Source organism: Rhinopithecus bieti, unplaced genomic scaffold (assembly GCF_001698545.2).
Source record: "Rhinopithecus bieti isolate Rb0 unplaced genomic scaffold, ASM169854v2 scaffold_5002, whole genome shotgun sequence".
NCBI lineage: Eukaryota > Metazoa > Chordata > Mammalia > Primates > Cercopithecidae > Rhinopithecus > Rhinopithecus bieti.
The window spans coordinates 665976-737673 of NW_016804830.1; the positions used below are offsets into that span (position 1 = coordinate 665976).

The 71698-nt window shown below is 50.7% G+C and overlaps 1 pseudogene across 1 annotated transcript; it reads left to right on the plus strand.

Moving 5' to 3' along the window:
• Positions 1 to 5311: 5311 nt before the first annotated feature.
• Positions 5312 to 34505, plus strand: LOC108528594 (spliceosome RNA helicase DDX39B pseudogene; annotated as a pseudogene). Its single transcript, XR_001885222.1, has 3 exons — positions 5312 to 5429; positions 9090 to 9175; positions 33516 to 34505. The product of XR_001885222.1 is annotated as a spliceosome RNA helicase DDX39B pseudogene (transcript).
• The last annotated feature ends 37193 nt before the right edge of the window (positions 34506 to 71698 follow it).

Below are 71698 nucleotides of genomic sequence, written 5' to 3' on the forward strand. Positions count from 1 at the left end.
CCTGTGGCAAACCTCAATCTTGATGCCACCCCTACCTTTAGCATTTTGCCATGGTACCCACTTTCCAAGATGGCCCTCACTGATCGTTTTGGAATTCAGACCTGCGTAGTCCCCTCCTACATTGGATCAGGGATGGACTGTGTGACTCATAAAATACAGTGCAAGTAATGGGGTGTGACTTTCAAGGCTAGGTCATAGAAAACATTGCACCTTCTGCCTTGGCCTCTTGGATTGCTCACTCTGGGGAAAGCATCTACCATGTTAGGAGGGAACTCAAGCAGCCCTGCAGAGAGCCCACATGAGAGGAACTGACTCGCTGGCCGTATGAATGGACCACCATAGAATTGGACCCACCAGCCCCTGTCAGGCCTTCAGATAGCTTCAGCCCCAGCAAGGTCTTGACTGCAACCTCCTGAGAAACCCTGAGTTGAATGCCTCAGCCACGCTGCTCCAGAGCACCAGACACTCTGAGAGATAACCAATGACTGTCAGAGTTTTAAGCACTACGTTTTGGAGTGATTTGTTACACGGCAATAGATAGTTAATAGATCTGCCTTCCCTAGGACACTGGGCACTCATGTGTCCTAGGCAGAGCCTAGCCCTCCTAGGCAGAGCCTCCTAGGCAGAGCCACCAGGCCAAGGGCTGGACAGTTCTTGGCTTCTTCTAAGGTTTCTTCATCTCCACGTAGGAAAAGCCCTGGAGACACTGAAACCAGAGAGCTTTTTTGTTCAGAGACTCTTCGCTCCTGTTAGGGAGGGACAAGGACCCATCTCCCACTGGGATCTCTGCAAAATACCCCACCCACTGTCCCAGCTTTGGAGTGAGACAGGATGAAGGTGAAGGAATCCCACAGATCTCATCAGAGAAAGTGTCTGTTTCCCTCCCTAATGAAGATAAATCCCAGTATCTGAGGAGACACTAAATGGATACGAATGAACTGGCAGTGTAATCAGATGGAGGCGTTTTCTTGAGATCTACAGCTGATGGATTCCTGCCTCAGCTGACACCCAGCCTGCTGTCCCTGGAGAGGTCCCTGGAGACCCCTGAGTGACACCTCCCTGTTGGGAAACTCTGGTGTCACCTTAAAAAGGCTCTAGTCTCTCTTCCCTGGTCTTTCCCGTGTCTAGCTGGGGTCCTAAGGGATGTTTTGGAAACACTATGTTGGTCGTCACAATGGCAAACTCAAAGGCTACAGAACGGGCTGGCACTCAGACCCACACCCTGGCATGTTATTACGTTCCCATAAACTCCGCCAGGCAAAGAAGGCCCATGTCACTGTTTGACTCCCTCTTGCTCTACACTGGAGGGCAGAGGAAGACTTATTGTTAGGCTGGTACGTTTTGTTCTTATTTGCAAGGCTGCTTTAGAAAGAAACATCTGATTGGTTGATTGGCTTCTGATTGGTTGAGTGCCTTCTTTATCCCCTGCCTTTAGATGTTGAAGTTTGTGTTTGTCACGTGATGGCTAGAGACCCTGCCTCTGCTTCCAAGAGGGGCACAGGCTATTTCTGGTTCTCGGGCTTTTCAGAACAAGGATCTGGGAGCTGTAGGGGTTTGGGGAATGGTTCTAACCAGCCTCAGAGACCCCATCTTCCTTTGTCTCTAAGCAATGAGAACGCATTAGAAAGTTGTCCCACCCCCTTTCATACCTGTCCCAGTTGATCACATGCCACCTTTTTCCACAGGCAAGTTTCCTTGCCCTGGCGCCCTCCTGCTGCAGCTCGGTCCCCTGGTACCTGTGCACAGCATCTGTCTGCTTATTTACTTTCACTTTCTCGGCTTGCCCGGCTGCACCAACCAACATGTTGTTTATCCTTGCTCAGGCCTGTCCCTACGGCGTCTCTGGATCATGCTTGTCTCGCTAGCCCTTTGACCTTCTCAAGGAACACATCACAGCTGCCAGCAAGTTTGCTCTTCGACAACATTTTCCATGGCAGCACCTGTGTCTCTGCAACACTGGGGTCTTGGACCCACTGTCCTGGAGGGGGCAAAGGGAGCTGCCAGTCCTTTCTTCAAAGGTGTCTAGGGAAAGGCAGCCCCTTAGTCTTATCTGTTTACCTGCTGTGGATCATTTATGCAAAGTCCTGCCCTGTGGCAGGGTCTCTGAGACTAGCAGGGCAGAGACCCCAGGGACGAGTGATCTTATCTGGCATTATATGGAATGAGCAGGGACCTGGCACCAGGGCAAACCCTGGCTTGGTTATTCCCAACTTTATTTATGTCTCTGCATCTCAATATCATCCTCTGGAAAGTGGGTTTTATCTACTGCACAGAGGAGTGAAGGAAGACATGGAAACAGCTAGTGAATAGTGGCTTTGTAGCAAAGAGTAGCAGTGGTGGCAGTGACAACGAGGCTGCTGTCAAGTCAGAGTGGCCCTGCCTGCACTGAGAACCAGGGAATTGAAGAAGCCGCAACGTCCTCACCTTGCAAACACTGCTCATAAAGCAGCTCACCTGAGTCAGACAAGTAGCAATCGATAGAACCGATTTCTAGGTGGGGTTTGGTCTCTTAGGCCCCACATAATCCCAAGACCTCATGTTCCAACCCATTTACCAGCAGACGGAATTGAGGGCAGCGACTGGCCCACATAGGGAACGACTGGCCCACAGTCACCCTGTCCCCCGGTGGAACCTCAAGTCTCTGACACTCCATTGCCACCTAGCCACAGGCTGCGTTGGCTCCCACTCACAGGCCACAGAGGCAGAGCTGCTCCTCAGGGAGTGATGAGGGCTCTGTGGACCCACTCCCTGAGCCAGCCTGTCTCTCCAGATCACATTCTGGGGAATCCTCCAAGACCCAAAGACTATTGCTCAAAGAGGGGTCGTTTGAGAAGAAATCATTAAGCCAGACATGGTGGTGCACACCTGTAGTCCCAGCTACTCAGGAGGCTGAGGTGGGAGGGTGGTTTGAACCCAGGAGGTCGATACTGCAGTGAGCCCTGATTGTGCTCTGCACTCTAGCCTGGGCAACAGAGTGAGACCCTGTCTCTAAAACAAACAAACAAAATCAAGAAAGAAGAAACCATTAGTACGTGGGAAGCCCCCCAGAAGAAAGCCATTCTTGCCTGATTCAGAACCATCTACAGTTCCTAATGGGAGCCTCTCTGTGACGTAAAATCTATCTCCTCCCATCAAAGGAGAGAGGAGGAATGGGTGGGAGGTGGTGGGCAATGGGGCCAATAGAGGTGACCCTGGGAGGAGGGGACTGTGCCCCACCGAGCTGCTCTTCAGGGCAGAGCCCAGAAGTTCTCAGGTTGTGAGCCTAAGGGTCCGAAACTCCATTCCTCAGGTTCCAGGAAGGTGGTGACTCTTCTCCTAAATATACAGAACCCAGCCCTCCTCCCTCACCACAGTGCTGGATGTGCCAGCACCAGGCAGCTTTGATCTGAGCTCTCCAAGATGCCCAGGAATGGTCTCTTGCACATGAAGGAGACAGAAACTTCTCCACTGAAGCTGGGAACTGGACAGGGAGAGTGGAGAGGGAGACTGGCTGAGGTCCGCTGAAGCTGGGAACCGGACAGGGAGAGTGGGGAGGGAGACTGGCTGAGGTCCGCTGAAGCTGGGAACCGGACAGGGAGAGTGGAGAGGGAGATTGGCTGAGGCGTGAGAAATGCTACTCCAGCCCCTGGTTCTGCCCCAGGGCAGGGAAGGAGGACAGAAGCAGCTCAGAGGCCCAGAACTGGAGCACTTGGAACCAGACCAAAGTTACTGAGGAACATAAAATGATCCTGGCCCCCACCCCCAGGCAGATTCCTAAGATTTGCCTAATGGTGATCCAGGCCTAGGTACAATGCTTCCTATGCCCTGGCACCAGCCCTCTGTCCTGTCGTGTGTGGGGGACAAGCACCATGTCTTATTTTGCAAATAAGGAGACCAAAGCCCAAGCTGATTAAACAGCTAGCCCAAGGTCACCTAGACATATATGTATGCACACACACACACACACACACACACACAAGAGAAAGAAAGAAAGAGAGAGAGAGACAGGATATTTCTCTGTCATCCAGGCTAGAGTACAGTGGCGCGATCTCGGCTCACTGCAGCCTTTTCCTCCTGGGCTCAAGTGATCCTCCGGCCTCAGCCTCCCAAGTAGCTGGGACCACAGGTGCTCACCACCATGTCCAGTTGATTTTTTCTATTTTTTGTAGAGACAGGTTCTCAGTATGTCGCCCATGCTGGTCTCAAACACCTGGACTCAAGTAATCCTCCCACCTCAGCCTCCAAAAGTGTCAGGATGACAGGAATAAGTGACTGTACTCAGCCTAATTTGATTTAATTTAATTTTTTAGAGATAGGGCCTCGCTTTGTTGCCCAGGCTGGTCTCGAACCCCTGGCTTCAAGCAGTTCTCATATTTCAGCTTCTAAAAGTGTTGGGATTACAGGCATGAGCCACTGAGCCTGGCCTTCTATGTATTAGTTAGGTTTTCCTCTGATTCACAAGCAATTTGGGGAAGCTTGCCTCAAAATGCTTTGAATTTATTCCTTCCATAGACATTTGGTGCTCTCTGTGTGCCTGGCATTGTCCTAGACTCCAAGGAGAATGAGGACAGACAGAATCCCTGCTTCTGGAGAGCTTGTGGTCTGGCATATTGTACTCTTGCGATAAGTTCTGTGCAGGAAAGTGAGTAAGTAACAGTACCAGCGAGCAGGGGAACCTGGCCTCAGGAGGTGGCATCTAAGCAGGCATGAAGGCCTGAAGCAAACCTGGGTTTGGTGTGTTCAAACTGCGAAGAGAAGTGCCCAGTGGCCCAGGTGCTGTGCGAGGGGAAAACAGTGCAAGCTGAGAGAGCAGGGCAGGGCCCACTCTGGAGAGCTCCGTGGTGAGCAGTTAGAGTGTATACTTAGTAGGCTGGGAGGTCTGAGGGGGCAACTGGCAGGATCTCAGGACATTTTAGAAGGATACTTCCTGCTGCCTGGAGGAGAATGGGCCATAGGGAAGCAAGAATGGAGGCAGTTTGGGCAACATGGCATACCTCGTCTCTTCAAAAATACAAAAATTAGGTGCAGTGGCATGTGCCTGTGGTCCCAGCAACTTGGGAGGCTGAGGCAGGAGGACCGTTTGAGCCCAGGAGGCAGAATTACAGTAAGCTGAGATTGTACCACTGCACTCCAGTCTGGGTGACAGAGAGAGACTCTGTCTCAAAAAGAAAGAAAGAAAAAGGGAGAGAGAGAGAGCAAGGGAGGGAGGGGGAGAGAGAGAGAAAGACAGAGAGAGCAGGGGAGGGAGGGAGGGAGAGATGGAGGGAGGGAGGGAAGGAAGAATGAAGCTGGCTTCTGGCAGATGAGAGAGGATGGTGATTGAACTAGGGGAATGGCAAGGAAGCTGGAGAGAGAAACAAGAGGGCAGTCTCAGGGGCCTGCAGGGAAAGGGCTGGAGAAGAACATGAGGAGATCCTTCACACCAGCAGCCCCTGGACAGTTCCTCAAGGGTGAGGCCCGAGGGTAGAGGAAACCCTGTTGGAGTTAAGCCATCCAGTAGGGCCAGCTAACTTAGAGCACCCTTGTGAGTGCTCCTAGAGACCCACGCTTTCAATCACCTGTTGCTGAGGAATAATAACTCACTTTTCCATTACAGGAAGAACAAGGAAGCATGGTATAAGGCAAGGATGACATGCACACAACACTTCTACACCCATACCCATGGCAGACATCACTAATCAATCATGCCATTCCTTCTGGTGAGCCCAGACTAAGCTTTGCTGCCTTTCCCAAAGTAGTTCTTCAGGCAGCCCTTCCCAATCACCTGGTGACGGCACAGGGTTAACCTATTCGTCATTCCCAGTGCACAGAAATGAGCACCGAGGCTGGAGCCCAAAAGACTCAGGTTTAGCTCTGCTTCTGCCATTTAGTTGCTGTGTGTCTGTGGACAATTTATTTAGCCTCTTTGAGTTTCATTTTTCCATCTGTTAAAAAGTAAATCATTATTCCTTTGTCACATGTTTGATGTGAGGACTAAATGAGATAATACACAAAAGCACTTAGCTTAGTTCTGGTACAGGTAGGCACCAATAAATGTTTTAAAAAATAGCCCTCCTTTGCCCCACCAACATTTATACCCCGAGATGTTCACAGACTAAATACTCCTACATGCTCTCTGACAGTGCACATTCAGGCACACACTTACACACAAGTGCACACACTCACACAGTGCATAAGAGGATAAAAAACATTATCCTAACAGCTGGCAGTGGAATTGATCTTAGGGAAGGAAGTGTCTTTTGTTCAGGAAATTACCTTGATAAGCCTCTAAGGATATGGATTAGCAAAAGTCAAGGAAACAAAAGATGGCTGAACTGTTCTGCATTAAAATTGAGACAAAACGTGGAGGCAGGGGAAAGAAAGAAAGAAAGCCCAACAGGGTGGGTGCTGCAAAGAACCAAGGTGGAAGAGAGAGGCAGAGGACTTTCTAAGGATGAGTGTGTCAAATATTCAACATGGAACTGCTTGCAGGTTTTGAGATATGAAACCTCTCTCTCTCTCTAAAAGAGACTGCATGATTCCATTTGTATAGAAACATCTAGAAAACGCAAACCAATTCATAGTGATCAGTGGTTGCTCAGGGTGAGGGGAGAAGGAAACTTCTGGGGATGGTGCCCTTGTTGACACACATGCCTATCACCAAGCACCTGCAGCCTCTCCTCTGCATTGCACCCTAAAGTGAGGCCCTCCCACCTCTTGGGGCTGTGAGCCACGTGTCAGGGAAGAGGAACCTCTTGACTCAGGTTCACAGGAATGTGTGTATATCTATATGTGTATATCTAAATAGAGATCTAGATCTAGATGTCAAAACTTGGCAAATGGAACACTTGAAATATGGACAGTTTTTTAAAATAATACCTTAATACGCTGTAAAGATGTTTTAAAAAGTGGTTTATATCAATTCAATCCAAATATTTTTGTCTCTCATGCTTTTACATGTGCTATTTTCCCCTACCTTTCAACAGATACTGACCCCCCAAAACAGTTTCTTCTGTCCCACACCACACCTTCAGTCCAGTCTGACGCTGATGTTAATGCCTTATGGGAATGGTTTTGGGGTAGAATATGAAGGAGAGATTGAATCCTACATCTAAGTCAAAACTGCAGCCGTGGACCAGTATGTGGGGCAGAGGAAGTGTATCCACAAGCTGAACAAATTCAGCACGAGCATGAGCTTGGAGCCAAGACCCTCATGAGAACTCAAGCTCACTCCCCTCTCTGGAAATTCTTAGAAATCTCAGGATAAAACATTGAACTTTCTTAGGATGTGAAAAGGGAATTCCAACCAGCATCATAGGTCCCGGTTGACACCTGTGTTACTTACACAGACAGAAACACACCCAGGCACTCAAAACACACGTGCCCAGCAGCAAGCACCTGCAGCCACTCCTCACTGCACCTTAAAGCGAGGCCCTCCCACCTCTTGGGGCTGTGAACCACATGGGTGGGGAGAGGACGTGGCTCTTGACTGAACTGTGTTTACTCTATAAAGAAACTTTTCAGAAATGCAAAGATCAGGGCAAAGATGGGAGGTCAGCCTCCTTGACAAACACATATGTGCTGGGATACTTTCTCTTTTCTTTCTTTCTTGTTTTGTTTTGTTTTGCTTTTGAGACGAAGCCTTGCTCTGTCACCCAGGCTGCAGTGCCGTTGCACGATCTCGGCTCATCGCAACCTCCGCCTCCCAGGTTCAAGCGATTCTCCTGCCTCAGCCTCCCGAGTAGCTGGGATTACAGGTGCCCGTCGCACACCTGGCTAGTCTTTTTGTATTTTTAGTAGAGACAGGGCTTCGCCATCTTGGCCAGGCTGGTCTTGAACTCCTGACCTTGTGATCCACCCGTCTGGGTCTCCCAAAGTGCTGGGATTACAGGCGTGAGCCACCACACCCAGGCTTTCTCTTAGGATCATCAAATCAGTCCATTCTAATCAACCTCATAACACACTTTGCAGCAATATTCCTTCAAGCCGGCACAATAATCATTGAAAAACATGAGGTCAGTTTGCTCCTGGCAACACCTGGCATTGCTGAAGAAGTTCCTCAGCTCTGCAAGGTGTTGTGCTCCAGAAGGCAAACATCGCCCCAGCCCCTCAGGCCTCTGCCTCTTCCCTCCCCCTCCCCTGCCTCCCAACACCACTCCCCGGAGCACCACGCGGAAACCAAATCAGCTGCTCCTTCCGAGGGGATAATCAAAGTGCAGGTCTCTGGAGAGGACCAGCTCCGTGGAGCAAGTCTTTAATTTCAAGCTGACAAGGTTGGGAGCATGTGCCATGGGCTCCTCCACAGGCAAGACGGCCGGATGGCCAGGGAGTGCAGCTGGTGAGCAGGAGAAGGGGAGGGCAGATGGGGAGGGCTGGATAGGAGCCACAGGCAGCTTCCCAGGTGGGCAAAGAGCCTCTCTGTGCTATGGAGGTCTGTTTGCTCTCTGCAAATCTGAGCTGTAGGCATCTCCCGACATCACCCAGAGGGATGTCCACAGCTGCAGCTGTGGCCCTTGTCTGCCCAGAAGGCTCAGGAGCTGGAGGAAACACTGAAGGGCAAGCCTCTGGCCCAGGGTCACACATGTCTCTGACAGGAGAGGTGGGGCCCTGGATACAGACCTGAGTGGAGCTTCAGGGCTCCTCAGGCTCCTGAGCCCAAATGGCAGGGCTGCTTGGGAGCAAGGCCTCACTGAGATGAAGAAACCAAGACTGCAGAAAAATTTCAAGTGCTCAGAAGCAGGTGTTGCTGGGGCTTTTGTCATCATCCTGTCATCAAGAGACAACAGGCCCAGAGAGGGTAGGAATTCTGCTCCAGGTCACAAAGCAAGGCCATGAAGAAACCGAGGGTAAAATATATTCTCTTTGACATTCACGAATAATACATGCCAAGACCTTGGTGAGGCCTCAATTTCCCAAATAAAAAATTGAACTGGTTGGGCAACACCATTGCCCCACTGGGCTACAGTAGCTGGGCAGCCCCTGGACAGCTCAGACTCCCTGCACACACTGCTCGGTGGTTCAAATCTAGCCTCAGCAGAGGGACAGAGTTATTGCTGCATGGGCCTTCAGTGCACTACCAAAAAACTGAACTCACAAATAGCACCCCAGAAAACCAGCCGTCTTTCCTACAGCCCTCTCCTCTCCTGGATTGGTGACCCAACCATTGGCTCTTGCCATGCTGCATTGGGCTGGGGATCAGGAGGGCCCCTGTGGGCAGGTGAGTAAAATCAGGAGGGAGAGGCAGCCACCTGGGAGCACAGCCTCGACTCTGAGCCCAGAAATGTGCTGCCTCCCTTCCCCTTGCCTCATCTGCCAGTGCTGGGCCTGAACTTCATGCAACAGAACCAACAACTTGGATGCCATCCCTTTGGGAAGCCTTCCCCCTTTTCCAGGTTCACAGATGTACTGTGTTCCCATTCCATATTATTTGGGCTCCTTGTACTTCCAGGATCTAAGCACCTGGCATGGTGTCTGGCCTTGGCAAGTGCTCAGGATTTGCTGACTAAATAAAGCTAAACATGTATGTGAATCAGGCTCCCTGCATCCTGACCCCTCTGAGCCTCACTTTCCTGCTGCGGAGGTTGGTTGGGGGCAGGAGTGTTACTTGCTATCACAAGGAATCAGTGCTGGCCTGTGGGTTGGGATCTAGTAGACAGCTAAGGACTGAATGGTTTCCCTCTCAAATTCCATCTGTTGAAGCCCTAACCTCCAATATGATGGTATTTGCCTTTGGGAGGTGATTAGGTTTAGATGAGGTCATGAGGGTGGGGCCCTCATGATGGGATTAGTGCCCTTGTGAGAAGAGACCAGAGAGCTTGCTCGTGCTCTGTTTCTGCCATGAGAAGATGGCTGTCTGTATGCCAGGAGGTGGCCCCTCACCAGGAACTGAATCAGCCAGTACTTTGATCTTGGACTGCCTGACCTCCAGAACTGTGAGAAATAAATGTTTGCTATTTAAGCCACCTGGTATGGGATATTTTGCGATAGCAGCCCGGGCTTACCCCTGTAAGATACAGTGGTAACTTCCCCCTGACATATCCTAAAGCCATATTACCAGAGTCTTCGCCTTGTCTGTGAGCAGAACTGTGTCTACTGAGTCGAAAATGCACTGGGTGGGTGCCCAGAATCTGGGTTCAAGAGCCAGTCCTACTGTTCATCAACTCCATGACCTCAGGCAAGGGATGAAACCAGATTGCACCAGAGATGACAGAGATGACATCCACAAGACCTCAGTTTCCCCATCTTTTGTTCAAGGATACTGTGAGTGAGGCTCCCGTGGGACCATGTGGAGGCATGTGCCTGGAAAGCAGAACGCACTGTAGGAATGTGCGGGAAGCTGAGGTCCAGCCGGCATTCACAGCAGACCTGTTGGAGGAGGTTTCTCAGGCTGGCAGTGTACAGCTCTGAGCCCTGGAGCAGTTTTCTCTCTACTATTCCCCACCCACCCACATTCCGGACCTAGGGATCCACCCACTGTCTATAGCATGTTTGGGCCTGTCCACTTGCTTTGTTAGACATCTCTGGGAAGCGTATCTTATTTCTGGGCTGCACCAGACACCTCTAGAAGGCACGTTTGAGTCCATCTTTGTGTCCTCTGGAGTCAATTTGACTTGATCACCCTCTGCTCTCTCAAGTGACCCAGCCATGCCCCATTTGGAGAAGGGAGATTCCTTTTGCTGCAGGAACCCCCTCCCCCGAACAAAGCCTGCCCTTGGCATTTGGTATTGCTAACGGCAAATAGCCTTGTCTTCCCAGGATGGTGAGATCAATAGGGGATGGCTTGGAGTGGGTCCTCAGTGGCCTTTCCAGACCTGGCACACTCTGCTGCCACCTGTGCCCACAGGCCCGCACCACCCTGCCTTCACCATCCATGCCACACTGTGGGATGCTCCTCCCTAGGTCCTGACTGATAGAAGAAGATGTGACCCCCAATGCTAAATGACATGGGGCTGCTGGAGGCTGCATGGGCCCCCCAACCCAGGAACCCAGCTGCTCCCATCCTGCGCCCAAGCGTCCCAGTCCCCAGGGAATCAAGGCAGGGGTGTGAGCTGGCCGCTCCTGTCTCTTGCCTTCTTCCCTGGTCTTCAATATTCATGAGCACTCCTAGCAGGGGAGCTAAAAATGTTCTGCTCCTAAATCTAACTGCTTTATGGAAGCCTAATTAAATTCTTTGGTGGAAGGGGAAAAAAGTGACCTTCAAAACTGCCAAAGCTATTCGGAGTGGTGTGTCCCAGAAACCTTGCCCCTTCTCTGCCCTCCTGCTGTGGGTGGCCTTTGCTCTGGTGATAAAATTCTCCACCTCCCCTCAGGCTAAGGGCCCAGGGAGTTCCCTGGGGGTGGAAAGTGTGCCTGATGACAAGATTACCTCCTATGGAAGAAACACAGCCAGGCAACGATCCCGACTGCTGAGGGAACCAGGCAAGCTCAGCCCTTGCTGGAAACTTGGGTCTCAGCTAGTGGATAGGGTTGGAGGGAAGAGAAAGGGCAGTGGGGGATGGGGTTGGCTCTGGTGGAGAGAGAATAACAGTGTCCCTTTCCTCCTAGGCAGGTGCTTCTGCAGTAGGGTGCCCTGAGAATTTCAGGCTTCCTCCTTCCCCGGGCCACCCTGTCCATGCCTCCTGGCAAGACCCAAACAGGGGCCCAGGATAGAGAATAGCCCTTTGCAAACCCCTACCTGGGAGCCTGGAATTGGAGCTCAAGCCCAGTTGCTTCTCCTATTCACCAGGGATAAGCAGTCATTTTCCCAGAGGTCAACGAAGAAACCTACCCCTTTTTGAGGGCTGCCGACTAGCGGGGGTGAAAGGGTCTGAATCTCCCACCCTCTTCCCTGTGACTTGGCCTCCTGAGAAGGTGGAAGGGATGAGAAGGGGGTGAGGACATGAGCCGCACAGCCCACCTGGGCAGTTAGAATTCACCTAGACACAGGCGCGTTCCAGCAGGCTCAGTCAGGGTCCCCACAGACCCTCCTCCATGAGAAGTAGGTGGCTGGTTAGAATCCCCCAGGCAGGGGGTGGAAAGACACCGAGAGGTTTACATCTCCATAGCACAGCAGCATGGGTGCCTGGCACTCCTAGGACCTCAGTGGCTATGTGGATGTAAAGGCTCATGCCTGCCTGATAGGTGAGGACAGGGTGGGGCAGGGGCAGGAGGTGGAGCCAGGGGGTGGGTCTGAGTGACCAGAAGCTTTCTCTTCCATTTTGGGAGGAGGTCATTTTTATCCACTCCAAATTTGCCTTCTGATTGGTCGCCCATGAGTCATTCTCAGGCAGTGTCGCAGCCCAGTGTGATGACTGGTTGCCAGTGACACCTGGCTCTCCACGGGCCTGCTCATTCTGGGATGCATATTCTTCAAAATCACTTTCTAGGTCGTTTTGAGGCCCTCAGAACAGACCCTGCTTGGTGTGTGCCGCTTCTGGGTGAGCACATCCAATCCTAGTCCACGCCCAGACAGACTCGAGAAAGCAGGTCGCCAGGCAGTCTGCAGAGATCAAGGCTGCCGTCTGCTAGGACAGCCAGGGAAGATGCTTCATCCTCCCCTCCTGGCCTCACCTGATCTATGGCCTCTTCCCACTTATTCCTGACTCCTACCTGGGCTGCCCTTTCCCCCTCCTCCTCCCCAAATCCTGCCTGCTGCTGTGTCCAGCTTCATGAAGGAGAATTTCCCAGTCCAGGCCAGCTGGCAGTGATCGCCCTCACCCCTGCCTCGACTCTCAGGCTGAGTGGCCCACTCATTTCACCTCTGAGCCCCTCATGCCCAAGCCCATCCTAAACTCCCCAACCAGGTTTTAACCCCAAGGGACAAATATTCATCCTCTAAGTGCCTTTGGGAGCTGCCAGTATGCCTTTAGAAGACTCAAGTGCTTCATGAAAGAGTGAATGAATAGTTGAATGAATGAAAGTGGATGATTAAATGAGGAAATCCACTCATTTAAGAAATACTTCCTAAATATTGTATGCCAGGCATGGGCTGGGTGATGAGGACTCAGGGGATTCCAACAGACCTGCCCCTGCCTTCATAGCCCCTTGTCATGCTGGGTCAAGTGAGTGAATAAAGAAGGGTAAGGGAACAGGGAAGATGAGAGTGAGCAGGGACCAGGCAGTGTTCGAATGCACAGGCCTCTGGTGACCCCAACAGTGTCCCCCTGGTTGAGGGGGGACAGGCCTTGTCTAGACCACACCCAGCCCTGCTCTTCCTTTCCTGGCTCCCCCGGAGCTGGCTTTCACCAAGGTGTGTTCACACCCCTGCCCCTGCCTTCTCCACCAACCCCCACATCTATTTTGGTGTCTGCACTAGGCCGGCTGATGCTTCCCCCTGCTCCCAGCTGCTTCCTCTCCCATTCTGCCTTCAGAGGCCTTGAATCAAATGGGAACGCCCAGTGCAGCCCTGTCACCGCCATCTTGGGCTAAGACCCAGCCTGCTCAGGCCTACACACAAGGGACCAGCAAGCCCCTGTCAACGGCCGAGCAAGGGGACCTGAGCTGGCTGTCAACCATCCTAAACTCCCCAATCACCCCTCAGGCCAGGGCATGGAGAGGGGGACCTGGAGCAGAAGGAATCAGGCCATGTGCCCCCATCAGTGGGACCAAAGGCCCTGGCAGCTGTCAGAGGGCACCGTCAAATGCCCTTGGAGATGGCCCAGCAAATACACAAATGTTAAAGCATGTTATTCTGAAGAATAACAGTCAATCCTGCTGTGGTGTGCGAGCTAAGGCAAAGTAGTAAATACTTTTTATTAAGATACATTTACTATTGGAACAAAATTGAGTTTGACAGACCTAGGCTTGTCCTACCATTGCTGCCACATCTTCATTTAATCTCTTTAGTCCCTTATTCCTGCGACTTTAGGCTTGGCCCTTCTAGCTTCCCTTTAACTTGGCGTGTGTGTGTGTGTGTGTGTGTGTGTGTGTGTTTGGGTGAAGGATGGAGGGATAGGGAACTAGTGTTTCAATTTTTATGCAAATGTTTCTGATATAATTGTGTGGCTCTGAACCAGGAGAAAAGAATATAGGATTTGGAGTTAACCTAGGCTGAGATCTCAATTCTGCCCCATATGAATGCTGTGAGCTTAGACAAGTTCATCTCTGTACCTTCACTTCCATCCAAAGGTGTCATAACCTAGCAGATGCTGTGGTCAGCCATGTAGATGCCTTCTCAGGTGCCTCCTGCAGCTGCCTGGCACTGCCTGCTGCTGGCTCGCAGCGAAGTCCTCTGCAGGAAGGCTTTGGCAGAAAGGAGCTGCCCTCCCCAGCGGTAGGCATCCTCCCTCAGGGTAGGTACCCAAAAGCAGCCTGTCCCAGAAGACTGGTCCGCGTGAGAGACAGAGGCTTGGCTCTACTGCCTCTGTTTGACTGAAAGACCATCCCAGCCTCAGCGCTGGGATGGTCTAAGGCCTTTAACTACGCTTAATTACAACACAGCTCTAAACAGAGTTCACCTGCTCTCTCTGTCCAATCTTGCATCCCTCACTCCCGTACAGATGTTGTTCTCTGGGAGGGCTCCCCAGAAATCTTCCTGCCCACAACACTCTGTCTTAGAGTCTGTTTCCTGGGGGGACCCGACCTCAGAAAGTAGCCAGGTTGTAGTCAGTGAAACATGATAAGGCACGTATAAGGGCTTAGCGCAGCACCCGAAGCACAGGAGGACTCAATTGATGACAGCTGCTGGGATTCTCCTTGGAGGTCACTGTTTCCTAGCCCTGATGAACATTGAAATCTGCTGTGAAGCTTTTTTAAAAGGCCATTTTTTTCAAGAGATTCTGATTCAGTAGGGCTGAAATCAGACCCAGTATTCTGTGTTTTAGAAACTCCACAGGTGTTTCTGATGGACAGCCAGGGCTGACAGCCAATGACCTGGGTCATTTTTCTATACCACCATCACCTCTATAATTTACAGGCAAGAACCACAAATGCATGCAGGGCAAAGTGACCTGTTCAAGGGCAGACAGGTACTTAGATGCCCAGAGAGGGTTCAACTCATTAATCCTCACTCTGTCAGGGTCAATGCTTGGGTTGTGTGTGTGGCGGGGGGTGCTATAAAAGCCCCTGATCCCAACTGTCTCCAACATAAGCACAGGCAGCTGCATTTATTAAGCAGATCCCAGAACATTGGCCTGACCAGCAATACAAGCAGTATGTGATCAACGGTTGCTTTCACTAGTGCAGGCTGTGAGCTCCCACAGGAGGAGTCCTCATTGTGGCTGTGGTGGTCAGGGAGGTCTTCAAGGAGGAGGTGAGCCCTGAACCAGATTTTAGAGAATAGTGAGGCTTCAAATAGGGAGCAAGCAGTAAGGGTAACCGACCCCAGGACTGGTCACCTCATTCTGTGTTCAGTCCGTTTCTAAGCACACCAATCCTGATCTGTATCCTCATCATCCTTCTGGCAAGACCGGGGATTTCAGGAGCACTCGGACTCACAGACCAGTGGGCAATGATTTCCCAGTTTTTACAAGGACATATTTTGTTCTAAAGATTAAAACTTAGGTAAGGGTTTGCTTGAAGTTTGATTCATCTGCACTTTATTAGCTCCATTTCTCTTAAGCACTGGAGTTGCACAGTCATGCGATCACATGGTGTGGTGGAGGTGGAGCTCAGGCTCTACCACTTATAAGCTGTGTGACCTTGGTCAAGTTACTTAACTTCTCTGAGCCTCTGTTTGTTCAACCTTAAAATGGGAACAGTGATACTTACCTTCTTCCCTCTCTGGATTGTTAAGAGGATCAAATGGGGTCATGATCTCCAAAAAAAAAAAAAGCACTTCTGTAAATGTCAAAGCACACTACAATAGTGAGCTGCTACTATTTTCCACATTTCTCTTTTTAAACTCGGGATGCAGAAGCCCAGGGAGGTTTCTGCCATTGCTCAGCACCCTACAGTAAGCTATTTGGGGAGCAGAGGCAAGACCAAAGTCCCCCAAATCCTACTCTAATGCTTTTTCCAATACAGCAGCATATCTGTTCCTCAAATCTTTCTTCTCTCTCTAATTTCTCAGGCACTACAGGGAATTGTGCATTCTCACCTTGCCCTAAATTTGTAGTCTTTGATGCCTCATAATCTTTTGATCCCTTCTGCAGCAGCCTGCTAGCCTGTGCCCTTCCCGCCTCCATATCATCTCAAGGGGCTTTCTGTCTATATTCTCTTTACTTTGGACATCCTAAATTCAGCCTGGAACCAGCCCCCACCCAGATGATGATAACCCCCTCCTCCGCGGGACTCTTTCCTCTCATTTATAACACCGGTGCAATGTTACCTTCTGATTCATTCACAGCAAGGCACTTAGGATCTTGGGAAACAGAGTCAAAAAGTAGTCTGTAAAAGGGCCCTTGAGGGCTCAGCACCAGCCCTTGCTGGGCAGCATGATGAGGCCACAATGGAGCGGGGCAAGGCGTCTCCTGGAAGCTGGGGCTGGAGGATTCCCTCTGATTCCCAACCTCTGCTATTTCTCTGTCCCGATATCTCCGCATGATCAACTAAATCCTCAGCTGCAGAAACCTCCTGCTGCTCTGTGCCAGCCTCTGGGTCTCTAGTGCCAAACCTTTGGCAGCCCCTTGGCTCCCCACTCCCCACTCCATTCTTCCACCAGCCCTGCACCCCCTCTCCCCACAGAGAGCCCTCCAAGTCCAAGGCCCAGCTCAAGCTCTCGATTCCAGGAGACAGGTCACGTCCACCACCCCGGGGTGCAGTGCGAGCCAAACTAATCAATGGCAGAGCGGTAGATTAAGGGGCCCGGCTAGAAGCCATCCATCACTGTCGTTTACCCGGGCCTGTCAGCCTGCAAATGGAAAAGGAGATGATGTGAAACAACCCATCTGCAGGTTTTTAACGCTCTTTACAAATTGCCGTGGTGAATAACTTGTTGCCTGTATTTATCCCTTTTCAAATTGTCTCTTAGCTACAGTCATCCGTCTTCATTCTACACCCTGATGGTGCGTGCACCGCCAGTTGGGCAACCTCATTATTTCCCTGCTGCTGCTGCCTGGAGGAGGCAGGGGAGGAAGAAAGAGAAGGAGAAGGAATGGGAGAGAGAAAGAAGAGAAAGAAGGTAGAGGGAGAGAGAAAGAGAAACAGGGAGTGAGGTGGGGGTGGGAGGGCAGTGGGAGAGGAGAAACTCCGGCCAGTGGAACCATCTTGGGCAAGAACCTACTCAGCTAGGGTTCTTCCTCGGAGGTCCCCACTTCCCTGAGCTCATGGTGAGAGAAAAACCTGTCCCCTCTGCCAGGAAGTTTGGGAGCAGGGACTATCCTCCCCAGAGGGTACCAGATCAGTGGTCAGAATTTCCAGTCCCAGGTTGTGGTCCCAGGCTGGGGTCCTTCATCATTCCCACCTCCAAGGAAGAAAGCCTATCTGTCAGACCAGTTGTAAAGCTTCATCATGCAGAGCCATCTTTCATGTGTCCCCTTCCTCTCCCCACGTGCCATGATGTGCTACTTCTAGCTCTCCAATGAGACCCTTCCCTGTGCTTTGGTTTCCACTGCCCTGGGTCTGGCTGACATTCCTTCCCCCTCAGCTTGGGGCTGTAGCCTCCTGCAATGGACTGAATGTTTATTTCCCCCACAAAATTCATATGATGGCATCCTTACCCCCAAGCTGATGGTATTAGGAGGTGCGGGTGATTAGGTTATGAGGGTGGAGGCCACATAGATGGGATTAGTGCTTTTATAAAAGAGACCTCAGAGAGCTCCCTTGCCCCTTCCCACATGTGAGGGCACAGAAGTCACTGTCCATGAACCAGGAAGTAGGCAAGTGTCAGACCCTGAATCTGCTGGCATCTTAATCTTGGACTTCCTGGCCTCCAGGACCATGAGAAATAAATTGTTGTTTGTAAGCTGCCCAGCCCAAACGGACTAGGACACCTCCTAACTGGTCAGTCTCTCTGCCAGCCCACCTCCTCACTCTCAAGAACAAATGGAAAACTTCTCATAAAGGCCATGTTATTTCTTTACTCTGTCAGTGTCTTCCAGTGATCCGTGAGCCTCCTGTGTTAGAATCACCGGGCCACCCTGCCCCAGGACTGCTGATGTAGTGAGGGGTTGCGTGTTACATGTTTCCTAGCTGGTTAGTGTGCACTGCAAAGGTAGAGGGTCACACCCCAGAAATTTGTTTTGACACACAAGAAACTGGACACACAGAAAGATGCAATAATTTGCCCAAGGTCACACAGCTAATTAGCAGCTGAACAGGAACCAGTAAACAGGCCTCTTTTCCTACAATCAAGTGCCCTTCCTCCTATAAACAGTTAGATCCTTGTATGAATAACAGTTTTTTGTTTATCCAACTCTCTGACTCAAACAGAAGCTCCTTGAGGTCAGGGTCCCATGCACCACTGTACCCCTCCATCCTCCTCCAGGCTCGGCACAGGGTTTATTGGTTTACTTTTGGTAAGACAGAAAACTGTAGAACAGGATGCATCAGGCCAAGACCACATGGAATTTTTCCTCCAGGGCTCTTGCAGGGCTCCTGCAGGGCTCAGAGTCTCCCACTTCTTGTTGGGGTACTATGGACCAAAATCCACCTGGCTGTCAAGTGCTGAGTTTCTAACACTACATCCAATATTTCCACTCAGTCTTCCACGGCAGACCTTTAAATATTTGAAAACAGCTGTCAGGATCCACTTCCGTGTTCTCTCTTCCAGTTTAAAGTCCCGAGCTCCCTCAACCACTCCTTGTCTGGCATGGCAGCAGGACTCTGGGGCATCCCAGGACCCCTACTCCGAATACCATACCATTTGTCAATGTCCTTGCTCAATTGTGGCTCCCAGAATGAAATGCAAGTCTCCAGATGTGGTCTGACCACTGCCAAGCACAGAGGGCCATGCCATTATCTCCCCTCTTCTGCACTCTGTGCTTCGATTAATATAGTCCAAGATTGCATTGCTTCCCTGGCAGCCTCACCCCACTGTTGGCTCACATTGCTCTTGGTCTGCTAATCCATCTAACTCTATTACTGTCTAATCCACAATTCTCCATCTCGTCCCTGAGGATTACATCAAAGTCCTTACAAAATGCCTTGCTGAAATCCATATATGCCATGTTCATTGTGCCCTACATGTCTACCAGTCTAGAAAACCCAGCGGCTGGAGAAAGGAGTTTGTTGTGGTGGGGCTTGCACTTGGTGAACCCAAGATGCTTCCAAGTGATCGCTGCTTTTCTTCCTGCGGTTTCATGAACGATCCACTCAATAATCTTCCTTTTTTCTTTTTTTTAATATACTTGAAGTTCTAGGGTACATGTGCACAACATGTAGGCTCATTACACAAGCATACATGTGCCATGCTGGCCCACTGCACCCATAAACCCATCATTTACATTAGGTACTTCTCCCAATGCTATCTCTTCCCCCACCCCCCACCTCACAACAGGCCCTGGTGTGTGATGTTACCCACCTTGTGACCAAGTGTTCTCATTGTTCAATTCCCACCTATGAGTGAGAACATGCAGTGTTTAGTTTTCTGTCCTTGTGATGGTTTGCTCAGAATGATGGTTTCCAGCTTCTTTAAAGTTCATATGGAACCAAAAAAGAGCCTACATTGCCAAGTCAATCCTAAGCAAAAAGAACAAAGCTGGTGGCATCACACTACCTGACTTCAAACTATGCTACAAGGCTACAGTAACCAAAACAGCATGGTACTGGTACCAAAACAGAGATGTAGGCCAATGGAACAGAACAGAAACAGAGGCCTCAGAAATAACACCACACATCTACAACTATCTGATCTTTGACAAACCTGACAAAAACAAGAAATGGGGGAAGGATTCCCTGTTTAATAAATGGTGCTAGGAAAACTGGCCAGTCACGTGTAGAAAGCTGAAACTGGATCCCTTCCTTACACCTTATACAAAAATTAATTCAAGATGGATTAAAGACTTAAATGTCAGAAATAATCTTTCTTTAGTGCCCTCTATAGAGCTCTTCTCACCCAAGGTGCTTGCTCAGTGTCTGGACTGAGCAACGATGACAGGCCGCCTGATTGATCATGCCACTTGTGAGGTTTATGCTGGTCAACAGGGGCTGCCCGGGGAAAAGCAGAGAGGGGAGTAAGTCCAAAAACCACAAACTCAAATGCTCAGGGAGGTTGTAAATAGCTTGATAGAGGGACGATGAGTCTCTAGGTTAGAAAATTTATTAACAATGCCGAATGTATTTCACTCTTCCTGCATGATGTTTGATTCAAAGAAAATATGAAAACATTACTGGAATCCCAATTCTGCCAAACCATTTCCTTTCTCCCATAATTAGGTACTCTGAATTTTAGTATCATTTTGTGTGTGTGTTTGTTTCTTCTGATTTCCACAGACTATTTTTAGACCAATCATGACTCATTTTTTGAAAGGCGTTAGGAAAAAATGAAGTATTTTTCCCCAGCAATCAAATGTTCCTGTCCTCTGGGTTTAACACATTTAGGTAAGTCATAGCTGGGTGACAGACGCTGGAGCCTGGGGCAAGGGGAGGAGAGCCCACAGGAGAAAGTCTCCTGATCTGGGGGGAGGACACAATGAGGGGAGGCTCCACATAGGAACCTTCAGCCCCTGGCCAGACCCACTGATTCATCCCACCCTGTCCTCCAAAGAGGGAGATGGATCCAGGATCCAGGAGGGCCCAGCCACAGGAAGTGCAGGTCGCACCAGGATGATGCCAGAGAGGCATCACAGCCTGGAAGAGTTGCCCCTGGGAGAGCCATCAGGCTCATTATTCACTCAGAAGCAGGAGGGACAGGAATAAGTACAACTGGCTCAGAAAAAGAAAGAGCTAACGATGAGATAGTCAACTGTGGGATGAGCTACTGGAAAAAGTAGTGAGCTCCCCAACTCTGGGAGTGTTCAAACTAAGCTGGTTCTTTCCAAACCTCAGTGTCCAAGGCCCCTTCCAATGCTGACTATGTGGTATCTGCCAAGGAGGCTGCTGGAAGAATTCCTGCTATAAAAGAGAAACTGAGTCACCATGTCCAAAATATCGTCCAACATCAGGACTCTGGAAAGAATGAGACCCCTGCATCTATGTCTGCACTTGTTCCCCAAAGCAGAGACAACATGGGGAGGACTGGGGGGAGTTTCACCTCCTCCATTCGGTCTTCCTGCTGTGATCCATCTGGAGGGGGAAGTCTTTGAATGCTCTCCCCCAGCCTCTGCCATAGTAACACACACACTTCCCACCTCCCACATGAAAAGGGCTTTACACACAATTTACTAGCTAGTCGTGGATTCATTTTCCAACTCCGTTTAAGTACTCAGACCTTTTATAGAGACTCTTGTAGACCCACTTCCTTCTTTCTGGGAGTTTATACTCTAAGATAGACATGCTGAATTAACGTGTAAAACACACTGCCAACAACAGCAACACAAACCTGTATCAATTCAATGTCCCTGGATGTGAGAGACAGAGAAAAGAAGCGAGAGAACATGTATGCAGGGGAGGGGAAAGTATCAAATTTACTGTGGGCTGTCTCTAAACTACACACGCCCTTTCCTTGCCCACTGAGAGTCTGCCATGCTCCCCCGCCCACCACATTTAAGAACCCACCCACATGGAGGGCCAGTGTTACGTGAGAGGGGCCTCAGAAAGGCGGAGAACACTGGAGCTTTACAGTTTGCAAATCTCTTTCTCATCCATTACTCTTGGATTGTCTGTTCATTCACCAAAGATTTATGCAGTACCTACTGTCTTCGGGCACTGAGAGTACAAGAGTGACTCAAAACAGACAAGTTTCCTAGAAGCTCACATGAAGCTCACAGCCTGGTAGAGAAGGCAGACACTTGTAATCAATCACCTAGGTGTAAGTGTGCACCTACAATACTCTCAGGTGAGTCCAGCAATGGAAAGTCATTTAGTGCTGTGGAGTGTGTAACCCAGGGAGCTGACTTAACCCTGGGCTCACGGAGGACTTCCTGGAGGAGGTGACATTTGAGTTAGGATCCGAAGGATGAAGGATGGGTAATCAGGTGACCAAGCCCGCACTTTGGAGGTCTGACAGATACAATCACCCTGTGAAGGGTATGCATGGTTCACCCAAGAAATGTGGAGCTCCTACACATGTCAGGTGCTGCGGGGCACTGGAGACACGTGGTGTCCCAGATAGACAGTCCAGCCCTCCTGAACCTTCAGTCTTCAGTCTAGAAAGGGAGGCAGACAGCTAGAAATGTCACGAAACTTCAGGATGGTCAGTAAAGTGCTCGTGAGGAAAATTGCAAGGTGCAGACAAAATAGATGGCCCCACCTGGGCCATCCTTAGGAATGAGAATGACGAGACTTGATGGCTAGTTGAATGCGGTGGGGACCAAAGGTAACTGGGGAGGGTGAGTGAGAAGTATGGGGTTTCTACTTTGGATGCCAGGTACATGGGGAAGCTGTTCACCGAGGTGGGGAATGTAGGAGCCGGCGCACTTTGGAGCACAATCCATGAGTATGATTTGGGCATATCCAGCCTGTCCTAGGTCTTAGTTCTCCGGAGGACAGGATGAAGAGTAGCTAAGGAAGGATTCTAAGAAGAGATACTCATTTGGCTTGTTCTTGAATGGCAAATAGCATGGAAGGGTGAGGAAGAAGTATAGTCGAGAATTCCAGGGAAGGGCCACAGCTTAGGCAGAGGACTGTAGCATGAAGGAGCAAGGTTTGTTTACAGAACTGCAAGTGGCCAAGCTTGGCTAGGGTAGAATGGCACACAAGTGTGAGGAAGATAAGGATGGAGAGTCAGGCAGGGGGCGGGAATGCTAAGAAATTTTGACTGACCTAAAGGTAAAGGGAGTCACCAAAGGGTTTTGTGAAAGAAAATGACATGGTCAGATTTGTGCTCTGAAAATTCATCCCTGAGTCTGGTCGGCTAACCAAGGGGAGCACAGCAGAGCGAGGAGCCGCAGGAACCCAGAGACACTGCAGGCCCCGCTGGCGAGGACGGGCCTCCCATGGGCCTGGGCCCTCCACTCTTCCCTACAGGATCCCCTGTCCCCAGACCTCCTCTGTCTGTCTGTCTTGCTCACCAGAGATGGGGGGAATCATGGGCTATTCCCCAATAGCCAGGCCCCATCCTTTTCCAGGATTCCCAACCCCGGGGCTCTGCAAGGTCTATTTAGGGGGTCCCTGTGCTCCCTGGAAACCCCAGACTGTGGCCTCAGCTCCCACCCACCCCACATGAAGCACCACCACTGTGCTGCCAGAGCTCCCCACGACCACTGTCCTTGGCCAGCTCACTGGCAGCGCTGCTCCTGTCTCCATCCCCATCCCTGCCCCTCCAGTCTGAGAATCCTCTTCCTGGTACGCTTTCCTCTGCCCTCTTGAACTGGAGTCCATTTGCTTTCACTCAGCCTGGGTCCAGATGCTTTCAATGAAAGAGAACTTCTGGTCCGACGGTTTTGATTCCAATCTGGAACATTTTCTTTCAAAGCAGGAGGAAGGAAACAGCTGATACCTGCCTTTCTCTTTGTCTACCCTCACAGATCCCTCCAAATGCTATCTATTCCCCCACTCAGGTCTCTCCTGGGTCCCCAGCCTTTCCAGGGATCCCCAGCCCCATGCTGCCTGGCTGCAGGTTTTATTACCCGTGCTGCCCTTTGCTCCCGCTTAGGCTAATTGAGGCTGGCACACGAGTAGGGGCCGCTAATGGGCTTCCTCTGCACAGGCTCTCAGCCGGCAGATGGAAGGGACATGATTGCCTCCTTTCCCGACCATTAAGCGGAGCAGCCAACACCACGCACAGCTCCTGGCTGAGCAGCAGGGCATATGGACCAGCAGGGGACATGGGGGCTGGGAGTTCTCCTACCCCAACCCTGCTCAGTTAGCAAAGACATCAGGGGCTGTGGCTGCCTGAGAGGCCAGGGACAACCAACTGTCAGACTTCCTGCCAGAGGCTCAGCCCAGGCTGTCTTCACATCTACCCCTTCCAGCAGACCTCCAGGGCCTCTGAGAAGAGTCCCCTTGCTCCTGGCCCTGGACAGGAGATGGGGAGATTGGCTAGGGCAGCCCAGCCCAGGGACTCTGGAGGGATTCTCATATAGGATAAAGAAGCAAGGGTCACCCACTCCTGGAACAGTGCCCTCCCTCTGCACTCCCATGAACCCCTATACATATACATCTTCCAGAATTTGTCTTAAACTTCTCCTCCTCTGGGCAGACCTGATGTATCAAATGAGGTCAGATGTCCCAATACATATTCTCACAACACTTGGAGTGTCTCTTTCTTATCACTCATCAAAATTACAATTACTGCAATAAGGGACAGAATTTACACACAATAACTCGGATGGGTAAGACAAAGTTACTTTATTTTCCATTGCTGACGACTTCTTGATCCAGGTTTTCCATTCCTGCTGACAGTTTGGTGGGTGTGGGGGTCTTAAGGGATGGAGGGGATGGTGATCAACTCACCACTGAACAGTAATTCCATTTAAAAGTCCCTTTTAGCACCATTTCTTCCATCCTCCTTCCTTGGATGGCCTCAGGGTGGGGGAAGTTTGTGTCTCCTTGTGGTGCCTGGAACAGGGCCCCTAGCCCACCTGCTGTCCTCTGGGTTATTGTGGGCCTCCATGAGATATTCCCCTGGGCCACCTGTCTCTGGGTGTCCAACCTGTTGCCTTCTGGCTGCACCTGATCTTTTCTGACATCAGATAGCATTCCCGGAGGAAATCCCAGCTGCTCCCACCACCTGCCCTCACGTGACCTCCTCATCCTAACTCCAGGCCTCTATGTCCACAATTCTTTCACACTTCTGCGATCTCCCCTCTGGGCCATGTGGGACTCCAGATCCTCTCCTTTGTTGGATACAGGGCATTCGCAACCAGGAACACTGATTAAGAACCGCCCTGCACAGCTCCCTCAACCAGGGCTGCACCACGTCTGACCTAGGGCTACACCAAACCCGGACCTTCTCTGGGAGGTTTGTCTTCATCTCAGGCCACACATAGAAGGCAGTCCACACACCCCAATATTCTCAGGTTCCCCACACCTACCTGGGAACATTTATTCCTCAACTGTCCCTGCTCTGACCCAGTGAGGGTGACATTGAGGAATAAGGAGGCTCACAGCCTCCCCTACCTCCCAAGAAGCCAGGAAGAGCTTCCCCCTTCCTGCTGTTGGGGTTCCCTTTGGGTTCCCCAAAATGCTTCCTGTACAGCCTGCAGAACCCTGAGCCCAAATAAACCTCCTTTTTAAATAAATTACCCAGCCTCAGGTATCACTTTATAACAATGCAAACGGACAAACACAAAGCCCTAGCTTAAAGCTATGCCCAGGCCTCCAAGCTTTGCTCTGCTGATGCAAAGAGTTGTTTCATAAATGTAACAAAAAGCATTTTATCTCTACAAATTAAGCTGTCAAGACCATGGTTTCACGAAGGCCTTTTAAAAGCCACGCAGTGACCTCTTTGTTCCAGAATCATTCAGTTTCTTTTATGCTTTCTTGAATATAAAAGAAAGGTGAGGGGTGACAGCTTTCAAACTCAGTTTCTAAAATAACCTTAGGAGCTCACTGCAAAGGTGAACCATTGCTGACGTGCAACTCGTGAAGAACAGGTGGTGAATCCCTGAATCCGGTGATCTCCCAAGGCCCTCCCAGCCCTGCCAGTCAGTGGTGGTTATGACCCAGCAAAGGAGCAAGATCAATATACAAATAACTGCAGCATCAGGCAGGGCCCAGAGAGTGCTACAGAAAGGGGCAAGGGCCCTTAGAAGGTCGAACAGAGAAGGGGATTCATCAATTAGAGCGTGAGTTCTCAACATTTGTTTCAGCCTATGACCCCCATAATGCTTTCTCTCTCTGTCTGAAGTATAATTCCATTAATCCAGAACAGTTGTTAACCTAACTTTTGGCAGTTTATGGACAAAAACAATAGACATGTTGATTATGACTTTTCAAACTACACATTTTCTCTTGCTACCTACCCATCCACACTTCACACAGATTCAGATGAAGCCCCCGCAGGAGGAAGAGGGTGTTAGGTGGGTTATTAAAGTCGGGGAGGCTTCAGGGGTGGCGTTGAGGCAGGGCTTGAGACATGAGTGACATCCAAACAGATAGCAGTAAGAGTTTCCAGGCAAAGGGACCCCCAGTAGCAGATGTGCAGAGGAGGAGAGGGATGGTGTGCTTTGAGTCTGGCTGGCAGTGGAGTACACAGAGGGGAGAAGTGGAAGATGAGGCCAGGAGGGTTGGTCTTGGATCCCGGGCTGGGGAAACTGTACCTGGAGCTGAGAAGTGCTCTGAAGACTGACTCGGGGCTGAGCAGGGAGAGTTTGCCCAGCTGAGTGGAAAGGGCCTGGCCTTCCAGGGTGTGGATTCTCTGGCCTTTTACTCCTTCCTCCTTCCCTTCCCCTACCAGCCTGACCCTGGGGACTGAGTTAAGCTTCTGGGAGAGCAGTTCATCTGAAGCACAGTCTTCCCCTGGAACCCTGCCCAACGCAAGCCTGAAGATACACTCTGCAGAAGCTTTCACGAGGCCTGCAGCTCAAAGAACAGAAGGAATCAAATGTAAAGATACTATACTGTCCACTGTATGTAACGGAAAATCAAACTCAAAATTACTTAAACAATAGGAAATCTACTGACTCAAGAAATTAGGATCCCCAGGGGAAATGTCAGCTTCAGGAGGGGTTTCACCCAGAGGTTGGTAATGTCTCATAAACCTTGGCTACATTTCTTTGTGATTCTCTCCACTCTCCTTTTCTAATGTATCAGGCCCATTCTCAGATTGAATTCCCTCACAATAGCAAAATGTGTGCTAGCACCTCCGGGGTCACATGCTTCCTTTTTCATAACCAGGGAGGTTTAAAAGGCTTTTCTTATTCCCAGCTTTTACCACAAATCCCAACTTTCTCTCTGATTGGACCAACTAACATCACAAGGTAGCTCTCAAGCCAGTCACCATGGCCAAGAGAATCCTATGCATTGATTGGCTTGGTGCTGGGTTATATGCCTTTTCCTTACCCAATCACTGGGGCCAGGAAAGGTAAGAATACTGTCATTGGCTTAGCCCATTAGGGACCAACCCAGAAGTTGAGTCCTGCTCAGGTGACATGGCTGCTATGCAGTGAGAAAGGAGTGAATAGACGCTGGTGAAGCAGACAACACTGCAGTCCGACACAGATGTCTATTTTGCTTTTCTCATGAAAGGCTGGGTGAGCAAGAGAAGAAATTATAATTAGACTTAGAACTTCCAGAGTAATTTGAAGGTCACCCATAGACTTAACTCGCCCATATCTGCAAGGTCACTCAAAATTGGGGGCTGGCTATAATATATATTCTTTCACCTTTCCTTCTCTTTCCTTTTCCTCTTCAATCTCTCTTTTCCTTCCCTTTTCCGCCTCTAGTGTTGCCTTATCCCCTGGCTTGCCTGATTTCTTTTCTTTTTTCCATTCCTTTCCATCTCTCTGTCATCACAGTGCTGTACTGCCCCCCAACCCTGAATCTCTCCACCACCTGGATCTTTTATCTCAAGCTCATCCTTCCCTCCCTGTGCACATCTCCAGCTACCCTCTCCCGATGCCTCTGAGTTCAATTTCATCTCCAAATTGCTTTATTGGTTCTGCAGAAAAACAAGGCTAGCTAGAGCCATTATGGGTGCATACGGTGTGCATTAGACTCAAAAAATATTTAAGGAAAATACTGTGGCAAATGGAATCAATAAACTCCACATCAAACTTCACCGGGAAGAGGGAGAAGGCTACCTCCGGCTAAGTGTACCGGGAAACTGCTCAACATTCAGCAGCAAGAGCTGGAGGCCGCTTGACTGCCGCTCCCACAGTGCACATTGGTCTGAGCAAGCCGTGGACTCCACGTACTCCAGCCTCCCTCTTTCCCAACTGCACCTGGCTCTGACCACACCTCGCCTCTCCCCTCCCCGTCCTCACTTCTCCTGTCTGCCGCTGAAGATCCCAATGGCTTCCACACGAACCCCGTTCCCCCAGAGTGTAGTCGATTAGTGGTGCTGATGAAGAAAGGGAACACGATGATGGAGAGAGAGGGAAGAGGACTGGGGGAACAGAGGCATTTGCATTGTGTTATTTTTAGACCCAAAGGTGAAATCTTTCATAATTATAATTTTTTCTTGAAAAAAAATGAGAGTCTGGTGGGTGGTGCTTGTGCCCCTACCTCCTCTTTGTCCTCTCCCTGCAACAGACAGGGAAGAGAAGAGGAAAGAGCAACACAGAAAAGAGAGGACAGCAAATCAGAGGGGAATCTGTCCTACAAAACTGGGGTCTCCAAGGGCCTTCCACCTGCCCCCAAAGCTTTGGTAGGGTGAATTTCAGGAAGGATGAAGCAAGGCTAATGTCACACTGGGAATCTGGGCTGTCTCCCAAGTGCTGGGTTGTCCTGGAGACCTGTTTGCTATGAGAGAGGGAAGAACATGACTATAGGAATCAGCTTCCTTTAACAACACTTTTATCACATCCCTAGTCTATCCAAGTGCTTTCGCATACTCTCCAGGGCCTTTTGGATTAAAAAGCAGCTAGTACTCCCAGTTCCTGCAGGAGAAGGATCCCTTCCTCCGGAAGGGTGTCCCCTCCTGGACCCTCCACCCATTAATATTCCCCCAAAACCTCACAGGAACCTTATTCTACCACATGCAACTTGATGAGCTGACCTTCCCCCACACCATGTCCTGTGAGAGTGCTGCCTCACACAAAACACAGCAGCACCACTCCACCGGGGAGAGCTCCGGGGGAGAGTAGAGGAGCGAGTGGGAGAAGCAGCAAACCAGAGGGCAAGACACCTGAAACAGAGCCCTAGCTCTACCACCAACTGCATGAATTTAAACAACCACTACCAATGAAGACCTCAGTTTTCCCAAATTACAATAAAGGGGTGAATAGATTGAAGGATTTTAGGCTAGGATCCAGGGATCTCCTGAATTTGCCCTGTTGTTTGTAAGTGTGCTTTTCTGGTAACAGGCTTCATCACAACCTCAAAGGAGTGTAAGAGCCCGAAAAGTTGAGAGAGAGCCATAGAGGGTGCCGGTGGCCAAGTTTACATGTGGCTCAAGTGTTCTAAGCCTTCCGAAGCCTCCAGGTGGGATAGCTGCTCAGAGTCCTGGCTTTGTCCCCTGAAGATGTACCTTGGAGTGCCCTCCCTGATGCCCACATGTTGCCTTTACAGGACTGCTGTGTCACTTTTCTCTGTAACTGATACCAGCATACTCTTCCTTTTAGTATAGTTTAGGCAGGCTCCTTTTATTACTATAAATCTTATTGAAAATGAATAAAATGAAAATAACATTAAGTTGGTCAGGTTCTCAAAAATCCTACCAATATCACTCAAAGTAGCAAAGCTGCTTATTTGGAGTCCAAATTACCTGTTCCTAGAGTGATTGCTATCTTCACAGATGGGCCAACATCTTCATAGATACTAATTTTGATCATTTCCCATCAAACTACCTTTGTCCCCAAACCAGCCTCTAATTCCCATCATCATCGGCTCCAGGTGCCATGTTGCCTCTGGGCACCCACACACTAAACTCCCTAAACATCTTGCCTCATTCAAGGACAAACATCTTCTTTAAAACTAAGACTTTCACCTGGGTACTGTGGTGCATGCCTGTAATCCCAGCATGGGACTTGGGACTATGGGGTGGAAGGATAGCTTGAGCCCAAGAGGTCAAGACCAGCCTGAGCAATATAGCAAGACCCATCTCTAAAAATTTAAAAAAAAAATGAAGACTCTTCATTTTCTGATCAAATGCCAATTATAGTGACTCAAGCCTCTTAGGTGCTCAAATAATAGACATTGAATTGATAAGTAAGTGAACAAATGAATCAATTAGTAAATTAGTGAAGTAAATGAATGAAAGCTTCACTTCTATTACTCCCTCAACTCCCATTTCTCCTAAACTAGAGACCTCTGGCTCAATTCCCATATAGGCTCAGTGATTTGCAAGTCATTTCTGACCCCTCTGAGCCAGTGAATGGCTGAGGCCTCCTGTGTCTGGTACAGATCAATCCACCACTGAACCCTTCTTGAACAATAGACTGATGTCTTTCCTCTGTAATAGAAAATTTAAATATTTCTTCCACCTGGTTTTCTCTCTCTCTTCTTTCTCCTGAGACTTCAATTAAATATATGCTAGGCTTTCTCATTTTGTCCTTGTCTTTTACTCTCTTTTCTGTGTTTTCCATCTATTTTTCTCTCAGTGCTACACTCTGAACAGTTTCTTCTGACCTTAATTCCAATTCAGTAATTTTCCCTTTAGCTGTGTCTAATCTGTTTTAAAACTCACCCATCAAGTTCTTAATTTTAGCTATTGCATTTTAGTTCTAGAATTCCTTTTTAAAAAATTTGTTATATATTTAATAGTTTTCAGTTCCCTGCTGAAGTTTTCAAGCTGGTGTTTTTTATTTCTTTGAACATAGTAAGCATAGTTATTTTATAGTCTATGTCTAATAATTCCAATATCTGTAGCCTGCATGACTTTGTTTCTATTGTCTATTGTTTCTACTGGTACTTGGTCATAGTGTCTTGTTCCCTTATGTGTTGGTCATCTTAGAATGTGTGTATGACATTCACCTCACCCCAGCTACTATGTCTCTAATCTCCTCAGAGAACTTTGAGGATGGAGGACATACATTCAAGGGGCTGCTATTCCTGTCAGGATGCCATTTCACATTGTTGTTCAAAGTTCATTTGGAAAACTACTCAAAGAGGTCTGAAAGTGGGATCCTCTCTTGTCAATACCTGCCCCAGTCTTGGAAAGTACTGAAGTGTGCTTGAGGGTTGTAGGGGCAGTGGGGATGGGGGAGTGGTAAGGGAAGAGACTTCTGGGAGACTTCTTCCCACTTCACCACAAACACCAAACCATGGTCCTACCCAAAGGCATCAGCATCACCTCCTGAGCAACGACAGAAGAGGAGACTTTCAACCAAGCTTGCCTGGACAAGGCAGAGATGAAATGAGGCTTCAGAGGTTGCAAAACTGTCACCTGGCAGAGCAGCATTCAGTCTGTTAATGTATTTTATTCGTGTATTCATTTGTTGTTTTAAAGTACTGCTCAGAACCAGCAGATTTAGACCAACTTTTAAAAATCAGGAAATTTAGCTTCTCTTGAAAGATCAGAGGTTCTGATAACACTGAGCCCTGATACCAGGAGGTAACAATTGGCTGGAGTTGAGAAGCAGCCATCCCTGAGAAGCAAGTGCTCTTCAGGAGCTGCATTTACCACCACTCAGGCAACAAACGAATTTGCACTTATTCTGCCCACTTCACTTAATTACTGCCTGACCGTGTAAGAATTTAATTTTTCAGTCCTTGACCTAGAGAAAAGACAGTGTGTAATTCCGATCCCTAGGAGTTTCCAAGACTGAGACAGACAGCACACAGTCAGTAGAGCAAGAGATCAGAGAGGCAGGGGACCTCTCGGAGGCTCCTGCTGACCCTGGAGAAATGTGCCACAGGGTCCGCCCGGCCCCTCCCCAGGTTCCTGGCAAGGCCTCCCTGCCTAGGCCAGGTGACTGTGTCTAATACAACCAGGCCATTTCCTGTCAGACCAACCTCGGGCAAATCATTTAACATCTCTAAGCCTCTATTTTCTCATCCGTAAAATGAGAATGGTCATAGTTCCAGATCCATAGAATTGTTGTGAAGTTAAATGAGGTAATGGATGAAAAAGCCCTAGCATAACATCCTGTAGATAACAGGGGTGTCTGCTGCTTCTCCCTGCCCTGCCTACTCTCACCCTCCCTGGGTGCCCTAAGTACCAGAGACTGCAAGGGCCAGAGTCACCATCATACTCTTTGAAGAACAGATGATGAAACCAAGGCCCAGAGAGAGGGAGTTTCCCCTAGTTGCTGCAGTGTGAGCATCCACCCTTGGTCCAATGACACAAATCTGTCCAGGCCAACTTAGGCTCAAAGAAGGGACCAATCATAGCCAGGACTGAGGTGAGGTAGGAGGGAAGGCTTCCTGGAGGTGGCAAACTCTAAGCAGGATTTGAAAGGAAATGTGGAATTCAGATTGGCAAGGAAAGGGGTTTTCTTGTATGCTGCTCCCCATAACCCACACTTTGAGACCCCAAAACTGAAAGCATTTTACTGTCTTTGAGCTCCAAACAATAGTCCCTAATCCCATCCTTACCCAACTGCCCTGTCCCAACAAATGGACTCAAAATACCCTTACCTGCCCTGCTAGTTCTAATTAGAACTGGGAGACAGATAGACAGACACAGAGAGAGAGAGAGAGAGAGAGAGAGAGAGAAAGGTTTGTCTTCTCCTCTTGTGGGGTCCTTACACCACCAGCTCATTTTTACAGTGGAGAATCCCCAAACTGACACAAACTCAAGACATTCCATATCAGAATTAAATTTTCTCTAAGGCACTGATCAAAGCAATCTTATTTACCAAGGAAATTAAGAGGGCTCCAGGAGGAATTGCCATCTAGAACCAAACTCATCAAACTCAGGTGCTTTCCTTTGTTTTTTTTCTAATGAGTTTTAAGCTGGGCTCCCCTTGGGACACAGAGTAAAGCCTGCCGCTTCCTGAAGTTCCTTCCTTCCCACTTCCTACCACTCCTCAGCCAGGCTCTCAGGACCCTGTCAGTCAACCCACCCTCTCCCTGCACCTCCCAGAGAGCACTCCTCATCTTCCTGACTTCTCCTTGGGCTGCTGTCTCCTTACCATCTCCTCGACTGCTGCAGCTGCTACCACCAACATGCACACACACACGTGCACACACACACATGCACACACACGTGCACACACGTGCAGGCACACGTGCACGCACACACGTGCACGCACACGTGCACACACACATATATGCACACACACACATGCATGCACACACACTGCTGTCGCCGCTCGTGGGGTTCTCTCTCTGCCTTTGTGGCAATATGGCTTCCCTCTTCCCTTCCACTGGAACCACTGTGGCCCAAGCCATGGTCACTTCTCTGTCCTCATCTTCTCTGGCCTCTCAGTGACCTTTGACCCAAGAGAACCCCCTTCCTTCTGGAAACACTCTCTCTTCTGGGCTTCCCTAACCTCTACTGACCTGGTTCTCCCCTCTCCAACTCCTTCTCAGTCCCGTTGTCAGACATCTTTCCCTGACCTCAAAATGCTGGAACAGGAGGTTCTCGGGCTAAAAGTGCAGTTTCACCACATCCTCACCAACACTGTGTCTTATTTTTATTTTAAAAAATCTTTGCTAATCTGAAGGCAAAATACTGTTTTGTTGTTTAAATTTCTATTTCTTTCCTGCAAGACGACTCGCTAGGGCCTTGTCGTAGGCCATGATAAAAAGTTTGGGGTTTCTTCAAAACTCCAACAGAGGAGTAGCATAATTCAATTTTCACCTTCACAACTCCCTCTGGCTGGCGAGAGGAGGCTGAACTGAAAGGAGACAAGGACAGCAGTGCCAGCAAGAGAGGACAGTTGTGTCGGCTGGGGAGGCAGTGCAGGGCTGAGAAGCAGAGGGACCTGCATGGGCTGGTGGCAAGGGTGCTGGAAGGAGGGGAGGGGGAATCAGGGATGACCCTTGGGTTTTCAACCTGAGTAACCGGAAGAGTAGTAACAGCTACCACTTACAGGGGATGGCCGTGCATCAGATGCTGCTGCACAGGTTATGCAGGTTTTCATCCGCTTCTCCTCCACTCTGGGGAATAGGCGCTGTTGGCTTCCCATCAGCATATCATCATGGGGACTCCAGGCCATATCCTAGCCCTGGCTCGAAATAAGAGCCTCAACCTCAAACACATTAAACTCTTTATTTCGAATGAATGTGATAAGATGTTTGAACAGCTCAACATGTGTCGGGATGCCCAGGAAACTTTTTGCATGACCGAACAATGAGAAGCCGGTCATGATGTTTAGGGCTGCTTTGAGCAAAGAGATCCGTCCAGTCTGCCACTAGTTCATGCAAGATTCAATGGAGATCTTTATGGATAATGAGATGAAGTTGATGCTGCATGGGTTGCAGCAGTACTACATGAAACTGAAGGACAACCAGAAGAACTGGAAGCTCTTTGACCTTCTAAATGTCCTTGAGTTCAACCAGCTGAGGATCTTTGTGAAGTCTGTGCAGCAGCACATTGCCTTGGCCCAGCTACTGGTGGAGCAGAACTTCCCAGCCATTGCCATCCACCGTGGGATGCCCCAGGGGCAGAGGCTTTATCAGTATCAGCAGTTTAAATATTTTCAGTGGTGAATTCTTGTGGCTACCAACCTACTTGGCCGAGGAATGGACATTGAGCGGGTGAACATGGCTTTTAATTATGACATGCCTGAGGATTCTGACAGCTACCTGCATTGGGTGGCCAGAGCCGGCTGGTTTGGCACCAAGGGCTTGGCTATCAAATTTGTGTCCGATGAGAATGATGCCAAGATTCTCAATGACATGCAGGCTCACTTTGAGGTCAATTGTAGTGAGTTGACTGATGAGAGAGACATCTCCTCCTACTTTGAAGGACATGGTAGAGGACTCCCCCACTGCAAAATGTGACCATCTGTCCTTCAGGAAAGGACACATCAGGGTAGGGGTGAAGGAGACACCAGTGGCCCCACCCCTGACAGCTCTCACCCCATGGCTTCCTTCTTTTGCCTCATCACCACTCCTGAACCCCCATTTCTGATTTGTCAGACTGTTTTTTAACAAAAGACAAAATATATATGTATATATAATATTATATATTATACTTATTTATTATGTGCTATATAATATACATATATGTTTACTATATTCATATTACATACTATAAATATACCATAGTTGAGGGCACTGAGCCCAGCAAGGCCATGCCAGAGCCAGAATTCCAACCCCGGCGGTCTGGCTCCAGAATCCACAATCCAGTAGCCATGCTCACGGCCTCTATTGAGAGAGTTGAGCACTTAGTGAGATGGAGAAGACTAGGGGTGGAGGGGGGTGGTCCCAGGGTGGGAACCCCCAGGGTTGGGGCCCAGGCATCTGCATTCTTCAGCCTCCCAGTGGCCTGACCATAGGCAGGCTGTGCATAATACTCCTACTATTGAGGCCTTCCAGAAACATGCAAAGAGGCAGGGGAACAGAGGAGGAAGACCTGAGCTGGTTTTAGGAAGCTTCTTCAAGGGCAGGAGGGTCTTAAACTGAGACGGGGAGCTCTGTCTACAAGGAGATGCAGATTTAACACTCACTTTGTCTAACCCTTTCCTCCTCCACACGCCTTCCTTTCCCACTCACGCACCTGACCCTTGCCTCTTTGAGAGAGATTTACTTTATTAATTAAAAAATAACTATGCTTTTTAAAATTTTTTTGACGGAGCCTCACTCTGTCACCCAGGCTGGAGTGCAGTAGTGTGATCTCAGCTCACTGTAACCTCTACCTCCCAGGTTCAAGCGATTCTCCTACCTCAACCTCCCGAGTAGCTGAGATGAGAGGCATAAAAAATAACTGTTTTCTTAATTATAAAAGTAGATACTTGTTAGACATTTGAGAAACACTGAAATGTAGGAAAAAATTCAAATAATCCATAGGTCACCCAGAGAGTTGCCACTGACATTTCCGTGTTTATTTTAGATAGAAAAACATCATTTTTTTCAACCAGCATCATAATATACATTGAGTTTGCGTCCTGATTTTTTTCTCTTAAGGTACAATGTAAACATCTTCTTGTGTTGTTCAATATTCTTCTAAACCAACAATTCCCATAACTACATGGCAGCCCTTGTCTGTGGGCGCCATCATTTAACCAGCCCTCTCGTGGTGAACATTTCTGTTGTTTCCAGGGTTTTGTCTCTATAACTAAGCCCGTAATGAATTCCGTGTATATGTAAACTGCTGCATGCATCTGATTATCTCCTGGAGTGGTCTTGCTCATCCTGAGTTTTGTAAGGTGTTTGATGCACATCCCTTGCCAAAGCCCTCATCCCAGCCCCTGTCACCTCTCACCTTCCCTGCTGCCACAGGCGCCCACCTGTCCTTCCTGCTTCCTCTATTAACTACCCTTGGCAAACCATGGCAAGAGGATTGCTTGAGCTCAGGAAGTTCAAGACTAGCCTGAGCAACATGGCAAAAACCCTGTCTCTACAAAAAATACAAAAACTAGCCAAGCATGGTGGCACACACCTATTGTCCCAGCTACTTGGGAAGCTGAGGTAGGAGGATTGCTTGAGCACAGAAGGCAGGGGTTGCAGTGAGCTGAGATTGCACCACTGCATACCTGGGCGACAGAGTAAGACTCTGTCTCGAAAAAAAAGGTGGGGGTCAGAGGAGAGCATTAGGGAAAAGAGCTAATGCATGCTGGGCTTAATACCTAAGTGATGGGTTGATAGGTACAGCAAACCACCATGGCACATGTTTACCTATGTAATGAACCTGCACATCCTGCACATGTACTCTGGAACTTAAAAAAATAATAATTTTTTAAAAAGATGAAAAGATTCTAGAGATCTACTGTACAACATTGTGCATGTTAACAATACTATACTGTATACTTAATATTTTTAAAGAGGGTAGATCTCATGTTATATGTTTTTAAAATAATAAATAATAATTTTACAAAACGGCGGCAGTTTAAAAAAAAAAAAAAAAAAAGCAGTAAGGGCAGACTGTGTGTGCTGCCTCTGCCGAAAACCTAGGAGGGCCCCCAGCACCCCAGGCAGGTCAGCATTTGCAATGCATTGCCCACCCGCCAATTTCTTCTACTGCTTCCCGCCATGCTCCCCTCACCCACTCTGCCTCTCTGGCCTCTTCTCAGCTCACCAAAAATCTCTGCCACTGCAAGACCCTTGCACATGCTGTTACATCTGCCAGTGCCATCTTGTTCTCCTCCTGTGGCTTGTTTCCTCTCTGGCATTTGTGACTCAGCTCAAAGCCTTCACTGACCTCCCTTCACTCACCCTCTCCCCTCAGCTGTGTGTGTGTGTGTGTGTGTGTGTGTGTGTGTAAGGCTTTTTTTTTTTTTTTTGAGATGGAGTCTTGCTTTGTTGCCCAGCCTGGAGTGCAGTGGCACAACCTCTACCTCCCGGGTTCAAGCGATTTTCCTGCCTCAACTTCCTGAGTGGCTGGGACTACAGGTGTGCACCACCAGACCCAGCTAATTTTAGTATTTGTAATAGAGACAGAGTTTTGTCACGTTGGCCAGGCTGGTCTCGAACTCCTGATATCAGACGATCTGCCCGCCTTGACCTCCCAAAGTGCTGGGATTACAGGCGTGAGCCCCCACACCCAGATCCTTTCTAAGGCTCTTTACATTTTGTAAATATTTAGTTGCATTTTGATGTGTTAATTTCAAGTTTCCCCTGATAAATGGCACTCTCTGTGGGGGCAAGGACTTAGTTTCAGTCAATGCTATCCTCCCAGGTTCTAACCTAGTGCTTGTCAAAAAGTAGGTTCTCAGAAAATATCATCCAATTGTCTTCCAAAAAGGTTGCACTCACCTACCCTTCTGCCAGCAATGCATGAGAATGCAATTTCACTAAATCCTCACCAGCACCAGGCATGATGCTTTAAAACAATTTTGCTAATCTGATGGCAAAATAATAGTTGATTATTTAGATTTGCATTATTTTGACTATTAGTGAGGTTGAACATTTTAATGTTTACCAGTCTTCTTTTGTGATCAATAATAAAAAGGCCTATTCATGACCTCATTCATAAAGCTGTTCCAGAAAAGGGCCTCAGCTTCTGAACTCTTCTACAAGTAAGCATTTATTCCTGAAGTCTAACCTCAATCCTTCCTGCTGTTGTTTCCTTTGTTCACTTCCTCTTAATGAGCTCCTTGTGGGGCTGGCGAGAAAGCACGTAAGTGCCCTGTCACTGGGCATCCCTCTCCTGCCTCTTCTGCCCAGTGTTGGGGAGCAAAGCATGCATGTGTCCCCCTCCCTATGCCCCCAAGCTCTGAGCGGCAAATTAAATGATTCGATTCGAGAAGACAGGCTGCTCTGGTGAGATGCAATCATCTCTGACTAAAATCTCTTTCTCAGATATATAATGGTCTAATCAATATTAATAGAGAGGCTTATCTGTTTTCCTCATCTCCCATGTCCTTAAGAGTAGATAAAATGCTTGTAAAATAGGGTCCTATTCAGCATATACTGATTGCTTCCAAAACGCATTTTCTCAAGATCTGTCATCAAGTGAGAGTCATTACTGAGCAGCTAGGCCCAGCACCACCGTTGATAAATTTGAGGAAGATTCTTTGATTATTTGGCCCAACATGTGATTTAAGGGCTGCAACTTCTTTGGCTTCCAAATTTGTTCTTGTCTGTCCTACAGGGGGATCTTGGAAGCTGGTGGAGTTTTAGATAAATGCAGGTTGAGAGGAGGGGAGGCTGAGGGGCAGGCTCTGGAACTGACGTGCCATCTTGCCTTCTTGAGAGGAGACCACAGAGCCTTGGGAGGTGAGTAAGTGCCCTGTCCCTGGCGGTAAGGAAGGAGCAGTGGGCAGACACCCCTGGCATCCCATATCGGAGGCCCATCTCCACGGGGAGGAGAAGCCAGAAGAGGACAGGGAAGCTTCAGAATGTGGGCGGCTGGGAAGGTCAGCTGGGCCCTGGGCAGGGTTGTGTTGAGAGCAGAGGCCTGGACTTGGCATCCCAAGGCACGTGTCATGATCGGCTTTGCCACTAACTAACTGTGTGAGCCTGGGTAAGTCACCCAGACTCTTTGAGCCATTTTGTTTTCCTTAATCTAGGAAGAGCCCAGTGCCTTCCAGACTCAAGTTCTTATCCCCCATCCACCCCAATTTTCATAACGGTGCAACCCAGCAAGTGGTTCACACAGTGGGCATAAAAATCATCAGGGTAACAAAACAGAAAATTAGAACCAACTTTAAAATCCACAAATGACTAAGCAAGCTGCAAACGTGTGGCAGACCGCTGGGTCAGACCCAGTGTATCACATATGACATGCAAAACATGTAATCCAGTGCAACCATTTACATGGAGGTCTATATGTGCCGACACAAAAAGTCTACCAAGTCATATTGCTGGGTGAAAAAGCAAGTTGCAGAATGACTCATACACTGTGAGGGGTGGGGAGAAATAGAACACAGTGGGGAGAAATAGAACACAGTGCATGCATGTCTGCAAATGCTTAAAGAAAGTCCGAAAGGATGTAAAACGCTGATAACAGTGGTTACTTCTGAGTTACCCCCTGCAGGGAGGGGGCTATGATCAAGATGGGCAGAGAGAGTCAAAGGGATTTTTAGCATTTTCTGTAATTATTTGAATTTTTGAAAGGGGAAAGTCATTTATCCATTTCTTTTATAAATAATAATTGTTAATAAAGACACTTAGGTCAATTGAATTTCCATATGGAAAGAAGTTTATCTTCATCCCCTATTCCACATTATCACAACCACAAAAAATCCCAGATGGATCACAGACCTAAGTGTCAAAGGCCTAATAATGAAGCTTTTAGAATGAAACATAGAATATTTTCAAGAGATGGTGGTAGGAAAAAAAAATTTGAACAGTACATAAAAGGCATTCACTAGAAAGATAAAAGCCAATAAGTTAGATTATGTTAAAATTAAGAAATCTTCAAAGAGAAGGTTCCTGCTCCCAGTGTAAAGCTGATGGCCAACTGGCAACTGTGGGAGGAGAGCCAGAGTTGGAAAAAATCATCGTTCTGGAATGATCGCAGTAAAGATCGGTTCAGGCAAGAATCATCAGTGGATGCTAAATCCAGAGGACGTTTTGATGAGAAGCAGAATATTTGCATGGTCTCAACCTGCACATCCCCACTGGTTGCTTATTAGTTTCAAAGGAAAAACTTGTAACTATACAATGGATAAATGGGACACCACCTTGACAGGATGATTAAAATTAGTATCAGTCATGAGGGACATTGTGTGGATCCGGGTGTCCGACCCTAAGAAGGACATATCATTTATATATTATTCCATTCAGCAATGCAGTATTACCTCTAATCATAATAAAATATCAGACAAACAAAATGAGGAATGTTCTATTTAAAAGGGAAGTGGGGGAGAGACTGCATTCTTCAAAATGTCAATGTCATAAAAGACAAAGAAAGGCTATGATGTGTTCCCAATTAAAGGAGACTAAGGAGGCATGACAACTAAGTCCAATACCTGATCCTAGATGGGATTCTGTATTGGAAGGGAAAATGATAAAGTACATTATTAAATCAACTGAAAAAAAGTGGAACACAGGAGATCAGATCAAAGTATTGTATCAATGTGAAATTGACTGAAGCTGATAACTGTAGTATGGTCACATAAGAGAATATTCCTAAGAAATGTATATTTATACACTGACCTATTTGGGAGTGAAGAGTTGCCATGTATGCAGCTTACTCTGCAATGGTTCAGAAAAACTTGTGTGTATGTGTGTGTTTGTGTGTGTGTGTAGAGAGAGAGAAAGGTGTGGAAAGAGGGTGCAAATAATAAAGAAAATGGTGTAAAATGGTAACAAAAGGTGAATCTGAGTAAAGGCTATAATAGAACTCTTGTACTACTTTTATTCTCATAACTTTTCAGTGAATTTGAAAATATTCCAAAATAACTTTAAAAATAGAGAGTGAAACAGCATGCTACAAAATGGAATGAAATATTTGCAATACAGATGTCCAACAAGGAATTCATAATCAGAATATAAAAAGAATTCCTGCAAACAAGAAAAAGATAAATTACCCACTAAAATATTGGGCAAAAGACTTGAAGGAGCACTTCACCAAAGAGGATATTTGAATGGCTAATTAACACAAGGTGCTCAACTTCATTAGCCATCAAAGAAAAGCAAATGAAAACCAAGACACAATATTGCCATACACCCATCATAATAGTTAAAATTTAAAAGGCAGGCAATTCCATGTGTGGCCAAGTAAATAGAGAAATTGGAACTTGTCATTTCTGGTGGGGCTATAAATTAGAACAAGCCATTCAGAAGAGTCTATGGGCTGGACACAGTGGTTCACACTTGTAATCCTAGTACTTTGGGAGGCCAAGGCAAGAGGATTGCTTGAGCCCAGAGTTTGAGATCAGCCTAGGCAACAAAGTGAAACCCTGTCTCTACTAAACATAAAACAAAAATAGCCAGGCATGGTGGTGCACACACCTGTGGTCTCAGCTACTCAGGAGGCTGAGGTGGGAGGATCACTTGAGCCCAGCAAGTCAAGGCTGCAGTGGGCTGTGATTGCACCACTGCACTCCAGCCTGGGCAACAGTGAGACCCCATCTCAAAAAAAAAATAGTTTGGCTATATATTAGTTATCTATTGCCATGTACCAAATTACCACAAAACTAAGTGGCTCAAAACAACAAACACCTATTTATCTCACAGTTGCTGTGGGTGAGGAATGCAGCAGGCCAAGCATGGTGCCTCTGGTTTGAAGTTTCTCATGAGGTTGCTGTCAAAACTGTGAGCCAGAACTGTGGTCTCATCTGAAGGCACGACTGGGAAAAGGTCAGCTTCTAAGTTCACTCACATAATTGGTGGCAGTATTCAGTTCCTCTTAAGCTGTTAGCTGGAGGTCTCCCTCAGTTCCTAATTATGTGGGCCTCTCTCTTCATGGGGCAGCTCCCAATATAGGAGCTGGCTTTCTTCAGTGTGGGTAAGCAAGAGACAGCACACAAGACAGAAGCCACAGGGTTTTCCTAATCTAATTTCAGAAGTGACGTCCCATTACTTCTGCCATATTCTATTGTCAGAGGGGAGTCAGTAAGTCCAGACTACACTTGAGGGGAGGAGATTACACAAAGATGTGAAGACAAAAAGGAGGGGAGCACTGGGGGCCATCATAGAGGCTACTATGACAACATCTTTGAAGCTGAACACAAGCATATACTCTGACCTAGCAATCCCACTCCGGCAGAACTGCATGCATATGAGCACCAAAATATTATACAAGAATGTTCATGGAAGCACTATTCATAATAGCCCAGCTGGAAACAGTCCAAATACCCATCAACAGAAGAATGGAAAAATAAATTGTGTATAGTCATACAAAGGAATACTACACATCAATGAGAACAAACAAACTACAAGTACATGCAGTATAAATAAATCTCAAAAACAGTGCTGAGGGAAATTTTGCCAGACACAAATGACTACATAGTGTATAGTTTCATTTATATAAAGTTTTTAAAAGGGGGGACAAAATGAAGTTAGAAGTCATAATGGCGGCTGCCCTTGGTGGAGGAGGGGGAAAGCCTGGAAGAAGGCAAAGGGAACTTCTGGGATCTCGAGGTGTTTCTGTTTCTGGATCAGATGCTGATTTTCCAGTTGTGCTCACCTTGCAAAAATCCATTCAGTTGCACATTTATAAATATGCACCTTCATGTACATAGCCTTCAATTAAAAGCTTCCATTAACAAGAATAATCTGGAGACTTGTTAAGTTCAGATTCTAGAATCACTTATGGCCCCTCTCAAAATCCCAAATCAGTGAGTGAAAGTGGGGTGAGTAGAGGTGAGTTGTCCCAAAATCTACCTTTGGAACAAGCTACCAGGTGAGTCTCCTTGTTCTGGGTCACACTTGGAGAAACACTGACAACCAATTTCCGTTTTAATAACAAGGCAATTCTGAACCCAGGAGGCAGAGCTTGCAGTGAGCCAAGATTGCACTACGGCCCTCCAGGCTAGGCGACAGAGGGAGACTCCATCTCAAAAAACAAAAACAAAAACAAAACAAACAAACAAAAATAACAATGCAATTCATGTGTATGTAGTGACAGCATGGGAGAGAGGGAATATTGTAGTACAACCATCGTTTCAAAATCTCCCTTTGCCTCTGCCTGAGGGTATATAATGTGGGGCCCAAAATCTGTCCACCAAAAGCACCTTTCTTTGGCTCTTTAAAGAAAGCTTTTAAGAGTTAGGTTCCTACTAGAATAGTAGGAATACCATGAGTAAGGAACTTGCCTGTCTTGTTCACTACTGTACCCCACCCAGCAGAGTGTCTCGCTTACAACAGGTAAATGAATTAGCTGACTCATTGAATGAAACATGAATGGCTGCAAGATTGAAATATGGTTTATCACACATACACACACACACGCATACACACACATCACATGCACGTACACACACACCCATACACACAAAGCATGATGCAGAGGATTGTCAAATCCCATGCAGGGAGGACCTGAAGAAAGGATCTTCAGTCAGAAGGTTTCATCCTCTCTAGGAGTCTTTCTCCATTTCTTCCCAGGGATGTCCCTAGTCTCCTAGTTGTATGATGATGCCCAAGTATCTCAACCTCTCCACCTCTCCTGAATACTTGTGCTACTCATCACCTCCACCAGATAATATGGTTTTGGTCTCAACTCCCGAGGGTTCAAACTGCCTTCCCATCACCATCAGACTCTGGGGCGGTGGTTATTGTGATGGAGGAGCTATCTCTCAACATCTTCAGATTGGATGTTCATACCTGCACAAAACTCATGACAAGGACATCTCTGTAGAACCTCCACGCTGTGAGTACACAGCCCAGCAGTGCCCCAGGTCCTCTGTGCCTATTCCTACCATAGCAATTACGGCATTGATTGACAGTGTCCGTATCTATATTGTCTCCTATAGGAGACTGCATTCCCCAGGGCTTAGCCCAGTGCCTGGCACCTCATAGGTACTTTATATATGTTTGTTAAATTGCCTGAATGGAAGGAAGTAAAGCTGAGAGCCCCACCCTTGCCAGGAAAATTTTACTTCCTAATCTACAGGACCTGTTCTTGCCTGGACCCTGTCACCACCTCCCTCTCCTCACTGTGCCTCCTCCCCTTCCTGGGCCCTTTTTGTCTGCTCCCATTGAAGCTCAGCACCACTCCCTGCCTTTCCTTACCTTCACCTGGGGACAGGGGCCCCTTTCTCAACATAATTCTCGCCTTCATTATCCTCCACAGCCTGATCACTGGACCAAACTCCCAGCCTTGCCAATCAAGCATCTTCTCCAGGCCTCCTTCCCCAAACCCACCACCACCCTCTCCCTACAGAGATGCTTCCAAGCTGTGTACACCTCCCATGGGGCCTGAGAAGGGAAGCCTCCCCATTCATACCCTCACTCCTACCTTCAGAATGGAAATCATCAGCCCAGTTTAGAACCACATGTGGTTAAAAACTTTAGAGAGGGGAGGAGCAGACAGGCAAGATAGCCGGGGGCACGAAGAAACTTTTGGGGAGTGATGGATGTGTTCAGTATCTTAATTGTGCTGACACTTCACAACAGTATCCGTAAGTCAAAACCTATCCAATTGAACACATTAAGTATGTGCCACGTGCACTATGTCAGTTATGCCTCAATAGAACTGTTTTACAAAACAACGAAAACAGGAGTAACTTTGGAGAGCATGCAGCCTGGGGTTCCCAAATGGGATTTCACATCAGAATTACCCGGGGAGTTCGTTAAGAAGATGCAGATTTACCCTCAGAAGAACAGAGTCCAGGTTGTTAGGGGTGGAGCCCAGGAATCAAGGTTTTCTCAGCAAACTTCCCAGGTACTCCTGACGCAACCAGGCCAGCACTTAAAAACCAATGATGCTCAGTGTGGTTCTGGACCAGCAGCGTCAGCATCACTGGGAGCCTTAATAGAAATGCACATTCTTGACCTATTGAGTCAGACACTCTGGGTGGGCCCCAGTACTCTTTGGGTTAACAATCCCTCCAGGTGATTCTGAAGCTAGCTGCATTTGAGAACCATTGATTCAGACCAAAGTGTCATTTAATTGATGATGAAAATAAAGTCCAGAAAGAGGAAGTGACTCACACAAGGTCTGTCAGAGGATTCTAAGAGTACAGTCTTGACCTTAAATATTCCATCTCCCTGGCCAATACTCATGCTGTGCTTTTCAAGACAAATGCAAAGTTCCAAGAAGCTTTTCAGAAAAAGTATATGACTGGCCCTAGAGTAGGCTGAGCTCTGTCCCCAGGGAGTAACAGACACTTGGCCATGACGGACCTACCAGGGCAGCAGGTGTGGTAAAGGCATAGACAGCCCTTCACTCCCTCGTGAGGTCAGTGCTCCTGTTAGTGGTTACTGAGCACCCCGCTGTGCCTGGCCCGTGCTGGGTGCCGAGACGCAGGAGGAATAGGACAGCGCCCTTGTTCTCCAAGGACTCCCCATCCAACAGGGCGTGCAGAGGCCTGCCCAGACCACCATGATAGGCTGATACAAGTAGGGGAGGCTCGTCCAGACTGGGCACGACTGTCTGGAAGAGGGGACACCCTGCCCAGCTCACCACACTTGTACTTCTGCTGTCCCACTCCCCTGGACCCTTCCCTTGTCACCCGTCTCTCTGGCCCCCCATGTTTCCAAACCCAGTCCCCTCACTTTTCTTCCCATCAGCACAATGAACACAGGCTGCCCTTTTATATGGAACTTTAGAGAATAAACAAAGAAGATACCAGAAGTCTGGCTGCCACAGGCCAAATTTCTGATCCTGCCAAGACCAGCAACTCAGTCCCTAGTGCTTCCTTATTCCATAGAACCCAGTTATTCTGTGGCAATTCCTTCCTCTCCATTCTGATGCCCATCCTTTCCTAAAATGTAGCACCAGGCGGACAGGATCTGGGCAAGCGGTGGGTGAGAAATGGGCTTGGACCCCTCAGTCCTCTCCACAACCAGGCCTGGAAGCCCTGACCTCTTGACCCCATGGCCAAGAGCAGATCAAGCTGCTTCTCCTACAAAGGCATTTCCAGAAAACGTTGGCCACAGGAGAGCAGGGAGAATAGCTTCAGGAGAGAGGAGGGCACGGCTGGGTGCAGAATCAGTACAGGATACCCTATGGAGGGATTGGGAAGCTGGAAGGCTCTCTCCTTCCATAGCCCCATTTGCAAATCCCCTTACACCCATTCTACACAGTAATCCTCACAATAGTCTTTAAAGAGGTAGAAATAGTCTCAAAGGGGTGCAATAGCAGCCTGAGGAGAGGAAATAAATAAACATTGACCCGGGCTTATTGCATTCTGTGGTAGGCAGAAGAAAGTCCCTCCCAAGGCATCCACCTCCTGGTCCCCAGAGCCTGGGAATATGTGACCTTCCACAGCAAAAGTGACTTTGCTGATATGATTGAGTTAAGGATCTGGAGATGAGGAGATTATCCTGGATTAGCCAGGTGGACCCAGGGTAGTCACAAGGGCCCTAATAAGTAAAGCAAAGGGTGGGGGTGTCAGAATCAAAGTGATGCACCCCAGGGCGGACTTCACAGGCTTTGAAGAGGGAGGAAGGGGCCACAGGGCCAAGGAAAGCACAGACTCTGGAAACTGGTGAAGGCAAAAAACAGACTTCCCTTCAGAGCCTCCAGAAGGAATGCAGCCCTGCCAACACCTTTGTTTGGGCCCAGTGAGGCCCATTTGGACTTCTGACTCCCAGAACTAGAAGATCATAAATGTGCATTGTTTAAGCCAGTAAGTTTGTGGTAATTTGTTGCAGCAGCGAGGGGACACTAATCCAAGTCCCCAACAGAGGGCAAAGAAGTTTGCCGACAACGTCTCCTGGGATGGTCTCAGCAATCCCGTGATCTGGTGTTATCTCCCGTTTCACAGATGGAGGCACTGAGGCTCAGAATGTGGAGTGACTTGCCCCAGGCCACCCAGCTGCTCTCAGGACTGAGCTCCTTAGAAGCAGAGTTTGAGGCAGAGATTTGGGGGCGTGTGGCTTATTGAAGGAGCTCTCTTCAGCAAAACCTATAAAGGAGTGAGGGAAGCAGCGATGGAGGCTCAGGACAGTCAACCCTCGACCTGATGCACGTGTCACTCTGGGGCATTAATCAGCTGAGAAAGTTATCCCCATTCCGGCAAGGGGCTCAGCCCTTTGTATGCTTGAGTCGGCCAGTCATTGGGTGATGGCTGCAGTGAGGAGGGTTTGGAGGTAACCTCCCGGGCTAGCACAGGTCCCTGCACAAAGGCAAGCTGTGGATGAGCACACCAGCCCGGTAAAGAGGACACGGGCAGGTCACATGGTGCTACACAAGTGTGGTCATGCCTGTGGCCAGGAGTATGTGTGGGATGCCCAGGGAGCAACGTGCCATCAGTGTGTCATGGAGCAGTGGCTGGCGCCGTGTCCAGGCACTGTGAGATGCCAGGGAGGGGTTAGGTGCCCCTGTGGTGCCCAGGCCTCCCTGTCCCAGCAGCATCCTCACCCACTCACCCCATGAGTAGGAGCTGCCTCCTGGAAAGGGAAGCTGCAGTGTCAGCACCTTCTGACAGCAGCACCTCGCCCCTCCCACCGGCTCCTGAGACCAGAGCCTCAAAGGGTTCCAATCCTCTGAGGAAATTGGATGTTAATGGTGTTCACAGTTCCCTTTCTTCCCTCTCCTCCCCACCCTCCTTCTTTTTGAGACTGTCCCTGAAGCTATTAATATCCAACTTGAACGAAACGGCAACTGTATTTCAATATTTCAACTTTCCCATTTTATTTGCCACAAGCCGGGTTGTTTATCCACAGGCCGTGAGAGGAACGGGCTTTCTCCATCCCAGCCTGTGCTCTGATGGCTGATAATACAGAATATAACGGCCATTACCTGGGCTGGGCAGAAACTGAGTGTTTCATTTTCTGCGTGTTTTCTGTGGCAGGGGCTCCTGCTCCCACCAGGAACCCTCACACACATGTCACAGGCTGGTCTAATGGAGCAGAAATGGGTTATCAGGGGAGGGCTGGCTGCGGCCACAGGGAGTGCCAAGAGGGTCTCCGCTTATTGCCACTCCCTGCCACAGGCTGGTGGCCCAGGACCCTCAACAGGACAGGACAAGGGTGGGAGGGTGGAAGGCACCACAGGAGACGTGGATGTCAAGGCAAGAGACTGGAACACTGCCCAGAGGATGACCAGGGCCACTGCACCTGCCATTTGGAGAGGAGTCTGCTGTGCCTGATGTCTTCTCAGCCCTTGAGGATCCTAACAAGAATGCTGGGGCTCAACCCCTTCCACAGGTGGCGAAACTGATGCCCGGTTAACCTCATCCTTGCCTGTGGACACCGGTGTGTGTCAGGGATAGAGCTCAGGTCTTCTGACTCACAGACTCCCCCACCTTGGGCTCCAGCTCCCCGCTCTAGGGTGGGAATAAGACGAGGCTTCCCGAGGCCAAGCTGCTCTTCCCTTCCAGACCAGCACCTCCAGCCAGCAGCCAACAGCAGCACGTGCTTCCCACCAAGCCCCTTGGCCCCCAAAACCCAGTCTCCTCCATCACACCAGGTGGCAGGTGAAGGCCAAAGGCTGACTTTAACCCCCTAAAGCCAAATGCTGCACGGTTCTTCCCCTAGCCCAGGCACCCAGCCCCACCAACGCCCCAGACAGTAGTGGGGACCAGTTTGTCCCAAAGACAGGCTGACCTCACTCCTGATGGGAAGTTAATCGTGGGCCAATTTGCCGGGACAAAGGGACCCTGGAAGACAGAACACCCCAGATTGCTCCTGGGCGTGGCTAATGGGCCACGGAGCAGTCTACCAAGTTCAGCCACACGGTGGGTGGCGCCCCCTCCCCAGGAGGAGAGCTGGCCATGTAATTACTAGAAGCTGCTGCTTGTGTGGTGCTCCTGCTGCATGCCATGCGCTGTGCAAGGAGCTGACATGTGTCATCTCATGGAAGCAGCACATCAGGTCTATGACAGATCACATGAACGAACAGTCCCCACTTATTAAGGCCTTTTTCTTTATATTGCATCCTCTTAAAAACCTCGAGAGACCATCATGACAGACAGAATGAGCCTCCGTTTGCTGGAGAGGAGGGTAAGACTCAGAGAAGTTAGGCAACTTCAGAGTCCCCCAGCTGGTCAGTGCAGGGCTTGTCTCCAGGCCTGTAAGAGCCCCAGGCCTGAGCCGTTTCCACCGTGGCTCCCACAGAGGGTACCAGCGGCAGGCAGAGGAGCGCTTCCATGTCCAGGACAAGTCCACACACTGGGCACTGGCCAGGAAAGCCTCAGGTGCCCACCCCCCACAGTCACAGACAGCAGCCCACGCAGACAGCCAGGCTGTCAAGGACACTTTGCCCTGGGAGGAGAAAAGAGCCCCGCCCTGGCCTGCCCAGGACACTGCACTCATGAGCCCACACTGGGAGCACGTTGTTCGACTCCTGCAGGAGGCCTTACTGAGCGCCTAGTCCCTGGCCAGATTCTGTGCTAGTTTAAAGGCACATGGGCTAGTAATCACGCAGCCCTGGCAAAAGGTGCCCAGCTCTGCCTCCAGGTCTGGTACTGTTTACAGCCCACTATCTGTTCCCTGTTATACACACTCCCAGAAAGTCATCCATGTACACATGCACTTACACACACACACATATCTGCATACACTCCTGCTCCTGTCTGTGCACTGCCACTCTCACATAAGCATGAGTGTGCACACACACACAGCCTTCCCTAACCAGCCACCCCTAAACTAGGTCAGGCCCTCTAGCCAAAATGAGGAGGAACAGAACAGATGGAGGGATGTAGTGTCTCAGCAACAAAGTTCCAGAAGAGGGCTTAGAGGAGAGATGGGAGAAGGGACTGGGGAGGGTGTCATGTGCCTAGGAAGAGTGGGCAGACCTGGGGAGACAGCAGATGCTTTCTGCAGGGAACCCTGGGTGTGAGTCTGACATTGGAACAGGCTGGACTCAGGCAGTCCTGTGGCACCTTTTGGGATGGCTCAGAGAGGTGGGACCCGGTGGTGATTCGAGGGTTGGCCCCAGGGAAGGTTTACAGACCTCCTCTGAGCCTCCGTTCCTCCATCTGTGAAATGGGGGGATGCTGAGAGTCAATCACCTGCCTCTGCTCCCACCCCACCAATCACAGCCAACACAGCTGGGCACGAATTCTACTGAGCATTGTTCTCTGGGCTTCACGTGAATGACATCATTGATCCTCAAGCCCACCCTAGGAGGTGGGTGCGGTGCTGTAATCAGCCCCATTTCCAAGCAGAGAATTAAGGCAAAGCATTTGCTGAAGGTCAGAGTGAGCCAGGCTGAGAAGCCAGGCAGTGGGCCCCGAAGCCTGGGCCCCTCTCACTATCCCTACCCACCACCCTACCCCTCTCCTCACAGCACCGAGGCTCAGTGAGGGCAGCAGGCATTGGGGTTCACAGTATAGGGAGAAGAAACCCCAAAAGGCCTCTAGTCCAGAAGCATCTACCCAGCTGGCTTCCCCCAGGCCTTTAAAATGAATGTAGGCGCTATCTCCAGAAGGTCACTCTTAAAAGATGATAGATACCTAAGAAGGCCTTCGCCTGCGATCTCTTCAACAGAGATTAGTCATTAGGGTTGGTTAGTTAGAGGGTTGACTTTGATTTTAGACAGAGGCATAGACAGAAATGTGGCCTGGAAGAAGAGCTCAGAACCATTCAGGAAGCAGAGAAGGACAGGCTGCCAGGGACAGTTGATGGGGGAAGGACCAAGTGGGGTAAGGTTGGCAGCACGGGGTGTCAGTCGCGCGGATGCGGTAGGGTGCAACACAGCCATTTTCCCACTGTTTTTCTGCAACACAATTCTGTTTTTCATATATTTTCCCTGGAAGTGAAATACTAATTGAGGAGGAGAGAGCAGCTCTGGCTAAGATGGAGACGGGGTGGAGGGAACAAAGCCCTAATCACTCAAGCCCTGATTACCCTCCTGCCTGTGGCATCCCTAGGGCCTTGGGGCCCCCAGAAACCCAGTTTGCAAACCACAAGTCTACTATAAAGAGTAGTGGCCCTGGAGTCAGGGTCCTGGGACCCACTTGCTGTGTGACGTTGAGCTGGTCCCTTCCCCTCTCTGGGCTTAAGCAATCTTACCTGTAAGTTCTCTAAGGGGTCTCTCCTGACTATGACACTCTAGTTAAGTGGGGAGAGAAGAAAAGGAGGTTGGCCAGGAGTGGCCTTTACTGCTGAGTGAGGAGCTGTGTTGAGCCAGGCAGCCCATGACAGCCACGGACACACCACCCTGTCTGGCCTGACTCTGTGGCCGCACCTCCCTTACCCCTGAGTCCTGACCTCAGCACCACACAGGCCTGCATGGTGCAGGCCTGCACCAGATGACAGATGGCAAAAGAAGATGAAGTCTGGTTCCTGGAGTCCTGATCCAAGGACTCCAGGGTACTCCTGATCTTGACCTCTCCCAAAGTCTCCCCGCACCCTTCCGGTCTCTTACTCCTACATTTCCACGCGAAGAGACCATGGGGCTTGGTGGGTTGCTATCAAGAGGTTGGAGTCAGCAGCCAGAGCTAGAGCCCAGTCCCCATCGCCTGGCTGTGCCTTTGCAGGCTATTAGGAAACGTTATCACATTTGCTGCCCTTAGTAACCCTGTGGGGCCAGGAGGGCAGAGAGGATTCCTTCCCGTGTATAGCTGGGATGTGAGGCTCAGTGGGATAAAGTGACTTAGCCAAGGTCACACACCTTAACCCTGTAGAGCCATAACTAGGACCAGGCCTTTCCCATGGTGTGACTCCTGCAAGGCGGGATTCCCAGCCTGCGAACCTGTCAGCACCAGGGACAGCTTGGGAAGGGAGATGCCCAGACTTCCTTTTGGGGACGTGGTAGAGTGTGTACAGAGCCCAGTTAACAATAGAGGCTGCCTCCAAAGAGCTCATGGGGCAGGGCAGGAGGGCAGCCAAGGCCCCTTCTACCTCTCCTGGCACCTGCTAAGGAAAAGTGGAAGGGGCCTTGGCTCTTCCTTGGGCACGCAGCACTGTGGTGGCCACTTGGAAGAGTGATGTTTGGCACCTGGCAAGCAAGCCATCAGGAAGACGGAGCCATGGCTGCAAGAGTGCCAGCAGGACCTAGACACCAACTTGGCAAGACCGGGAACAGAGCAGTCAGCTCCAAGACAGAAGGCTCTCGACCTTGGGTGGAGGAATAACTGGAACCCCACATAGAAGCAAACTCAGACAGAAGCCCCCAGCCATGGCCCAGGGCCAGCCCACCTACCCCTCATGCTGCAGGGCTACAGGGAAGGAAAGGTGTTTCTGAAGTCTGCATGGGAGCCCCGGATATAGGATCTGGGGCAAGACTTTGAAGGAGGAAGGTGACAGGGCAAGGACACTGAGCTGTCAGAGCCAAGGGACAGGGCATGCAGCAGAGACTTGGTGTTGGCAGAAGGTCTGGGAAGCAGGCATTGTCCCCCATCCGAGCCTGCTCTCTTATCTGATGCGTCTTCCGCAGGCCTGGGCAGCCTTCGGGGTTGGGGGGGGCACCACAGGCCCCCATCTGCCGCTGGAGAGGTCCTCAGCAACCCCGCCTGTGTCCTCCCCAGCCCATTCCTTCTGCTCACCCACTGATTCCATTATTCACTGAGTGAAGAACTTGGCATTGGAGTTCATCTCTCATCTCAGCAGCTCCCTGCACCTGTCCCCCCCACCCCCCAGTCTGGGGTGGAGGGAAAAACGCTGGCGGGGCCCATACGGTGTTGATTAGAGTATTGATCCTGGCTGCAGCCCTTGCAGTCACCCGCCTGGGCATCCATCAATGCCAGGTGGGGAGGCCAGAAACTGGCCTCAGGGCTGGGCCCAGGGCCTTGGTCCAGACCGGAGTGTACCCCGGGCTGCTCTCTAGGGTGGGAGTAGGGGCGGGCCAGGGTCAGCCCCTGGTGGTCAGAAGTGTACCCACTTCTAATCCCACATCTCTTGCTCCTTTGCTCTATGGCCCATTGATCCATCGCTGCCTGTATCTGGCCATATGGACTGATAGCAGAACCTGTCATTTATTAAAAACCTCCAGCAGGCTAGGATGGCTCAGGGTTTTAAATTCTCATAGCAATCCATTGAGGCTCTCATTAGCACTCCAATTTTCCACACACAGAAACTGAGGCTCACAGAAGTCAAGCGAGGTCAGGCTGCTGGTTAGGGTTGTGTCCAGGTTCACATGCCACTTTTCCGCCAGTCACACCACTCCCCTAGCAAAGGAGCAGTGATGCGAGTTGAGCTGCTAAGTGCCAGGGACACTTTCACTGAACACACATATTTATCTTGTGATGCAGAGGCTCATTATCCTCATGTTACAGATGACAACACTTCAGTAACTCATCTGCAGGTTGTACAGCTAGGAAGAGGCAGGACCGGGATTCAAACCCTTGTCTGTGGGACTCCGGACCCAGACCCCTTGTGTTTACATGACAATTGCCAGTTCAAGAGCGGTTTTACCTACACTGCCTCATTTTCTCTTCACACTCTCCCTGACAGAGAACTGGTTTTAGTTTTTTGTTTTGTTTTGATTTTGAGACGGAGTCTCACTCTGTCGCCTAGGCTGGAGTGCAATGGCACCATCTTGGCTCACTACAACCTCTGCCTCCCAGGTTCAAGCGATTCTTTGGCCTCAGCTTCCCGAGTAACTGAGACTACAGACACCCCCCCACCACACCTGGCTAATTTTTGCATTTTTAGTAGACAAGGGGTTTCACCATGTTGGCCAGGCTGGTCTCAAACTCCTGACCTCAGACATTTTGCCTGCCTCGGGCTCCCAAAGTACTGGGATTACAGGCATGAGCCACTGTGCCTGGCAGAGAACTGGTATTTTTATGCCCATTTGTAAAATGGGGAAACTGAGGCATGGCATAATTAAGTAGCTGACAATGGCAGAACCGGAACTCCTGGGAATATCTGCTGACTCCTGATGCTCTTATGCCAAACACAACCCCCAGTGGCCTCTCCTTAGACTAAACTGCTGCCTCCACTCTGCCTGCTGCTCTGACCCTTGTCTGCCATTCATGGAGCCCCTGAAATCTACTTTCTCCTCCTCCTCCAGGAAGCCCTTCTGGACTTGGCATAGCAGAGTGGCAGCTTCCCTCAGCCTCTCTGCTCATCTCTGGAGCACAAACCAAGGATGGTGCTGGGGCATCTTTCTCTCCATGGATTCAGTTCCTCTCCAGAAGAGAATTAAATGTGCTCAGTTCCATTCCAGAGCCTTCACTCTGGACCTTCTCCCTGCAGGAACACCTTGCCCTCTCCCTCTGCAAGCCTCCCCTCTCCTACCTGAATTCCCTGCTCAAACAACCTTCCTCCAGGAATCCACCTAACCCCATCACTCATGTAATGGCCCACCACTGAGCTCAGGGACTTTGGCAGTTTGCTTCTCTCAGAACCTCAGTTTCCCTACCTGTCACACCCACGCACCTCATTAGAATCACCGAGAAGCTTTGTGAGCCATTCAAACACCAGGTGTCCTTACTGAGATTCTTACCCAGTGGATCTGGAACACCCCTAGATACCTCAACTGCTCCCAGCTTCACCTTCTCCCACTTTTAGCTCTCATCGTGGAAGGTGGGTGGGAAAACAGGCACCACTATCCCCACACCAGCCCTTGAGTGAGTGCCAGTGTTGGTGTTAAGGCTGGAAAACAGCTCTGATTGCAGATTGATCGGTTATACACTGAGCTGGTTGTCAAGAAGAGAGAAGCAACTTGTCAATACTGCATTACCCATGGGATGCAGAGCCTTTCCCACGGGCTACCCAGGAGAGAGGGAGATGCTTCTGTGCTGCCCAAGGTGCTTTTGCAGTGTCTTAGGGGAGAATGAGGATGGGAACGCAAGGCACAGCCCCAGCCTCTGCCTCCCCAGCCCTGGACTTCTTTGTTCCTCCTTCCTCCTCCAGAACCAACTTGGAGCTCAATGTGGAACAGAAGAACTAAAATAGCACATAATTTAGAAATTTACTTTCATTTGATTTATAATTGTGTAGTTTGACATGGATCTGGGAGCAAAGAACAGACCATTTGCCTTCATTGTACTTCATGCGGGCGTGTGGTGGCATTTCTCTAGTGCCACCAGGGCAGGAGGCTGGGAGGGCTGGTGAGGTCCAAGGTGTGGATTTTCTGTGATTAGAACATTTAGGGTAGAGTCTACAACTCTACACTGAGCCCATGTGCTCTGAGGGTCTCCCTTTTCCAGCCCAGCCCTGCATAAGGCTGTGCAGTGAGAGGAGAGGAGGGCCACATGGGCGCCGGGGCCACTAGCACTGTGCCACCTGGCCCTGGGGGGAGCAGAGACCCCAGCACTGTGCCCCAGTCTCACGTTCCGTTCGGGGTCTCTAGCTGACCCCCACTCAGGCTTCAGGCTGGGCCTGCTGCACTGTAACTCTAGCCCACACCCAGCCACATGAACCTCCCATTGGGTCCCTACAGCTCAGCCACACGGGGGCCCACAGGCACACTCACAACTGAACCACAGGTAGCCAGGTAACTGGATTTACAAGCCACAGCAGCTCATTGTTGGGGCTGGCGGTGCCTACAGGGTCTCCCCCTCTGGTCTCCTCTGCTTCCACTTCAACTGTGGTCATAAGCATTAGAGCCAGGTTGGAATTTGGACCCTGGCTCTCAGTAAGCTACTTCATCATCTTAAAATGCAGTTCCTCCTCTGGAAAGTGGAGACAAAAATACTTACTCATAACAGTGCCATGAGAGCTAAACCCCAAGCCCAGGGCTCACACATGACATGCTCAATTAGTGGTGGCTCTTAGGGTCATTCACAAGGCAGGCACCAGCTCCACCCCTGCCATCAAGGAACACCTTCCAGATATGCAAGCACCTGCAGAGCCAGGCCAAGCTGTCAGTCTTACTCATCAAGAGGGACTTCCTTGTTCCAATTACCTGCCCCAGACCTTCCTCTCTGGATACAAGAGCAGTGTCTCCTGCTCTTAGGGGAAATGCTGGCTGCTCTCCAAGGTCACATTATCATGGCAGACCACTTCCCAGTGCTCTCGGGGTGCCTGGACACACGGGAGAGAGCCAGGCAAGAGCGACTGGAGAACCATCCAATGCACCACTGGTGCCAGACCTTGAGTTGAGTTTTGAAGGATGAGAAGGGGTTCCCTGGGCAGCCACAGGAAGGAAGGGTGTTCTGGGCAGAGACCACCGCTAATGCAGAGGCTCCTGTGGCCCCATTACAGAGAGTCACTCTAGGTTCTAACATTGAATTCACTCAACTCATGTACTATGAATAGATGCTCATGGTAGATTGAGCATCTATTATGTGCCAGCTCCCAGACTGGGCACTGAGAGGCTGAGGGCAATGGTGCTGGGCACTGGAGAGACAGGTGGAATTATTCATGGCCCCTGCACCTGAGAAGATTAGACAGGCATCTGGCAGGCACCCACACCCATAGATAGAGATATGAACAGAGTACAGAGGGAAAGAGGGATGGGAGAGGATGGTTTGGACAAGGATGAGGCAGGAGGATGGGGACTTGGGAAAGCTTCGGGGAGAGAATGTGGCTCACCTGGGCCTTAGAGGAAGATGTGACTGTGAGAGGTCCCAGGAGCAGTGGGTAATGCTGGGGAGTTCAAAAAACACAGGATGCAAAACCCACATACTTGATTCAAATAGCTGATGACATCGGGCGACCCAATGTCAGTCAGTCTCCGAGGGATATCAATGACTCACACGAATCATATAAATCAGAAAGAGTTTAATAAGGGACATTTTATAAATGTGTTGGCAGGGTGTAAGTGGAAGCAGAACTGTTAACACCTCAAGGTCTGAAGGGAGTGGTTACCAGAACCCAGAAAGAGAGGCCACCACATGAGTAGCACTGACCTCCAGTCACCTGGCCAGCCTGAGGTGACCACAGGAGAGGGAGATGGGGGAAGAAATGCCTTGACTTCTCCTCCAACCTTGGGATCCCCTGCTGGGGCTTCCCATTGACAAGAGTCCAGAGACATAGGGTCTGGTGGACTCAGTCCGAGCAGATCAGCTCCCTGGGGCAGAGACCAGGGGCAGAGGACGGCCAGTGATCTGAGGGCTGACAGAAGCTCCCTGGCTCCTGTAACATTCCTGACTCTGAGGTTCTTCCTCTGAAAGTGGGACAGCATGATCGCAGTCCTAAGACCTTCCCAGGGTTCATGAAAGGATCATGTGAGATAGAAATGGCCAAAGGCTTTGCACGAAAATAATCTGTGCTCCTTACAGCAGGCCTGCGAGGCATCCTTCAGTGCCTTCAGTCAGTCCTTTTAGAATTCATAAGGGAGATAATTTTACAGATGAGAAAACTCAAGTTCAAAGAAATGTAGTCGCCTCTCTATATTAGTTAACTCCTTACTTTGCAAGAGACAGAAACCCAAGTCAAACTGGCTTCAGCAAGAAGAAAAAAGTAATTGGCTCCCATAAGTGAACAGTCCAGGAAAAAAATATGGTTTTATTGTTTCAGGCATGGTTGTATCCAGGCATTCATTCAATCAAGGTTACTGAGTATCTGTTTTCTCCGTTGCTTCGCCCTGCTGTCCTGTGCTGACTTTATTCTTAGGAAGAGTCTTCCTGAGTGGTGAAAAAGCAGCTTCAGGTATATTTCCACCAGCTTAGCAATGCCAGGGGAAAGAGAGCCCCTTCCCCAGATTCCCAACAAATGTCCTAAAGCTGACTTCCCTGACTCTGGACCAATCCGCATGGCCAGGCAATGAAAGCTCTCATTGGCCAGGCTGTGTCAAGCGCCTCCCCTGCTCCCTGGAGCAGGAAGGTAGGGCCACCACGACTGAGAAAAGGCTAGGATAGGATGGGAAAAAGGACAGCCACAGAGCTAACTTCCCAAAGGGAAGATAGCTGGGTGGCCAGAAACAGAGAGGGGAGCGGAGCTGTCCACTGGGCTCCCCGGGTATGCTTGTGGGCAGCCCGTGCCAGGTCCAGCCTGACTGTCTGACTCCCAAGTTGTGTGTGTTTGGTAGGGGGAGGTTTATTTGTGTATTTTGGACTTTTAGAAACTGCATCCTATGTCAGTGGTGTGCAATAAAAAGGCAGGCACATAGACGGGGCATGCATACAGGGCGGGGATGGCAGGAGTAATCAGGAAGGCAGGGCCCGTTCTGAAGTGTTCTGAGTTCTCAGACAAGGAGTCTAGGGGCTGGGGCGGGCAGTGCTCAGGTCGACCTGGCTGGTCCCAACCCCTCCATTTCAGGCTGACAGCCTCAGGATCAGGAGCTTGGAGGCTGATCTCTCGAGGTGCCTGCCGTGCTGAGTCCTCCTGCCACATGTGTGACCCATTGCCCCCAGCTCCTCCTTCCTATGCTTCCCCTCCACCTAGAGCCTGATGTATACGAAGCACCGGGAGCACTTTGATTTCTTTTTGTTCCCACTTGAAGGTCTCCTCCCCCTCCTCGCAAAAGCATGGTGTGTGTGCACGTGTGCGCGTGTGCACATGATGGCATGAGGCCCAGGAGTCCCTTTTTCTCTGGGGCTTTGACGTCCCCATCAGGAGACAAGGGCTGCAGGCAGTGCAGAGAGGAGCCTTTAAGGCTCTTGGCTCCCCGGTCTCTCTCTCGCTTTATTTACCACCCTTCTGAGGCACAGGGAGGATCTAAAGAGAGGATGGGGAATGGGATTTAATGCCAAAGCACTTCAGGTTCAGAGAGAGACAAGATTAGAAAAGGAGGGAGAAAGGAAGGAGAGAGGAAGAGGGAGGAGAGGGGAGGATGAGGGCAGGGACAGAGAGGCAGGGATGAAGGCTAAGAAACAGAGGGAAAGGCAGCGACAGAGGTGGGGGAAGACAGGAGGGTTCAGAGACAGGCAGGAGAGACACAAACACAGCACTGCCCAGGCCAAGCCCAACAGGAAGCTTGGGGGTGGCCTCTATGGCCAGCAACCAGGCAGAAGGAGAGGACACAGGGAACCACTGGGTCTGGAGACCCAGGAGGAACAGGGCCATGGGGCTTCAAGCAATGAGTGTGTCTTGGCCTGAACTGGGGAGACAGATGTCCCCTAGCCTCTCTGGCATTGTATTCCTCTTCCCCAGAGGGCTGAGTTCCAGCACATGGAGTGTAAATGGACATGACAGGGCCCCTGCCCCTGTGGGCTCTTGTCTCCTTCCCAGCTGGTGTGCTGCATGCCCCTGCCAGCCTCCACAGTGCCTTCCTCCAAGGGGGTCAGCACACGTGGCTCATCTTGGAGCCCTTCCAGCCCCACCCCACAACCCAGCCAGATCCACAGCTAGAGACTGGATGCCAGCATTAGAGCAATGATGGGGTGTGGGGCCGGAAGTCCTTCCTGACCTGCCAGGCCCAGGAGCCCCGCCCCATCATGGGAAAATGGCCAATAGCAGGTATGGATGAACCTTCCACCAAGTCTCCGTTCCAGCCTGACCACCCTAGAGAAGAAGGTGCTAAGCCTACAGAGGTTTGTCTGAGGTCCCTGGAAGCTGCCCAACTCAAGGTGCTGCTTCCCAATTACCCCTGTGATCCCCAGACCATGGGGGACTCACTGTTCCAGAGATGCCTTGGTGCCTCACTGCCCTGGTACCCTCACCTGCTCATCTGATGGGGCCCAGAGGCCTGTTTGAATTGGGACCACTGGGGTCCCCCAGTGCTTCCCTCTCTCCCCTGCCCCCACTCCCCAGCCTCTTCTCCGGCTAAGGGCAGCTAGACTTCCACCATTGATGTGTTGCAGAATATGGATTGTTATGACATCCCAAGGAAGGCCCGGGACCAGAAGCTGGGAAGAAATAGATGGGCAGGCAGCCTCTCTGAGCCTCAGAGCTCATCAGGGGAGGTAGGTATTTTACATTCAGCCCCGCACTGTCCTGTGACTCACTGTTCCAGAGGGGCCTCCCTCCCCCTCCATCTCTGCATTTCTAGAGTCCGATGCTCCATGAATTTTGCATCAGGTTCAGAGGTAGGAGGTATACTGCTGACACTGCCAAGCCTGCTTTCATTGTGCTGAGGTATGTGTGTGTGCATGTGTGCGCTTGTGTGCATGCCATACATGTGCACACTAACACACGCCTGACCCTGTAGACGCTCTTGCACACTGACCCCAACACACTGACTCACTTGCATCCACGGGCCTGTGCCTTCCTAATGCCCAATCACAATCTCACCATGCCCATTGCAATGTCAGGCACCCATCCTCACACCCTCACTGGCACACACGTGCACACCAGCCTGTGGTCACACTCAGATACCAGTCACACACTCCCAGATCCACCCGCAGCAGCCAAGGACTCTTCTGATGACTTTCCTCATCTCACTGAGAGCAAATCCACATCTGGGCAGACAGTCCCACACCCACGTTCCAACATACACCCCACCTGACCTGCCAAGCACACTCAGACATTCCCAGCCTCACAGCCGGTGACTCACCATCCAGCACTGAATGTGCGCGGCAATGCTCACGCTGCCTTTTCTCAGTACTCATTTACATGCCCTTTAAAAAGCTATATGTTTTACTGCTTACAAAGCGCTCGTATGCAGATTATCTTATTTATTCTTCTCAATAGCCCCGAGAAGTGGCATTTTGATTATTATCATTTACTGCGAGGAAAGGAAAACTCAGAGCAGCCGGGGGCCCTTTCCGGGGTCCCATGGGTTGTATGAACCAAGACGGGACAGGATGCCTGTCTGTGTGGCTTCGAATATTCTGCTTATCCTCATGGCTGGTCGCCGGCCTACACAGCACCTTTGTGCCAACTGGAAAGAGGCGTTCTCTTCAGGTCAACACAGCCCTGTGCCGTGTGCCCTACTTGGCAACCAGAGCACGGGCTCAATCTCAGACCTCACTCACCCCTTGGCTGTGCCCATGGGCACCTGCACCTATAGAGCACACACAGCTGCTCTACTCTTCCCAGACACCTGCTGACAGGTCCCTGCCCTCCTCAGCACCTCCCTCTCTTTCCCTGTATGCTAGGTATGGCAGGGTCCTGTCCTAAACCACCTCTGAGACACAGCCCCTCACTTGACTTTGACCGAGAAGCCCTGGCCCTGGACCCAAGATGCTTGGGAAGCCCCTTTTCCTGGGGCCTGGAAGGAAAGCCCCAGGGGCAGCTCTAAGCCAGACAGAGAAACTTGGGGTGAGCTCTCTTGGGGGCCTCAGTCTCCCACACCCACCCGGCTCCCTGTTCCTCTTCCCTACACAGTGCCAATGTTGGAGCACGGAGGCCACCTGACCTCCCTTGAAGAGCCCCCTCCACTTCCACTCCCTCCTTCTTTCCGGGAGCTTTCTGGGGCTCCGCATGCTGTTTGGTAAATAAATCGAGGGCAGCGGGAATAATATACCTGTCAAACAGCAGCCAGCTTCCAATTTCTGCTGTCAGGCCCGCCCAGCCGTGCCACTCCAAACCCACTGACATGCTGCCACAAGCAATACATTTTCCAAGGCCCCCAAGGGCGGGGAGGGCTGGGCTCACCAGGGGATTCCCAACTAGTTGGTGTTGCTGCAAGGCAGACCCGAAGAAGAACTGCCCAATGGAAGAGCTGGTAGGAGAAGAGCTGTGGCAAGGCTTGGGTGGGGGGGTTGGAAAAGGGGGTGAGTTTCTGGGCTGCCTTGGAGGGCAGTGGAGGCAGAGGCAGAGGAGTAGGTGAAATGACCCTCTGACCCTCTCTGCACAGGAGGGAGTCAGAGGTCATTGAACCCTGTCACCATGGAAGTAGCTTCCCAATACTGGTCCTTCCTAATAAGTGGGCAATAGTATTTTGAGGTAAAATTCTGAAACCTGAGGTCAGAAAGGAGCAGGGGTCACTAATTCCAGCCCTCTTCCCCTAGCTGAGCTGCGCTTTCATAGCCACAGGTGTTCAGGGCTTAGCCAATGTTAAAAATCTTCCAGGAACAGCTCCATCCAGCTCAGCACGAGGAGCTCTCTAGCCAGGGAGCCCTTGCTCCAGTCTGACCCTGACACTGGAGCTCAGACCGTCTGCCCTGTACTGACCTTGGGGCCACCAGAACAGGGCAGCACTGAGCCTTCCCTTTGCCGGCCCCCTGCCACCCCACACACTCTCCCCACTCAGTGTCCCGGCTTTCTCATCCCTCAGGTGGAAAAGCCACACCTCTCTCCTCATGGTTCCCCACAGCCTCCAAGTCATGTCTATGAGCTCCCCAAGCCCTTGTGCCCCTAATCAACTGCTCAGCTGTGGACCTGGTGGATGCAAGTGAGTCAGGGTGCGGGCCTCCCTGCACGTCCTTAATGCCTCTGAGGGCTGGAAGAACCCTGGGAGCAGAACACACCCATTCCCATGGGGGTTCCAAGCAGGGCCTTTCACTGCCAGTTGCCCCACACCAGGTCAATTCAGGAAGGAGAGGCCCTTGAATTTGGAGCTGGAGGCTGGGGATAAGAAGTAGAGATGGCCCAGGCAGACATTCTTCCTGTAGCTTCTCTCTCTAACTATAAGAACCAGGGGCCTGGGCCCTCCTAGCTAAGGGGTGATGTGGTGCACAGAATAGAATGTAGGAGGCCAAAACAAAGGTAGAGCCTCTTCTCTGGGAGAATTTTGTTGTTGATTCAAGGATGAGAGGACTTTCTCAGAGCAGTAGGGCCTGGCCCCCAAAAGCACAAGCCACTGCGCAGTGTCCCAGGCTCAACGCCCACTCCAAACCAGTGCCAAGCCATTTCCTCCATTTTCTTCAAGCACTGGCACACATCTGTACCCACAGAAAATGTTCCCTCCAAATTTCAGCCCCTCCGCATAGACAATTAGAGGTGGAAGGGAGCCTGGAGCTCCTCTCATCTGATTCCTCATTTTTACAGGGGGAGGAAACAGAGGCTAAAGAGGGTTCAAGACCCAGAGAGGACCATGGTGAGTGATTTCCAGCAAACCATGTATCTTTCTGAGCCTCAGTTTCCTTATCTGGAAAATGAGGAGAGAATCCCTATCTGTCATAGGGTCAATAGAAGATACACTTCATGAGGGCAAGGATTTTTCCTTTTTTGCTACTGCTGCACTCCCAGGACCAAGCTTGAAAGTAGGTATTTGTAATAGTAAGTCTGTCTCAGTGAATGAATGTGAAGCACTTAGTAGGTGCTTATTAAATGGTAGCTCCTGTTATTCAAAATCCTAGGGAGCTAGCAAGAAACCCCGGCCTCCTGACTCCGGATGCCAGCACACTTTCTCCACGCCTTCTCTGCCCCAACCACATGACTTCTCCCATCCCTGCACTGCAGCCCCAACCTTCTTTTTTATTTTATTATTATTATTATTATTATTATTTGAGATGGAATCTCGCTCTGTCACCCAGGCTGGAGTGCAGTGGCACAATCTTGGCTCACTGCAACTTCCATCTCCTGGGTTCAAGTGATTCTCCCCCCTCAGCCTCCCGAGTAGCTGGGATTACAGGTGCACACCACCACACTGGCTAATTTTTGTATTTTTGTAGAGATGGGGTTTCACCGTGTTGGCCAGGCTGCTCTTGAACTCCTGACCTCAAGATCTGCCCACTTCAGCCTCCCAAAGTGTTGGGATTACAGGCATGAGCCACCACGCCTGGCCAGCCACAACCTTGCCTTAGGGAACTGGAAACAGGGCAGAAGGGAGGGAATGTCTGCATGAAGAAGAGACCAGGCCTGAGCGCTCCTTGTCACCACCCACTGAGGAGCCGACAGAGCAAGGGGGACCTAGCACATTTGTTTCCATGTCATGCAGAGGAACCAAAATAAACACAAACAAATTTGGCAACACAAGCTCAGGGTGGGCCAGCCCCCCTCTGCCCTCCCTGCTGAGCCACTGCTGTTTGCTCATAGAGATGAAGCTGAGTAACTCTCAGCCACCCACTGAGCTGGGAAGCCGGCCCAGCCCAGCCTCCAGCACAGCCACAGGAGATGGGGGAGACAGGAGACTTGCACTCTTGCTCCTAGTCCTGGGGTCTCAGTGCCTTCTGAGGGAAAAGCCTTCCTGGGCCGTGGCATGTGGAATTTAGTTCAGCTCCACAGGAGGCCTCCTGTCCCCTCAGTTGGCTGTATGCAGAGGTTATGGAGTATTAGTAGGAGGGGAGGGGAGCCGGGACATGGGAGGCTGGGTAAAGGGCCCTCCTGCTTGGTGACTGGGGTTGCATGAGCTACCTTCTCGGGTCCATCCTGGCTCTGGAGGTACAACCAAGCAAGGGGGACCCCACACAACCCTCACTCAGTCCAGACCAGAGAAAGGGATGGAAAGGGCAGGGGCCCCCATCCAGCCTCCATGTCAGCCACTTCTCACATCCAGGGTCTCCACACCAAGATGCCCTCAAGCTGTTTCCATTTCTCTCTTTCTCTCTCTCATTCACTCACACTCACCCTTACACACAGTGAGCAGCAGGGTCCTCACATCAGGAAGCTGGTCAAGGATGCCCAGGCAGTGAGTGGGGCAGGCGTCGGGGCAGCAGCCTGCACTGCTGGAGCTCCATGCGTCCCTCCCGCCCCATCCATCCTGCCTAGTGAGGGATGTGCAGACTCTCTGGCTGTCAGAGGACAGAAGGGTCTGGACAGGACCAGACAGGGAGCCTCAACCACTGCAGCACCCCAAGGGATGCTTCCATCCAACTTGGAAGCGTGCCTGTCCTCACCCCAGCCCCTGCCCGTATGTGCACACACACAAGGCCCAGGAAGAGGAGGATCTGGATTAGCCAAACAAAAAGCTCGAGCTTGAAATGAAAGCCAGAGGGCCCTGAGCCGGGCTTTGCTGGATGCACTTTCTATCGTGCACAAAAAGACTCATAACTGCAGACCTGATCCTCACCAATTCCTGGCACCCTGCCTAAGCACCGCCTCCTCCCAGAAGCCTCCCCAGAGTTCGTCCAGGCAGCCCTCTCTCCATCCTCTTTAGGGGGCATATCTGCAGCACCATATATGGTTGTAGAATTGGGTATTAACATTTTCTTTAGTCTTCAAGTGAGATTTGAACACACACAATACACACATATGCAAACACAAGAATAGATGCAGATATGCACTTGTGTGTGTGTTTGTGTGCATGTGTGCACGCCCCCCACTGCATGCACACACAGTGCTGGGCATCTGCCTTCGTGTTCCAGCTTCAGTCTGATGCCATCATTCTGCTGTCCTGTCGGCATCTATGTGACGGTACTAGCTTATGGGGTGACCGAGTGTGGCCTCCCTCAGTCATTTCCTGGTGTCCCCACAGAAACTCCTGGGACAGTGCATGGCTAAGGACACTGGTGTTGTGATCAGATGGACCTGGTTTGACTCTTGCCCCAAATGGTGTCAGGCAAGCCCCTCCCTGCCTCTGCGCCTGGGCTCCGGGTCAGCTTCCCTTGCAGTGTCACTGTGAGAATTAAACAAAAACATGGTACCCAGCAGGCGTTCTCTAACAGCATTTCCATTACTGTCCCTTCATAAAAGATTAGAGAGATGATGTAGATGAGGACAGATTTCAGCTCAGAAAGCCAGGAGCTTTTTCAAAGTGTCCAGGCTCTCCGGCAATGTCATCTTCTAATTCAGGGCAGGACAGGGGAAGCCCAGGCAAACTCCGTCTTGCCGGGGCTGGGGACACACCCAGGATGGTAACAGCCCCCACGCTAGCTTATCTAGCTCCCACAGAGAGCCCCTCTTCCTGCACAGTTCCAACAAGCCCCCAGCTGCCTCAGTCTCCCAAATGCACACCTGTGGCCTGTGGGACATTTAGTGCAGCCACCAGGAATGAGTATGAGGGGGCTGGAAGGATTTGTGGCTAGAAAGAAGGGACAGCCCTGATGGCAAGTGTCAGTGCCCCACAGAGTCATGCCAACCCCGGCCTGTGCACACACAGCTGCCATCAGCAAAAGCAAGGCTGGGCCAGGCCAACCTGAGACTCCCAGCCAGCCCCAGCCTCCCGGGTTCCTGAGCAGTCTTGCTGCACACACACAGCACCCACATGTGTGGCAAGACCAGAAGCCGTGGAGTCTAGGACTACTGAGCTGGAGACTATGGCGGGCCTTTGGGGGTCGGTGCATACCCACAGATAGGAGGCCAAAGTGCCTGTGTACACACACGCCCATGTCCACACATGCGCTGTAAGCCTCTGGACAGGGAGGGATCTGTCACCCTTATCAGATTGCAAAAGGATCCATGATCCCCAAAAGCTCAAAGTTGCTGTCCTACATTTTAAGTTCATGTTTCAGTTGAGGCAAGTAGAGGCCCAGAAAGGTCACCTCTCAGTCCAGTTCCCAGGGAGAGCCCTGGACCCTCAGCTAGGGATCCAGAGAGGACCAGAGGGGCCTGCCTCATGGACCCATGCACGCTGAGCTGCTATCTGCCTCTGTCTCCCTTCCTGGGGTGGCAGCTCACCCCCTCCTCTTCCTACCTGCCCCCTCCACTCCTCCAGTACAGGCAAGAAGGTCCCTGATCAGCCATCCTCCCACGACCTTCGTGAAGGACAGAGGAGAGGAGAGAAGTGCTCTTGGTAAGACCTCCACCCTGCCAGCCGCCAGGCACCCAGAGCAAGGCCAAGAGGCGGGCAGGTGCGTGGGCGGTGGTGCCCCTTACACGCCAGCCTCGACAGCCCTCCCAGGCCTCCCTGCCTGCCTTCGAGTTGATGAGTTTATCTCCATGGGACAGAGAGGTGCGTTTGACGGCAGAGATGGCTCGGGCTGAACGCCTCTGTAAGCGGCTCCCGGGGGAAGGGATGAGAGAGATGGTATCGCCTCTGTTTGTCAGTCAGTCAGGAAATGAGTCTTCCTGCAGGCCCTCCCAATGCCGCCATGAGCTCAGCCCAGCTGCCTCGGCAACTGAAGGAGCTGTCAACATCCCACAGACCCAGGGTGCAGGAGCCCTGGGGACACGAGGAGATGAGAAATAACTCACCCAACCAGCCCCCAAGTGAAAGGAAAAAAAACAAGAAACCAAGCAGAGCTTGTCACTCTGCTTCCTCGTCCCGATGCTAGGGCAGATCTCTGAAGTTTGGGAAGAAGCAGCAGTTTGAGGGTGGAGAATATACCTGGGAGAGCAGGGACACGTGGGGACCATTTCTGTGGGCACCCCAGGGGACCTCACCTCCTGGGCCCATGTCATCACCCCTGCCCATGTTGGCTCTCGCCCTGCAGGGTCTGCCTGCTCCTTCCCTGGCGACTGCCTGCTCCTGGCTCCACCCTGCCCAGGCAGCCAGCATCTGGGGTCACAGTCTTTCTGCAGTCTGGGGTCCAGGGTCCCTCTTGTGGATAAAGGAGACATGGCCAAGGAGTGGGGAGAGTCGGGGACGAAGGCCAGCACATGGGGCAGCCCACCTCATCTCCCTGGCTGTGTACCTAGACCTCCAAGGCTCAGCTGTATGTTAGTGATTCGGGAGAGGAGGCTGAGAGGCCATCTGGGCCTCTTTGGATGGAGAAACCAGAATCAGAGACAGGAGTGGCCAGACTTGTGATCTTTGCCCCACTCGGAGGGGAGAGAAGGCCTTGCTAAGGGGTCACCACTGCAGCCAGTCATGAGTCATCAGATGCGAAAGCCATGGAGGGCCCTGGCTGCCACGTTCAGCAAAGGTGCCCGGAGGAGAAAGTATCTCCTCTGCCCTTTGTTCCCCGTCTCCCATCTCGCCCCAGGCAGAGGCCCTGGCTCCTCCTCTCTGTGCCTATCTTCAGCCCACCCAGTGAGGATGGTGGGGAGTGCTCTATGCAGGGTGCTGACCAGAGGCCCAGGCAGCTTCCCCTGGGGCTGGGGCACTCCAGGCCCCAGTAGGCCACCACATCCTCCCAGCATCCCCCTATTTGATGTGTGCTGTGATGGGAGATGTCAAATGTCTGTGAGTCTGTTTCCTTATCTGTGAAATGGAGATGCCATGATCTCCTGGGAGCATCATTACAAGAATTCGAGATTGTGAAGAACCTGGCATATCCAGACATGCCTTTCAAGGTTATTACTATTGTTGTTAATGTTGTAACTCTCTGCGTGGGGAGAGTCACATGTGTGGGGATCCAGGGCTGCAGGGATAAACCCCCCTAAGAGCACATGGGATGCAGTCTTCACTCCAAGTCAGCTCCCATTAGCACTGGGCCTGTGCTTCTCCCCAACTTCCCCAAGCAAGGCCCGGCGTGAAGCACAGAAAATCTACCTGGCTCTGGGCTGTGGGGATGGGGAGAGTGTGAGAACTGGGCTGGCCCCCAGGAGTACTTTCCATTCTTCCTGGTCTAAGCCATGGAACACAAGGCCAAGAGGGACCTCAGAAACCATAAGCCACCCAGTCCCATGCCACCCTCCCCATTCGACAGAGGAGGAAACTGAGGTCCAGAGAGGAACAATGTTTTGTCCCGGGTCACCCAGCAGGCTGAGAACAGAACTCCTGGCTCCTGGTCCAGTGCTCTGTCCACTACTCAGAGCTGGCTGCCCTCCTGACCCCAGCCCAGGGCACACAGTCACCACCTCACTCACTGCTTGGGAAACCCTGGATTTTCCCAATCCAGAAGACTGCCTGTTTAGGAAAGGTGCCTCTGGGAGAAGACAGAGTGAATGGGGATATACAGCAAGACGACACGGGCATCTCCACCCACGAGGCACAGTAGGGGTGGGCTCCTCTTCCTCCATCCCCCAGAACCACCCCCAGTACAGCATAACTGGGATCCCAGCTCACCCCTTGCAGGAGCCATTACCAGGGGTGAAGGTGGCAGGGGAGCCCGGGGGTAGCAGATGCCCTGTGAGTCTCAGGGGCTCCAGGACGGGTAAGGTACTTATGCTGGGAGGGGGCAGGGGACGCAGAGAACACAAACCCTGAGGCAGGCGCCCTGAGAAGGCACCCACAAATGGAAAAGCTCTGTCCAAGTCTATTTAGGCTACTAGAACAAAAATACCACAAACTAGGTGGTTTATAAGCCACAGAAACGCATCTCTCACAGTCCTACAGGCTGGGAAGTCCGAAACCGAGGCAGCAGCAGAAGCAGTGTCTGGCAAGGGCGCATTTCTTGGTTCATAGACAGCCATCTTTTCACTGCATTCTCACACGGCAGAGAAAAGGAAGGATCCCTTCGGGGTCCCTTTACAAAGGCACTAATCCTGTCCATGGGCTCCACCCTCATGACGTGATCACCCCATAAAGGAGCTGCCTCCTGATGTCTCACATGGAAGCTTGGGGTTTCACCACGAGAATCTGGGGGGCCGCAAACCTTGAGAGCACAGCAGGGCCTCAGAGGCCAGGCATGTGTCACCATCTTCAGAAAGGCTCTGTATCTTCCTTTCCCAGCCCTGGCCCATTCCCCAACTGCCCCAGAAAGGAGGGGGGCCCCAGAGAAGCATCTGAGGCACCCATGTCATAGGGCAGGGCCCTGCTACAGCCAAAGTCAGGTCAGGAACCCCAAACAGGCCACCCAAACTCTTCAGGGTGGCCCTAGAAAATAACTCCATGCTCCCTCCCAGAAGGAAATGGTCCAAGCCCCCAGCCCACCCCTTAAGGGGCTGCTGAGGGCACCAGAACTCAGGCGTGGCTGTGACCCACCCCACACACCTCCAGGGAGCCTGGTGTGAGGTGGGCTCTGGTTCTGCTTCTGCCACTGCCTCCCGGTGTGGCCCAGTCACCCCTCTGGCTCTTAGTTTGGACCAAATAAGTGACTTTCAAACTTTTTTATAGAATTGAAACTCTTATTTTGTTAAACCAAGATGATTGCATCTATTTCTTCGCCATAACAAATTACCACGAACAAGGTGGCTTGCAACAACAGAAATGTATTCTTTCACAGTTTTTGGGGCCAGAGTCCAAAATCAGGGTGTCAGCAGGCCTGCACCCCCTCCCAAGGCTCTAGGGGAGACTCTTTCCTCTTCTGTTCCTGTTCCTGGGGCTGCAGGCGTTGCTGGGCTTGCAGGCTGCAGAACCATCTTCACACAGCCTTTCCCACCTCTCCCCCATGTGTCTCTCACAGGACAGTTGTCATTGGATTTAGGGTCCTCCCAGATAATCCAGGCTGATTCCATCTCCAGATCCTTGACTTCATCACATCCTCAAAGATCCTTTCTACACATAAGGCCACATCACTCACAGGTTCTTTGATTAGGATATGGATACACCTTTTGGGCGGCCACCTGTTCAAACCACTACAACGATCTTAGTCAAAGCCCTGTTCTGTTGCTCAATGTGCTAAGCAATGGAGTTTGAAATGAGTGAAAGCCGGAGCATTATCCCCGCCTCTTCCCCTCTCCTGAGCCCCTGCCCTCCCCTCCTCCTTTCCCACCTCGGGGCCTCTCCAAGGAAACGTCAGACACCCAGGTCCCCTCTTCCACTGCCCCTGTGCTTGGCATCGTGGAGAACCCCCGCTTCTAGGGGCCTCATGGGAGGTGGCCTCACTCTCCACACAGGCTCCCAGATGCCCCAGAGAGTCAGAAACAAGCTCCCCACTGCAGTCTCAGGGCCTCCAGCCAACCCTGGCCACCTCACAGTCGCTCTGCACCCACTCCCTGCACCCTGCCCCCTCCCCCAGAGCTGAGGGAGCTTCCTGTCCGACGCGGGAATTCCAGACACTGTGGCTTCTGTTTCTAGGATAGCAGGGGGTGTGGGGAGTTGTGAAGGGGTGACGTCCAGGCACAGGAGGGCTGGGCCTGTGACAGAAACATGGCTGGCAAAGGTGGGTGTGAGATGTGGGGGGCCGGGGATATTGGGGGTCCCTGGTAGTATCTGTGTGAGGGGTAGGGAGTTCCCTCACCCCTAGAGACAGAGGGCACAGAGCTGAGCTCACTGCTTCTCCTGTCAAGGCTCGAGTGGTTGTGTGACCTCAAAAGGGTCCTTCCACCTTCCAGAACCTCACTTAACGATGATATCAACAACACCTTCCCCAAAGGATTGTGGGTGAACCCAACAAGATAAAGGCTGAAAAAAAAAAGGGTCTAGAGCCAGGCATGGTGACTCATGCCTATAATCCCAGCACTTTGAAAGGCTGAGGCAGGTGGATCACCTAAGGTTAGGAGTTCAAGACTAGCCTGGCCAACATGGTGAAACCGCATCTCTACTGAAAAAACAAACATTAGCTGGACATGGTGGCATGCACCTGTAATCCCAGATACTTGGAAGGCTGAGACAGCAGAATTGCTTGAACCAGGGAGGTGGAGCTTGCAGTGAGCCGAGATCTCGCCATTGGACTCCAGCCCGGGCAACAAGAGCGAAACTCTGTCTCAAAAAAAAAAAAAAAAATCTGTAAATCCATCTGGTACGGGGCAGGGAACAGGAGTCAGGGATGAGCGGTTTACCTTTCCCACCACAGCTGACCTCTGAATGCACAATAAGGGTCCCAGAGCAGAGACCAGCAGAGACTGGGAACTCAGCATGAGAGGCTGCTGTACCCAAGCAGGACAAAGGAGCTGGCAGGGACTGGCAGGGGAGTGGTGGGGACGAGGACAGGCAGTGGTGGGGAGCCCTCTGCAAGGACAGAGAGCTGAGGTGCTCTCTTGTTGGTAGCTTGACCCCTACCCCAGTGGCTGGTGGGGGCTAGGGAGGGGCAGGGAGCCCTCTGCCCCTACTGTCATGCCCAGCACTGGTTCTGGCACACGGCAGCTGACGGCAGGCTGGGCACCCTTGACTGAAGCTGGGCAGGCTTTGAGCTGCTCGCTCACCCAGAAGGTGCTAATTGAGCTGATTAATTGAGCCAATTACCTCGGCCTCCCAGGAGGGCTGGGAGCGGGCCTGGCTCCTGGGAACCAGGTGCAATCCTGCAGAATGGACTGACAAGGGAGCCAGGCCCTCCGTGGGTGGGCTGTGCTCTGCGCCTCCGCCCTACCCGCCTGCACGAGCGCAGGATGAAGGGTGGGCTGATGCCCACTCGAGCAAGGTGAGAGAGGCTCCTGGGCAAACCCAGGAGGGTCCAGCCAGAAGGGAGGTGGGGCTAGAGCAGGTGTGGGGACCTCAGGACAGGAAGAGGGTGCTCCGGGTGAGTGATTGATTCTACAGAGAAATGAATTATCCTTTCCTGCTGCACCTTCTGCTAATTTTGGAGTGTAAGTGAAAGTGAGAGTGAATGTGAAATGCAAATCATCAGGCCTAGCATTTGTGACATGCGGGAACGGTATGAATTACCTCTGTCCTTTGGCTCAGCCAATCTACACAGCCACCCTGCAGGCACTGTGGCTGTTGTTGCCATTTTACAGATGAGGAAAATGAGGCTCGAGGGACTGCCACTGACTGAGGCCACACAGCTGACAAGGGAGGGGGTCAGATTCAAACCTGAGTCCTCCAGGCTGCAAAAGCCTGAGGTGTGACTGGGCTAGGGAGCCAGCAAGTGTGGCAGCAGGAGGGAAGGCAAGGCCCACATGCCTGTTGGCTGCCTGGGCTCAAGGAGTGCAAGGACAGGGGCCTGGGAGCATGTGTACCCACAGATGTGCGCCTGGCAGGATGTGAGTCCTTCGCTTGCAGCCCCTG